Raw genomic sequence first — 72,089 nt, 5'->3', positions numbered from 1 at the left:
CTTGTTTGAATTATTGTGGATTACCCACGTCTGTGTAAACTGAACCACATTAGATTGTTGTGAAGGGGGTGTACAGTTAGAACAAATAGCAATTTTCAGTGCCACATCTGAGATTGACACTATCAATGTTGTATCAATCTTTTTAGCAAATTTGTACATTCATCTATGCAAATGTGCTCAGGGACATATCTATGTATGGACATTTTTTTGTATCATAGTAAAATTTTTTATACATGACATTTGTGAACAGTAAGAAATAAAATGATAACTATTTTATGCAATGTTGACTTTTTACTGTAGGGAAACAAAATAACTTACTAGATGTGGAATGTTAGACAAAAATTATAATCTTTAGTTTCTTCAGAATTCAGCCCAAAAGCTGTGTATATTTACAGGTAAGGATACCATGTGGCAATAAGTTCATTAATGTGGCTGAAATCAGACAAAACATCAGTGGCAAAAATTAATTCTGAGAAAAAGACCTTTACTGTTAACTGTTATAGTATAGCTGAGATCTGAAATCAGCACAAACATCAGAGGAATAATTAGTTGTGACATTTAAAAAAAATAGTCCATGCCTGCAAAATTCTTACCTTGCAATATTTACTTTGCTGAGAGGTCACAAAATCATTTCTATAAACCACGTCACTTTACAAATTAAATGTTAAACATTTGATAAACCAAGGGTCAGTAGTTTCTAAGTTGTGTGCTGACTGACTATTACCAACAGGACAATGTCAGGAACATGTTACAGCTGTGAGATGGAAGAGCTAGCTAGGGCGTGCTCGTGTGGCATTTGGTACTCTCCAAGTAGAATTTTGGGTTATTTTTGTCAACTGGTTGGGTTGGGTGAAAGAAAAATTCCAGTGCAAAAAAAGAAACCCCGATAAAAAAAGTCTAAAAACATGCCAAAAATAATCCAAACCTCTGCTTGGAGAGTAGCTGTTTGGCCCTTCCACATGATGATAGCCCCAATCACACAAAAATCCTAAATCTGTCCAAGAATGTCATTCAGCACCAAGGACAGGCCCAGTTCCTACCAGAGCCATGCTGTAACAGCGGTGTCACAAGAGAACAAAACAGAAACATTTATGTCCAGTGTCCGTGGAAATATAATCTTGAGTTTTTCCTTCGTACAAAATTTGAACCACCGCCATTATCTATTGCTGGAAAAGATATCTTTCTATGGAGGTACAACAGTTTGATTTTTTCCTCCATGATCTTTCCAATGATTTCTGATGTTCATTGGCGCATGGCCAAAAACGACATTTGCCTTGATACAACGGATTGTGCATTAAACATATTTAATGTTACTTACGTAGCTACATCCAAACTGTGAAACTACGCTGTAAAATTCAAAACAACATCCTGATTGTGAATTTCACCAGCCTCGCGTGCCGCGTTGCTTCAGAAAAACAGTCACTTGACCTAAAAACAGCGGTGACGTCACCCCTCCAACAACACGTAACCTTACCCTTCTCGGAAGTAGAGCTCGAGGTTACCTCAGGTCAACACGACTGTTGTTGTAGCCTCCATAGCATGCCAAAAACTGGGGGTTTGGGGATCTTTTATGTGATATTTTCTGATAGCATATAGACAACATAGCCGGCCTGGTTGAATTACCCCCGTTTTTAGAACTGGGCTGATCAGAAAACAGCCGAAGACCACCAAACCCCCAGTTCTATAAGCCTGCTGCGGAGGCTATAGTATATGTTGTTGGGTTTAGCACGGCCATACAATGGTCTACAATGCCAACTGTCCCACTAACTGTGCCCCAAAACAAGAAAGCCCGTTCTATGTTATCTTTTTCGGAGTAGGAGGTCGGCCTGATTGATCAATTATTGATGATTATTGGCTTGTTTTTTTGTGGCAATTTGTCTGAGACGCCACGACGCTTGTAAACAATACCAGGTCAGAAACCTCAAGAAAGCCTTGAAAAATCTCGTTTCTCGTAGAAGTCTATATCTAATTCTTCAAGTTCACTGTATGACATTGGTCAAACGATCCAAGACAACAAAGAGTCAAAGCAAAGGGCCTCCTTGGAAATCAGCTATTGGCTGAAGGAGCTACCCAGGTGTCATTGAAGATTAAATAAAAAAAGACACATTTATATGCTTGATCTGGCCTATCCTGGCTGTGCATATATGACGTTTCCTTGGCCATATCTTATGCTAATCTCCAAGCAGATGTTTTGGTGGCTACAACAAAGTATCAAATTGGCCAGGCCGTATGCGCGCTCGACCTAATAAAACGACACCGTTACGAACACGAAAGCGCGATAAAACACCTAAAAATGCGTCAAAAACAAGCCAAACTGCAAACCTCTGCTTGGAGGGTAGAACATACCTGTTCCGGTTCCTTTATTTTTACAATAACTGAAAAGCGAGGAGAAGTTGAATTTATATAAGGATAGTCAGTTTCTTTTGCATCTGTTAACTGTATCCGTTCACCTTATTTTGCTGTGACCTGTACTTATGATAGCCAAATGTGGCAAAAAATGTGCAATAAAGGTCTTCATTCATTCTTGAAAACTGGCGCGTAACACCAGTGGCTTTGTGGCGTGACCCAGAACAACAAATGGTATCGGGTTACCTGGTTACTACAGGTCACGTTGTTACTGATACTGTCGTTAACTGTAGGTCAACAACCTACTAGTAGGCTAGGGCGCTGTGACCTGTAGGGCTGTATTTGTAGGGCCTTGCCATACTTTACTGAATGAATGAATTGTCACCACTCGCAGGCTAGAAAATAAATATATCATGTGAGTTGGGCACTTGTGGCACGTTTGTTGCTTGCTATTCTGCTCTAAAAGTAATAGTCTACTTGTAGCCAAGGGCAAGGACACGAACTTTACACACTTGTTACACTGTAGCTAAGCGTGTCAACATGTAGCGTTATGTTGTGACACGAGAATAACTTGCACGTGGCCCGTCCTAATGTTACACACTCGTGCTAGTCACGTCCATAATCGTACAAAATTGTCGATTTCTGTTTTCTGAACTTGTTTTCGCATATGATGACTTGGTTGTTGAAAAACTCAAATAAAAGGTGGCACAATAAAAAGGTGGTACCACTACCCCACCCACCCACAACTTGAGGTCACTACCGGTCAAAACCTGTTCGTTCAACTCGGCCATTGTTCGCGGCACGGAACATTATACGTGTTCCATGGCACGTTTCAAGTCATAGCTATAGGCCAGGCCTGCTATAGGCGATATGTGGTAGGGGCCACAGTACGATTTTGATGTCGGGCAGAATTCTCAAGAATGCCCCAAGTTTGCGATCGTAAAAGTAAAGCAATGTTGTCGAACTGCTAACGTTACATGTAACGTATCTTAAAATTGCTACTGATTTCATATGCGTTATTATGGGTACCATCCTACTTGTATGCCGGGGCTCCCACACTCGCTTCAGGGAAGCTTCAGGGAAGCTTCAGGGAAGCGAGTGTGGCAGCCCCGGCATACAAGTAGTATGGTACCCAGGCTAATGCGTTATAATGAATGAATGAGTGAGTGAGTGAGTGAATGAGAGAAACTGAGAATGAATGAATGAATGAATGGTAGGAAATTGCATTGCTTAAACTGTAGGAGGATGTAAGAATTTTTGGCTTATCACACAATAATTTCTCATGGAAAGGATGAAATTATTTGACAGAAGATATCAGTTGACTCGGAATTCATGGTGCTAATATAGGAATGTAGGGGTTGACCAGCAAAATGGAATTTTTTTCTCAGTGCAAAAGAGAAACCCCGATAAAAAAAGGCCTAAAAACACGCCAAAAATAACGCCAAACCCAAACCTCTGCTTGGAGATTATACAAAATGAGCTTGTCAACACTTGTAACGCACGTTGGGTGTTGCGGCCACGTGTTATTGTAGACACGTGGTGTTTCAGTGGGTTAGGAAAGCACGAGCGCACCAGATAAAGCGACACCAGGAACAAAAGCCTGCCCACAACAAACACCTAGACTTAATCTGCGCTTAGCCAAAACAACCTCAATGACCACTAGCACCTACCAGGCACCGCGGAACGCTGGAAAAATAGTAGAAATTGGCCGAAATAAAGGGATTGTATACCAGAGAAGATCCCGGGCCCGTGGGTCGCGAATTGGATCTTCTATGGCGCGGGATCTTCTCTGGTATACTATCCCTTTATTTCGGCCAATTTCTACTATTTTTCCAGCGATCCGCGGTGCCTGGTAGAAGCTATAAATGACCACTAGAGTGATATGTACGGCGCCAAACGGCCACTTAGATACCTGAGTAGTAAAGAGAAATTTATAATCCTTTATGCATTTACATTTTATCTTTTGATATCTTTAGTAATACCTGTTAACACTCGCCTCTTGAGTTGAGCGGGCTACGTGTATATGGGTCAGGCTTTGGGTCCTAGTGGTTGTGGTGGTGTGTTATAATGAGCTTAATTCACTTTACATCATATCATATATAATACTGTGATTTTTATTTTATTTTATTTTATACTATGGCTGAATTCTCGTACGCGGAGGCGACTTACAAGAAACTAGCTCTCACCGTCCTCCGCCGAAAATAGGGCATGACTTAAATTAAGAGACTCGGTAGCTATAATAGCCTTGGATATCAGGCCAACAAGAAGTTGCATACAGTATGAGAACTGCTTTAATACACAAACACGTATAATGGGGATCATATATATATAATTAGTGTCTTCATTGTTATAGATCAGCTTCTTAGAACAGTTAGAACTCATCTAATTTAGAACTATTAGATATCACCAACTATGTACGTATATTTTGCCATACGTTGTACCCGTTACATTTGTTGTGCAATAAAGTTCTTTCATAGAGGAAGGGAGGTCGACGGATATAATGCTAATTTTCCATGAATAAATGGTACGAACGCAATTGTCCCCACATTACCAGATAAAACACCACAGGACCCCACCATACACATTACAGACCCATGTATTCCCGATTCTCTGGCTTCTTGGGCTTGACACAATGACCCCCCTTTCTTATCTTTGTGCCCTGCTCTCACCGATGTATCAGAATGCGGCCCTTAAATAATTGTAAATAGGCAGGGGAAGAAAAAGTACAGAAGAACTACCCGGCAGGGGGTGGTTTTTTCCCCTCTCCGCGGGAAATCTGAGCGGACAAGGAGGCATTATTCCGTCGTTTGTGTTCTTGGGAAGTTAGCGTCCCTAGTTTGAACGGTGACGAATTCTTTTAGGCGGGAAAACCAAAAATGGGCGGGAAAATCCACGGAAAAAACTACTTTTTTACAGCCTATTTATGATCTATGCAAGGTGAGATGTTACTGACGTTGAGATGAAAAAATATTGAAAATATTCTGTATCTAGAAATGCATTTTAGACTCAGTCATCTAATAACTTATATCCATTTTCATGTGTATTATTTCATTTACAATTCACTGAAAAAATGAATACAAACTTAGAAAAGTATCAAGTTCTTGAAGCTGTATTAAAAGACATGACAAAGGCTCACTTTCGAATTTCAAGTCTTCTTATAATTTATTCTTCCATAATTAAATCTCTGAGATCTGGGTCACAACTTAGCTTCTTATTTACAACATATTATCTTTAATTTTGTCCCTGAAATTTTAGGTGTTCTCATCAAAAGTCTTACTTCTGAATCACCCGCATAAGCTAAGGCTATGTACACTGTACGTGTCTATGTACAAGAGGGATTTCCGTACTCTCCAAGCAGAGGTTGGGCTTTCTTTGGACGTCTTTAGGCATTTTGGCGGGGTTTCGATACCCAACGAATAACTGACAAAACAGGGCCAATGCCAATGGATACTCCCCTGGCCAATGGATACTGCCTTGCCACCGTATGATCTGCTTGGAGATTAGGCAAACAGAACGCCCGAGAACACGTTAAAAATGGCCAAAATAAACAGGCCTAACATCTGCTTGGAGAGTACACTGTACACTGTTTGAACAGTTCATGTTTACGAGTTCCGTGGCACATTAAATCGCCCCGGGCACGCACAAGAAAACGTGACAGAGCGCGGACAAAGGTCAGTGCACGACTTTGCGGTAAAGGTGACCGAAAGTGGCACACGCACTGTGCAAACCCTGGCCCCCATTGTACATGCGGTGTAAAAACAACCCCTGTTTTTCTCAGGAGAGAACAAAAGAACGGTGCCCCGCGAGGGACCTTTCTCACATCAAAATATCGTCCCACGATGACGTACTATAGTAGACTCTACCAGGCCTCGGGAGGCGGCTGGAAAGAGTAGAAATTGGCCAAATATGCAGAGATAACATGCCGGGGGAGTTGGTCCGCTAGAGAGTACGCGGCAAAATGTACTCTCTAGCGGACCAACTCCCCTGGTATGTTATCTCTCTATTTGGCAAATATCTACTCTTTCCAACCGCCTCTCGATGCCTGGTAGAGGCGTGAAAAACATCTTAACGGTAACTCTTATAAATATCTTAACAATAGATCTATAATCTATATACATTTAAAACATCAGACACCATATATATACACACAGGCATGAAGCGAGCTGCCATGGATCACATAATAAGTTACAACAAAAAAATTTCAGCTAGCTGCTTTCTGATATGACAATACCTGAGAATTACAATATCATGATTCTCAAAATGAGTACATTTTACACAAGATATACTCCCTGTACAATCTGCTTGCTTACATAAATCATAAAATGTTCATCAGGACCTGTTCCTGAATATTCGCCAAAGTTTTTGTAGCCCCAGGGCGCCACATGTGTCACGCAAGCTCTTGCATGTTGCAGCATGTCAGTTCAAATGTTCAAACGTGTCAGTGGAAGTATCCGAAAAGTTTGTAACTCTTCAAGAAGATCTTGGGAGCTTCAGAAGCCAGGGAAATGTCGCGATCTTTCTTCGAAAGGTCTGGATGGATGTCGAGAATCTTGGCCAAGTCTTCACAACACCTGAACCGTTTTATGTCCACCTTTACCGACGGTCTACATCTTTACTCAGGTGTGACTGTCTGAGACGTCGTCGCTAGATCTTCTGGCGACAGGTTAAGACGACTGTTCAAGTCTCTCCACTTCTTCAAAGTTCACCGTCTTGGCGATTTTCAGTCTTGGCTTGGCCCGGACGCGTTACACACCTTGCCTTTGACTAGTCACGATTACTAGGAAGCCGGTCTAGACAATTCAGCGGAAGTGAGTGAGTCATACTTCCTTCTCAGTTCAGCGTACTGTACTACATACAGGTGTTCAGTTCCCGACCGTGACATCTCCGCTCCTCCAAGCCCACCTTTTCCCAGCTGTAGTTGCCCTCCATGGGTGTATCTTTGCCGAAGTCGAAGTTCCACTCTCGACCCTTCTCTTCCACGATTCTGGCGATCTCCCTGGTCCAGTCCGACCGGAGTTGGTCGTGATCGACCGGGCCGAAGAGCTGCCGCCGGGCGGCGGACACACGCCCCCTCTGCCCGCACACCGGCGGGCTGGCGATCCGTAGCGATGTTGGTCTCGTTAGCGCGACTTCTGCCATTCTCTCGTCCTCGGAGACTGCGAATTCTTTAACACAGGGACTTGGAACACACGCACGAGCTTCTGGACTAGACCGTTCGCGAAGGTTTCCTCTGGAAACTGTCGTAGAGAGCACGAAGTTTCTCAGTATAAAGTCGTTGCTGCCTTCTCCGAAGCACATTGCCTGTGAATGGGCAAGCACGGGCAGAACATGCCGTGCGCACACATTCATCAACCCCACGCCCGTCACAACTCCCGCCAAAATCCCTATAAGGAGTTGTTGTTACACGCCCCCGACCAATGGGAGCGCGGCGCGCCGCGGTCAGTCACCCCCGCGGTGACGTAATGTGGGTGTGGTCTGAGGCGATGATTGACACCTCCGTGGGACGGCTCGCTGCATGGAAACCTCACCTGGGAGGGGATCGCCTTACCTGTGGATGCGCTCGTTTTACCGAGAAGTCCTAAACAATTGCGTGCACGCCTAAACCACGAGGAATGCAGACAGTTTATGCATGAACTGATGGTTGCCTATCACACAGTGACTCACTCCCATAGACAATAGCTTTACACTGCCGTCTTATGGCATTCCAAAGTTGTCCCACCCACTATATCGTTTACCAATGTTTTTATCATTACATTCTTAGCATTCTAAGCATTCTACAAAAATGCTAAATGCCATTTCGTACAAAATGTCTAAATGCGAGCTAAAATGTACTCTCCAAGCAGAGGTTTGGGTTTTGGGGGTATTTTTAGCGTGTTTTTAGGCTTTATTATTGGGGTTTCTCTTTTGCACTGAATTTTTCCCCCACCAAACACGCTAAAAATACCCCCAATTGGGGGTATTTTTGCAAAACCCCAAACCTCTGCTTGGAGAGTAGCTTAAATGAACGTATAACTTTTATAAGCAAAATGAAATAGATTTTTGCAGCCTTGGCGTTAAAATACTTAACGTTACTAATGTGCTGAATACAACACAAGTGGCAATGTTAATAGTTAATCATACAACGTTTGCCGGCAAACTGTAAACTGGATGGCTAAACTCCCTCGGCGTGTTATCTCTCTATTTGGCCAATGTCTACTATTTCCAGCCACGCCCTCAAGCCTGGTAGAGGCTACAGCACATGATCCTATGGTAACATGGTAACATGAATTTCCGCAAATAATTTCATCAGGTTGGAAGATACTTAGGGTATAGAATTTTCTTCATACACAACCAGTAAGGTTCTCACCTACTTATGTTTCGATGTCTATCAGTAACCTTCCTCAGAGCTTCTGACGGGTAGCATGAAGTTTTCCTGTATCATGCCGACATGCCCGCACACGTTAAAGAACCCCTCACACATTTAGAAAAAGAGTAGGGGCACACCATACCATTAGACACAGGAGGAACTAAGGTAAGGTCATACTCGTACCATGGTGTGCGATGGTCCAAATTCTACCGTCCGGAGTTGGCGATTTCGGAGTTGAATATGCCAGTCAGTAACCATGTAGCTAGCCAGTGTAACCATGGAAATAATTGTTTTGACCTGGGCAAGCAGTTCACTGGGGCAGATCGTCAGACGTTCTTTTGTTTCTGCTGTCCATAGAGCTTTATTTATTAACTAATGACATGTCAAGATGTAGTCTTAATTCGTGTCAAATCGTACCTGTAACAAACTGTTCACTCGCCAAGCAGAAGTTGATTGGGAAGATTGTGACCTTAAATGCACCGTCTTTTGGCATACAGCCCAATCGATGGGCTATTGTTTGATTGATTTGATTTTATTAGTTCGCAAATTAAACAAAACAGACAGTGATACTAGTAATACAAAACAAGGATAAAAACAGGTGCAGGAGGAGGGGAGAAGCATGGAATTGTCTTGCCATCATGTTTCCTTACGACTTTGCTGGAGATTATACAACGAATGATCCACTGGTCGACTTGAAACTGCCAGTCAGTTCGGTGTAACCATGGCAATAATTGTTTCGACCTGGTTTGCCGGGACAGACCGTCCGATGTTCCTTTTGTTTCTGCTGTCCAGAGAGCTTTATTTATTAACTAATGACATGTCAACATGTAGTCTTAATTCGTGTCAAATCGTACCTGTAAGTACAGTAACAAACTGTTTTGAGGTTGATTGGGAAGATTGTGACCTTCTATGCACCGACTTCTGACAGTCCAATATTCGTGTTCACGGTGGCGACAGGTTCAGGGAAAGGAAAGTTCAGAAATTATTTGTTAACTGTATTAAATGATTAGTTCACTGTACAGAAATGACAGTGAAAACCCTGAACATAACAGTACAGTGAAAAAAAATCAGGAATTACAGTACTGTCTCGCAGATCCAATGTTTCCTTACGACTTTGCTTGGAGATTATACAACGAAAGATCTATGGTCGACTTGAAACTGCCAGTCAGTTCAGTGTAACCATAGAAATAATTGTTTTGACCTGGTCAAACAGTTATCGGGCCAGAACGTCCGATGTTCCTTTTGTTTCTACTGTCCATAGAGCTTTATTTATTACCTCATGACATGTCAACATGTAGTCTTAATTCGTGTCAAATCGTACCTGCAACAAACTGTTTTGAGGTTGATTGGGAAGATTTTGACCTTCTATGCACCGATTTCTGACAGTCCAATCTTCGGATACTGTCTTGCCACCATGTCTGCTTACGACTTTGCTTGGAGATTATAAAACGAAAGATCCACGGTCGACTTGAAACTGCCAGTCAGTTCAGTGTAACCATGGAAATAATTGTTTTGATGTTCCCTTTTTTCGCGCTGTCCATAGAGCTTTATTCATTACCTAATGACATGTCAAGATGTAGTCTTAATTCGTGTCAAATCGTACCTGTAACAAACTGTTCACTCGCCAAGCAGAGATTGATTGGGAAGATTGTGACCTTAAATGCACCGTCTTTTGGCATACAGCCCAATCGATGGGCTATTGTTTGATTGATTTGATTTTATTAGTTCGCACATTAAACAAAACAGACAGCGATAATACAAAACAAGGATAAAAACAGGTGCAGGAGGAGGGGAGAAGCATGGAATTGTCTTGCCATCATGTTTCCTTACGACTTTGCTGGAGATTATACAACGAATGATCCATGGTCGAACTGCCAGTCAGTTCAGTGTAACCATAGAAATAATAGTTTTGAGCTGGTCAGACAGTTTGCTGGAGCATAACGTCCGATGTTCCTTTTGTTTCTGCTGTCCAAAGAGCTTTATTTATTACCCAATGACCTGTCCACCTGTAGTCTGCATTCGTGTCAAAAATCTTACCTTCGTCAACTTAGGCCCAGTTTACACGGGGCAAACTTATATCTGTCCTACGACGATTGACACTAGGAATGTGTCTATATCGTATTTTGTGTGGGAGGTTCAAAACTCCACGCAATTAGTAGCTCAAACTTAAATAGATGAGCTCTGAGTCTGAGGGGGTAAAATTTCCTTGGGGGCATGTTGGGCATCGAGATAAGGAGCTTTGTGTGTGTTACTCTCCAAGCAGATGTTTAGGCGTCGGCTTATTTTTGATGTGTTTTTTCGTCATTTTTATCGGGCTTTCTTTTTCTTACTGGTATATTTTTCTTTTACCAGCCCTACTACGGTGGCATATTGGGTTCTGCCCTGTCAATTATACTAGCTGTCTTGCCAATTTTATAGCCTCGTGGGGTGCGGCGAAATGTTCTCTCAACGCCGGACAAACTCCCTTGGCATGCTTATCTCTCTATTTGGCCGATTTCTACTCTTTCCAGCCGCCTCCCCAAGCCTGGTAGAGGCTACCAATTTCAATTGACTCTTGCACTACCAAAAGATCTGCTTGGAGCCTATAGCTAGGGGGTGTGCGGGGCCTGGAAGCAGTCTGGTATCCATCATAATCAGAACTTTCGCGCCATTTTCCAATCTTGTGTAACATAACCAAACACGGATTGTGTAACTGCTGTCAAGGTGTTTACCCCAGTCCGATAGCACCCGTCTCTTGTCCAATCTTAGCTGCCAGAGAGAGCGGCACCATGTCAGACATGTGAGGACTATTTATACTAGACTATTTATACAGCGGTATCAGCAGTATTTGCTTTATTAAGAGGGCCTGCATGCACTTTTTTTCGTAAGGCGTAATCAGGCCTTTTTAGTCTTCGTAATCCGTAGGCGGCCGCCCAAAATCACCGTAATTCGTAATCAGTACATTAGACATAGCGCGGAATTGTTCACAATCGGCTCTGAGAATTTAACGTACTAGTAATTCGTAATCAGCGGCGAAAAGTTTGCGTAGTTCGTAATCACTACACCCCCCATGCAGGCCCTCTTAGTGCCTTTGAGGCCGTAGGGGCAGTGGGTTAAGGGGGACTCAACAGCACAGGCCTGTGTTATTTTTAAAAGACCACACATTCGTATTAATGCAAAATTAACCACAGTTGTAAAATGTCATAACAGATTAACAAGGAAATTAACCATTCATAATCCATAAACCGATTTCCCAGCACAATTACTTTTAGGGATTCAGAAAAATAATATCTTTAGAACCAAAATTTGCTTCTGTTGATGAGACATATTTTATTCCAATGTGTGCACGGTACGGTATTAGAAGGTGGAGCCCATCCCTCTCCTTCCACTGCCTTTTACCTCCTCAACTGAAGTCAAGTACCCATTAATTTTACACATGAGTGGAGTGAGGAAAGAAGTGTAAAGTGCCTTTCCCAAGTACACAATATTTTGCCAGGAATCGAGAGTATTATTTCAGAAGGCCGGAAACAAAGTCTAGCCAGGAATCGAACACGCGACCTCTCAATCTCGTGTCCACTAACCTAGCCACTCGAGCATTCGATGCCACAAATTTGTTTTGATTCGGACTATAGAGATTATGTGAATAGATTTTTAAAGTTCACACTCACACCCTTGGGCACGTGCATCACATTATCATATTTACTCGAATTTAAAAGGAAATTTAAAACACAAGTCGTATCATATTTACTCGAATTTAAAAGGAAATTTAAAACACAATTTGTATAATAACATATCATCCAATGTGTCACAATTGCGAAGGTTCTACAAATATCATACAATACGAATAACCTATAAACTTAAAGTGATAAACATTGAGAAAAATGAATGAGATTTTTTCAGCCTTGGCATTATCAATGCTTGCTGTGCTGAATATGCGTATCGCTGCCTCAAGTGTTACCATAAGTGGTGGTATAAGGGTTAATCATACACCGTTATCTGTAGTATGTAAGGTTATAGGGCTTCTGACCTGGTACAAAGTACGTGGGACCAAGGCTCGCTCACACTCACAAACACGTGCAGTTTTATTGTATTTAAATGACTTTAAAGGGAATTTAAAATACGAATTTAAACACAAGTCGTATACTAATGTAATGTTACAGTTCTGACACTTTTACAAATATATACTTATAAAACTATCGCAGAGTGGAACTCACTGTCACCAAGTACAGTAGGGGCAATGTCATTAGATAGCTTTAAACAATGTCTAGAGTTAGAAGTTCGAGGGTTAGGTGTAACAAGTCGATCGGTGTAATGTAGCCAGCTGCCGCCGCGCCGCGTGCCTGCAAAGCTGGTGTGTTACGCCGAAAGGCGGCTATACCGGCTATACAGATACGATAACTTCTCAGTGATTTGTAAAGGTTTTCTTCGCATATTGAAATGTATTCAATTTCTGAGGGTGTGCATGGGGGTCTGACAAATTGAAAAACTGACGGATTTTGCATCTGACAAAATTATGCTTAGCTGCACTGCTAAAAGGCATAGAACTGGAATCTATAAACTACAGATATTTACATACCTTGTCAAGCCTCTTTTGTCAATATCTATGCTATTCTTCATGTTCAATCAAGGAGTTTTCATTGAAGCTTCCTTGGTTAAATTAACCTGTCAAGAATTACACTCTCTCTCCACTAGAGGCGACCAAACATTTGACAGATCGAACTTTTTGCAAATTACGACTTTTTCGTAATGTGTGTTTGCTGTCTTTTGCATACGTGTAATAGTTTCACATTGTGCATCATATGCCAAGTATGCAATCAAGTCGGGTCACACAAACAATGTTGGTCGCTGTACAGTCGCCCACTTCTGCACATTTTTCACTGCCGTAGAGACGGTAGAAGCACCAGGAAGGAATACCCGTTACAATTATGGAATCAATTTGCGGTCATACAAATCCAATTTTGGTCGCTGTCTGGTCGCCTAGCTAGTGGAAAAGGGGTCTATGTTCGCTTCTATACATTTTTCACTGCCGTAGAGACGGTAGAGGCACCAGGAAGGAATACCCGAAACAATTAATTTATGGAATCAATTTGCGGTCATACAAATCCAATTTTGGCCGATGTATGGTCGCCCAGCTAGTGGAAAAGGGGTCTAAGTTCTCTTCTATACATTTTTTTCACTGACGTAGAGACGGTAGAGGCACTAAAAAGGGATACCCGTAGCAATAGGGATAGCCCGGCAGGTAGGGCGACGGTAGTCTAGTAGGGGGTGACACCGGCATGAGAGCAGGCGGGGGGATAACTGGTGGGAACGGGGCCGACACAGGGCGGTAAGGAGCGACCCCTGGCGGCGACAGGGCGGTACTGCCGCCGGCATGCTCTGAGGACGGGGACGACATCTCGTTCCCATAGCTCCGCGTGCAGGGCCCTGGGACCAAGCTGGGACTGCATTGGATGGCGCCAGAGTTGCTTTGCGGTACTGTAGGTGATGGTCTTCTTAGTTCTTCTGCTCTTGTTGCGTTTGTAGTTTGACTGTCCGTGTAACTGCGAACGGGACGAATTTCTGGAGCTGCCTTACCCATGATGGGGTTACTAGTAGTACTGTAGGGAGACGCTCTGAAGAGCGGATGCATGAGCGAGTACAGGGCCCGTCCGTCCTGCGACTCCTCTGTTTTGGAGCTTCTGTGACCATAAAAAAAGAAGGAAAGGATGACAAATGAATAAAAGGCAAGCATGAAATTACAACATCGTGTGACTCCAATCTGTCAGTCAACTGTAAGGACATACTAACTAACTAACACCAAGTTCAACACCAACACAGGTTCTTTCAAGTCTATTTAACATGTACGTAAGTTGGTGTTCTTCCACACATACGATTGTACAAATCAGTACAATTCAGCTTATTGTACATGTACCTCATGCTGCAAGACTGGATTTCTTTATCAAACTGTACTTATAAAACTGTAAACTGTATAACGTTAGTGGTTGTGGCTAGCGGGCACTAAACTGTACTGCCCTGCTACCGTAGGATCTGCTTGGCGATCATATGAAACAATGACAAACTCCCCAGCAAATGTTGAACTCTTGTAACCCACCTGAAGCGAGCGGAGCGGCGTAAGTAGCTTCCCTTGGCGAACATGTTTCCGCAGTCCGGATGGAGCGCCCACAGTCCGCCCTTACCCGGCTGCTCACAGGATCGTGGTACCTGCAAGGAGGGGAGACAGGTGTTGTCAGAACGTGAAGAAACGAGGAAACTCAAGGGAAATCGTACTGAGAGCCTAGGAAAGGCGAACATGTTTCCCTTACCGGGCTATATTATTCACAGGACCGAGGGATCTACAAGGAGGGGGAGACAGGTGTTATCCGTTATCAGAAAGTGATTAGAAGTTAAGTCAATCTTAATAGTAATAGCCTGGGACTGAGGGCGAACATGTTGCCGTAGTCGCGACGTGAAGAAAGAACCAGGGCGGTCTTGTAGTTCATGTAGCTTTCGAAGCTCAAGCAGGCCCCAGTGGCTTAGGATAGGCACTTTACACCTATTTCTTAACTCGATTCATGTGAACATGAGTACCTGCCTTCGGTTAGGGGAGTCTTATAGAAAGGGACGTAAAGCTTAAGTCTAAGTCCCATGTTTGAGTATAGCCACATATGCAGCATTTTAGAGAACCCACCACACTTACCGGAAAGAGTAAGTATGATAGGTAGTCATCGATTGCCCTATCATACGTGTCAGTATAAGTTTTTTTTAGGTTGATTGCTTTATCTAAATGTCCGTTCATACTTCTTACCTTGACGAAACAGTCGTTAAGCGACAGGTTGTGCCGGATGGAGTTCTGCCAGCGCCGCTTGTTCCGTTATATCTACTAGTAAATACACATTCTTTTGTTCACTCACTCACTCACTCACTCACTCACTCACTCACTCACTCACTCACTCACTCACTCACTCACTCACTCACTCATTCACTCACTCACTCACTCGTTCGTCCGTCCATTCATTCATTCATTCAATCACACACACACACACACACACACACACATGCATCCATCCATCCATCCATCCGCCATTTATTCATTTATTCATTCATTCATTCATCCAATCCATCCATCCCTCCTTCCTTCATTCCTTCATCCATTCTCACCTTAACGAAGCAGTCGTTCAGAGACAGGTTGTGCCGGATGGAGTTCTGCCAGCGCCGCTTGTTGCGGCGGAAGTAGGGGAAGGTCCGCTCGATGAACGCGTAGATGCCGGTGAGCGGCAGCGCCCCTAGCGGCGAGCTGCGTAACGCCATCACGATCAGCGCGATGTACGAGTAGGGCGGCTTCGCGTCGTTGTCCTGAGAATATGATAAACATTATGATAAATATGAGAATAATGTTTCAGTAATAGAAACTACACCAATAATAGTAAAAGCGCATTCTCACCCATGTTGTTTCTTCTAAGGTAAATAAGTTTTGTTCGTAGTTTTGTATAGCAATAGATGCTATCTTGTACATTTATTGTGCAATAGTCTTTGCCATGATATTTAGAAAACTAAGAAAAGAACATGATTTCTAAGATTCACTTCGAAGCTTGATACTCTAATATTGATGCAGTTTTCGAACCAGAAAAATCAAACCTCTGGTATAAAAGAATACTAATTCATTGTGTACCTAAGTAAGGCATTCATTTGGAGATTACTAGCAACTTTTATGGATGATTGTTACGAAAATAATTAGAATCAAGCATCACTCAGTCCATGGGATAATTGTGCTTGATCACAGCCTTCAGTTCGAAACATTTGAATATTCACCCATAGTTTTATTTCCTAAGCAGCTTTTTACTAGATTTGAACAATTCAAAATCTTCTTGCCTTGCAATTGATTTGAATAAGGAGGTTGATTTGAACAAACAACATCTACAATACACATCGCCAAGTGTCGAACAATAGTGCAGTCAAAACACACACAGTACACATCTCAATACACATCCATAGAATCTAATTACTAGTACTGTATTGATACCTGAAGAAAAACAATATTATACATGTACCTATAAATCATCTTATATGTTACTTATATCATATACATCCCTTACGTACTAAATCACATGAATGAAGCTTTGTATATTTCTGCTTAGACCACTGAAACTGAAGGGAGCTAAAATAAATTTGTGCGTCTTTTGTTTCGCTTGGCTGTGAATGTGTTGTGCGTGAATGCAGAACTTGGGAACCTTCACATTTGACAGCATGGGTATTTGGTCTAAACCTTGAGTACTAGCTTGGCTTTATATATGGCCGTTGTATAATTTTTTGTTAGATCGTGCACGTGAATTATTTGGACTGAAGGGTAATGGCAAACGCACGTCGACCTGCTATATGCCCTACTGTTAGCCTCCATAGCATGCCAAAAACTGGGGGTTTGGGGGGTCTTCATGGTCTTTGGGATCTTTTATGTGCTATTTTCTGATTGCATATAGGCAACATAGCCGGCCTGGTTGAATTACCCCCGTTTTTTGAACTGGGCTGATCAGAAAACAGCCGAAGACAACCAAACCCCCAGTTCTATAAGTCTGCTACGGAGGCTATTTAACCTCCTTGACCTGCTATATGCCCTCGAGACTTTTGAAAACGTAAACTTTAAAACTCTCACCTCTCCTTTTTCTTCCGAAGAGGAGGAAGACGCGTCCGACGTGGTGCTGTCGGGCGTCTCCGCCAGGTCGTCGGCGGAGTTCGACTCGAGAGGCTCCGGCGACAGGGACGCGACGCTCTCGGCACTCCCCTCTCCTGACCCCGTGCGTGAGTCGTCGCGTGGGCCCGGCGGGAAGGTGGTGAGCGGTGCGGTCCAAGCGTTAGGGACGGCCATGGTGTCCGCTGATCACGCTCCCTGCAACAACTGCGACTTCTTCAGGACAAAACACGACCGCAACGCTGGGAAGAGACTTTTTCCACGCACCCAAGTATATCTCCAAGCGGATCTTGTCAAATTGGCGGTCAAGGCAGTATCCAATACGTTTGGTTGGCGAAAAAAAAAGATACGATACTGGTACTAAAAAGAAAGCCCGATAGAAACGCCTAAAAACACGTCAAAAATACAAGCTGAAGCCTTAACTTCAACTTCTAGAGAGTAACTCACAGCAGCAACTGCGAGTTTTCCAAGGAAATAGTCAAATACACGGCCACGAAGCTGGGAAGAATCTCTATCAACGCGCGCAAGCACCGTGACTGAAACGTCCGACTAGGATGGTGTTCTTTGTGTCCGTGTGTCACTCAGTTTCCATACGCTCTGACATATGTGTGCTCCTTGAGGTGTTTTCACAGCTCTCTGTTAACATGTTTTCATATAAAAACAAGTGATAATGAAACACCACCGTCCCACAATGATCCGCCATCGTCCCTTTCTCCCGACCGTCAATCGGGTGTTAATTACTTGTTTTATTGCAAATTCATGCCCGAACAGAAGAAACATATGGTATAAAAACTGACAATTAGTACACATAGAACTACTGATAACTACTAAGAAACTACTAGTAAAAAATACTGGGTTTGACTTCTTTTTTGAAGACAGAGATCCCACTTTTTCTGTAATTTGTGGGTTTTCGGATGTTACTTTTCAAAGAGAGTAGTTTTCTTTTCCTTTGTGTATGTGTGAAAGTTTGGGTAGAATTTGGAGGCTACGTCAAAGAGTTTATTTAGTCCATTGCTATAGAGGGTACAATTTGAGACAAATGCGTTTCGTCTTCCACCGTATTCAACGTACACCATCGTCCCTGCCATCAATCCGGTGTTAATTGTTCCGCTCGCCCACGAACGGCTTTGCCTAATTGATTGGATAATTATCTCACGGGGACGCTTTTTGTTGGCGAGTGTGAGACGTAACCGACGCTTCCTGTCGGTAGCCTTCATGTCGTCGTGTTATTTTCTTTACGACAAAGAGAACCAAGTAGATCCCTTACCATCTCCTTGCCCTTACTACTACCAAGGACATCTGTGTATAATGTCCTTTCTACTACTCTTTATATGGCAAACGTCTATGACACTAGTAAATGAAAGAAGGAAGGAAGACCTGCAATGTCACACGCTAACAACCATACACTTATACACATAGACATCAGTGACATTATAGAGAGTATATACCAAGGACATACAATACACATTTACATTTAGCTCGCGCTTCTTCAATTGTATGAATGTAGTACTAGGAGAGTGGATGGAAGATCAGTTTATACACGCAGGTAATTTATTTTTTACCTCCGTAGTTTATCAAAAAATGTATTGTGGTTAAAAGGCACAAAGGTAGGACAAAAATTACAATGCTATAGAGGGATTAGCGATCAATTGAGACCTCGAGAACCGCTAATGCATAAGCAAAACACCAAAGCAGTGCTGAACGGTGTTTCTTTTTGTCGAAAATACACTGATTACCTATGGGCGCTTGACGTTTGCGAAAATTAATGAAAAGACAATACTAGTAGTAAGGTAGACTAGTAATCTCCAAGCAGATCTTTTGGTGGCTGCATGGCAGTTGGCTGAGGGTGGTATATCCATTCGCCTACCCGAAAAAAAGTAAAAAAAAAACGATAAAAACGCCTGAGCAGATGTCAGAAATCACCTCTACTTAGAGAGTAGCACCGTAGAACCACGTAAAGTTCCGAGGATCGCATAAAAAGAAATTGTTCAATTTGATAAAAATAACTTGTCACCGCCCGGGATCGAACCGGGGACCTTGCGCGTGTGAGGCGCACGTGATAACCACTACACTACGGTGACATTTGTTGGGACAGGGAGGCACGCTAAGGAGTATAAATCCAACGTGCAGTGCTAAACAAGACTATTTCAGAAATTAAATATGTTTCCTCACCAATCTTTTACATAATATTGTTGAGAATGTCACTTGTGTCGGATGTTTTACTAAAACTAAGCGAAACGCTGCAAAACCAAATTTTACATTGACACGACACTTGCGCTCCTAGCGAAAAATAGCCAAACTGCAGAAGAATGATTGCAAACGTCAGCCGATGTTAGCGGGTATCATCACATTAATTATTCAACCAACAACAAATCAATGCTAAGAACAATTCCTACAGGAAATGGATCGATACGTACTCCAGTCTAGGACATAAAGAATTTTAAACTCTTCCTAAAATCAATATGAATAAAGCAAGTGTGATTTAAGGCAAACTTTTTGTCTGTATTTTAGTTTCTGCTGCCTTTTAAATTAGTTTTACAGCCCTATTTGACTTCGCAGTAACTCATACTTTGACATGTCCATTGAAATCGTTTGTAGAACACGTTTGAAATGTTTGAGTTGTCTATTTTTGCTTAGCAATCACCTGAAATCCGCACACCTGTAAGGTAAAATTCACACCTGACTAGTATCAGGTGGGGATCAATTAACTCTACCCACAACCCCCCGCGCGCGGACACTGTGGGAGGAAGAAGCAAATATGGCGACCGAACGCGGGCAAAATATCCGAGTGGGTACAATTTTTATCGAAATAATCCAGAACGCGAGATTGCTGTGGTCCCATGCGTCCTTGAATCGAAAGAAAGGGACTTAGAGTTGTAGGAAAACGTTTTTGTGCCGATGAATCGGGTCTAGTTGGCGAGAAAGTGGGGAAATTGCGCGGTGAATTTTTTGTTGTTTCGGGTGCTCTGGGCCCAAACGACATCTTGTCTGCACGGGTCGTTGTGTGGAAAAATATCCGGAAAAGGACGTTTTGATGGCTTCGCGCGGTCTAAAATCGTTCGCTCTTGCATCCTCGTTTCACTGACGGTTGTTTTGTACCCCGTTTGCAGGTTTAGGATCAACAGGCCGCCGGAAATTCTCGATTCTTCGCACGCCGAGTCGACCTCTACTGGCTCACATGAGGGGCGACCGACATCGCCTCTCTGCAAAGTGATGGAACAGGTCTGGAGCTCCCCCTTTTATACCCGGTTTTCCTCGCTCAAATTGCATTTTTGTGTACAGCAAGCAGTTGCAAAGCGTTCGGAAGACCCCCACGTGCTTGTTTTTCTCGGATTCTCGGACAAATAGTTGGCATTTTTGCAGTTATTTTCAGCACATGTGGCAGTGTTCTTGCGGCGGTAAAGCTTCATGTGTTCCGACGGATAGGATGCAGGTTTTCCCGACAACTACCTTACCGAAAACCCTCTATTTTTTCCGCAGTTTGGTTCTTTTTCTTACGGAGGCGGCGTCCAGCGAGTCGGTGGGCATTCCCAGCCTCTAATTCCGACTGCGTCACCGTCCCTCACCACAGTCGAGGGCCTGCCAGAAGCCGAGTTCGACAGCAACTTTCTCGGTTCCGACATTTCGACGACTTTCCAGGGCCCCGACACCGGGTCCACCAAGCCGTCCCGACCCCAGAACACCACTTCTTACGCGCTGGAAAACGGCGACAATTCCAGGGAACAGCCGTCCTCGGCAGAGAGTGGGGACTCAAGGTATTTTCCTCCCACCTTTCCCCCGCCAAAACCTGTGCCTTTTTAGCCGTCTTTGTCGGTTTTTTACCGGGTAAAAACTAGCGACCAGTCCATACACTTTGCCGGGAAATGTAGTGACTGTAGTACACGAAGCATACAGCCACTTTACGTGGAAAAAGTGAAGCTTAAATAAGGCGAATTTTATCCTCAGTTGTCGCATATGGTAGTGAGTTAGGCTAGGAACTGAACAAGTAAACTGGAACATATGTCTGTTGTTAGGTTGTTTCTGGCATGTTCTGAAACTTTACAGGTCGTATATGTAGGATTTTATGCCCAAATTACAGACCAACTACAGACTATACTGTCATTACCGTGCATATGTACCATAGGGATTTGTAATACCACACAAAGAAGCTTCTTGTAGTGCTGTTTTCTATGTGAATAGAACTTTTTTCTATGCATTTACCCCCCACACATGTTGTTGCCCCCCTCCCACCCTATGGAAAGAACACACCCACCTACACACTCACATATAGATAATGCTGTCATTTATGACTTCAAGTTGAGAGAATATCTTTACATGAAATATTACTGAGATGGGTTTATTTGAAGATGGGTTAGATATTAAGCATCATGCAAGAACAGACTTCTGTACTCAACTCCTTGATTCAGGCAAGAAGGCTGCCTTTTTTGTCAGTCTTTGCCACTTTTCCGATTTGCGATAGTCGTAGAGACATACAAATGCAAGTAAGTCATGCAGATACTAGTACATGAAAATGGAGACTTGATGAAGATCTGGTGGCTACATCATGACAAAGTTGGAATCAATTCGGAAAGTATTCCATGCCTGTTTTTGCTCTGAAAGACACTGGTCCAGGTGACAGGCACATGTCTAATAGTCATACAGGCATAGTCATACAGGTTTCCTTTTTCGAAAATTTTTAGCGAGAATGACTCTCAATTTATTGAGATGCGAATTCAACATTGCAGCATTTGCAATGAAAAACCCCTCTTCGAAAATTAAAGCGACGTGTTCAACTTCAACATTGTGCCAGAGGTTTAAAGTCATGGGTCATTGCTGTGTATCAATAGGTGTTGAAAACAATATGCTGACCTTGAACTTCAGTGTTTCTTTAAGTTGCTTTTTGGGGATTGAAGATAGAGTATATTACTACGATATTGCATCTTCTTAGCAAGGAATTTTCAGTATGTTGTACACTGTTCTCTTAGCAATACTACATAGCTTTTCTAGCAGGCAAGGTCTATACAGTGTATCTTGGACTTTACAGGGATGTTTTTGGCCCATTATTTTACTCTTTTTGTGTCTCCTATGTCAGCTAGTGAGAAAATAAGTCATGTTACTTCTTACAATACATCATGAAAAGCTACCTTTGAGGTACTATTATATCAAGGCATCATACTGACCAGACTGTTCAATTGAAAAGTGTCCTTGAAATGAAACTTGTGTTGGATAGTGCATCACGACAGCATTTGTTGATATTTTCCTGTTAATATTCATAGATAAGTTGGAAAATATCCTAAAAGTGAAATAAAGAGCCTAGATTACAAACAATATGGGGAAACTGGGATGAAATACTGCTCACTGTTGTTAACTTATAACTTTGGGAAAGTCATATCTTTGTGGATGTGAAGAACCAAAATATTTCCACATCATTGTTTTGTAGGTTGGAAACTTTGTAAAAGATGTTTAGGCATTTCAGTGCACTTGCAGTCCATGGTGTGTTATGTAATGATTAGATGCAAGTCACATATACACTGCACACGCACATCAGATTTTTCCATGTCTTCTTCTGAGTTGTATCTGTCCTAGACCACTCGATGCCTACATGACAGCATTTGGTACATTCATGGGTCTCCTTCCAGAGGAGAATTGGTAATTTATTTGTTCCCTTCCTAAGGCACTTTTTGTGCTAAAGTATATCTGGACATAGTCAGCCATCTTGGAATGTTTTAGCGATGACATCATGTTCTAGTAGAGAGGCCCTGAGTGAGGGGTTAGCCCAGGCACTTTGGGTGCAGCAGGACTGGTCTAGGGTACAGACAACAGACAAGGACTGGGTCCATTCTGGTCTACTAACTTTGTAGTACAAGTTCTATTGATACTTATCTAGCTGTTGTGATTTTTTGTGCATAATGTTGTGTATTTCATGTATTTTTATGAAGAGATGTGAATAGCTTGTCCTTGTGAGCTTTGCGTTTACCTGGATGTACAGTTGTTTCAGATGGTAGTCATGATGTGCAGTGAAGCCTCAAACCTTGTGTTTATACAGTGAATATTCCGTTAAAAGTGTGTGTAAGAGGATAAATAAGTGGAAAAAGAGTTTTGGCTTGAGGCCAAAGCCTTTGCACTATTGCAAAGCTGGTATATATCTACTCTACTTTAGCTTGTGTTGTTGACCTCTTCTAGAGACCATCCTTGGATGGTTTGTCACCTAGGCAGCAGGCATTGTCAACAATTTGTAGTCTGCAAAAAGATGTGTTTTCAAAACAGGGAGAATATTTTGTGAAGGGCCCTTGCAGAGCATATGCTTCAAGTGTGTACACACAGGCCATATTGTCCATGTGGAAACCCCTTTTTTGTGGCCATTTCACCAAAATTCTGCCGCGGTAACTTGAACACACCGACCAGGGTGTTCTCTAGACCACAGGCACCAAGTTTCCAGCAGAAATCTTGGAGGACAATGTTGTGAATTTTGCGGTAAAGGCCTTTTTCCTGCGTGTTGAAAATTTTCCCTTTGTGGGCCCCTGAATTGTCGCATTGCAGATATAGCAGAGGTCACGTAGGACTTGGTGTTTACAGGAGGGAGTCTGGCTAGTGAAGGGGCGGCCCTGGCTGGGTCTAAAAACCTCTGCTGCAGCCTTTTTCTTTTAGAACAGCTTGTTTTGGTACATTTTAGTGGTGCAGTCTTCAAATCAGTAGATTAGAGGGTTTATGTTGCTAAAAAATGATGATTTTGAATCTAATTTCAAAACAATTTAATGCCTTACTTTCAGTAAGGAAAGCAAGAACATTTTTGCCTAGGCAAGGCCTCTTTACTAGTCTACCTCACAATGTAGTCTCAACAGGGATCTTTCTTTTAGGATAATTTGTTAAGGTACATTTTAGTGGTGGATTCTGAAAATTCAGTGGAACTAGAAGGTTTATTTTGCTTGAAAATTATGATTTTGAGTTTGATTTAATGCCTTGCTTGGAGTTGGAGAAGCAAGAACATTTTTGCCCAAGCAGGATCTCTCTACCTCACACTATAACCTCAACAGGGATCCTTCTTTTAGAACAACTTGTTTTGGTACATTTTAGTGGTGCAGTCTTCAAATCAGTAGATCTAGAGGGCTTATGTTGCAATAAAATGGTGCTTTTGAGTTTGAAATTAATGCCAATCCTTAGTAAATTGAGTTGGGTTTAAGCTAGAACATTTTTGACCAGGCAAGGTCTCACACCATGGACTCAACAGGGATTTTGTTTTAGGAAAAGTTGTTTAGGTGCATTTTGATGGTGGATTATTCAATTCAGTAGAACTAGAAGGTGTACTTAGCTAGAAAATGATGATTTTGAATCATCAAAGTTGCCCTGGCTTGCCTTTTTGCTTAACAGTAAGAGAATCTAATACCTCTCGACTTTACCTAGGACAGTTGGATGGATTCTATCCTTCATTATGTCAAACGGTTACAGAATTTACTCTTGGTTCCAGATGGCTTCGTAGAACATTATTAATGCCTGAATAAAAGTCTTCTTTGTGTACACATATTTACACTAGTATGGAAAGGCTCTTTGTCTTTGTTTGGTTACCGGGGTTTGGTCGCAGATACTGGTATAGACTTCAGACACACAGACAATTGTAAGAGCACAATATCTGTGGTATTTAGACATCAGAATACAGTTTAATATGCCTAAATATCACTTGTGCTTTAGCAATGTACTTGCACACATGTATTGTTAGATCCATGTTGCTTGTTGGTGTATTTATTTGTAAAGGTAACACATACGTCTGACCTTGCTTGAAATGACAACAAAGGAAAATGTAGCCTTGGGGATGCCTTTTGTTTTGTATTTATGTTTGCTTCTATTCTAGAATCTTCGAGGAAATTACAGAGAAGAGTTAATGAACTACTGAAAGTCAAGTCAAATTTTTTGATATGGAAAAAAACAGTCGCTGTCCAAGCTCTGTATCTGCTTGTTACTCACGTAAAAGACAATGAAGGACAAATTTTGCAATAAATGCAGACTGTCTTTTCTTAATTTTTGAAATAGCTGTTCTTTTTGAAAGAAAGTCTGTTTTTCCAAAGTAGAAACTGGAGTATACTACGTTATGATTTTTGTTGCATCAGAATTCTGTGTCTATACATTATAATAGTGTTCACTCCAGGGCTTTAGTAATGGGCCTGCCTCATGTTATTGCTATAAATGATGTCTCTAGGGTAGTCTTTTTTGTCACAAAGCACAAATTTCAGCTGTAGACATTCTTAAGTAATAGATCAAGACCTGTTGGCTTGGTATGGATGGAAAAATTTGGTTTCGATACTTGCTTTTTCTATTTTTTTCAAAGATAAAATCACATGGTTGTTTTTTTTACGCCCCCCTCACCACATTGAATGACATTTTTACTTCTGCAAATTTTACCATGCTCGGTTCATAGATATTGTTTGTTGTTCCAACTTAAAGTGCACTAATAAGATGCATACAGTCACATTTTCATTACTTTTATAGATTCACAATCATAAAAATGTCTCTATGATGGCAAAAGTTTTACATTTTTTTGCAGCCTTGGTCCATACTTTCGAGCATGTGTCAAATCCATCATTTCATGAATGAAAAAAAGAGAAGCTTATTTGCAACTGAAAACTTTTATTTGGGGTTGAAATTTAAAAAAAAAAGGAAAGTATAAAAAAACATGGTGACCACTTGACTTTCAGAATCTCAAACAAAATCGACAGCGCAAAAAAAAAAAACAAGCTGCTAAGGGGCCCAAACCTGTGTCCCTTTCTTCACAAGCCCAAGAGCTACAACAGTATCTACCATTAAAAAATCAACCCTGTAGCTTGTCCAGAGTATGTGGTATCAAAACTGGAAGTGCTGCTGCAGTATATTCAAAAGCTGCCAGGGGACCCAAAGGCTTTTCATCTCTTCATATTGGCAACACCTACCCACATACCAAATATCATAAAGATCAACTCGTGACTAATCAAGAATTGCTGTTCACAAACAAACCGACACACGCACACACACACACAGACAGACACACACACACACACACACACACACACACACACACACACACACAGACACACAGACCTGAAAACATAGCCTTCTTGGCAAAGGTAATAAGAAAGACAGTAAAGCCAATGTAGGGCTTTAAAATTCAATGCAAATTCAAATTGCGAAAACTTTTTTCCAGACCCTAAGTAAAATTGTAGACAACTTGCAACTTTGCAGGCTTAATCAGGCTCATTATCATGAATCACAATCATGCAAGCTAATAAACCACATGCTAAAGCTCATTTTTAAGAAGGGCTAGAATGCTAACTGTGTAACAATATTTCCGTCAACTTTTGACAGGTGGGTGTGGCTATAGGCTCGGTCTATACCTCTGTGTTAGACAATGAATTTGCTTGAATTTGTTTGAGCCTTGGACAGACATTCAGATGAGAAATGAGTTTTACTATCACCATTATTAATGCCAAGCTAGAAATAAGTTTTCAGATCTCCCATGTCCCTGCAACAAGTTACCAAAACCTTAAACTGAAGAAAAGCCAAATGGATCCTGGTATTTTCAGGTATATGGAAGGAATATGTAAAAGCAGTAGATGAAAATATATGCAACTAAAAAAACATCTCTGAAAATATGCAAGTGAGTGCCAGATTCTAAAGTTTTAAACTGTTCAAAAATCAAGAAGAAATGCAACATATGTCAACAAGATAACTGCAAATTTGTCCAGTTTGTAGTAAATGAGCTTTGTTATTTCAATTTGCAAAACTTAACCAACTTCCTAAACTTTCCCATTATAGTTTTGCCCTTATTAACTAAAATTGTTTGTATTGGCAAGATTTACATTCTAGATGGTGTAACATACAAAACAAGAACTGCTGATTTGTTGATCAAAACCAATGTTTCATTCTTACATCATTGTTGTTTACTGGAAGGTCAAAATGTTTGTGCTTCCTTGACCTCTGACCTCAATTTGTGGAAACAGTGGACATTGCACTATAATTATTAATAATTTCCTTGCTAATGGTCATAGTGATAAAACATATGTTTCAACATATTTGAAAGGTACAAAGATCATTTGTGAATAAGTTGGCCGAAGTTGATTGCAAAGAAGGCTTTCTGAAAGTGTGTTCAAAGAGTTTGTAACTTTGTAATTGCTTAACTTAGATCAAATTGGTCAGCAGTTCCGCCCATAGAAAGTGTTTGAATGCAATATTACTTTAGGGCAGTATGTTTATGAAAATGTCTGATTATTTCAATTTTGAAGATGTGTGGTATAACTATTATAAAATAAGGCAAAAGATACAACACATTTGATTAGACTAGACCAGCTGCAGGGTTGGACAAGTCCCATTGCCCACTTGCCCAGGGCAAGTAAAAGCACTGTTCGGGCAAGTGAATATCCCCCAATCGGGCAAGTAAATTTTTTGGATGCGAAGTATTGTATTTGGTGCAAAATTACTCATTGCAAGTCTCAGACCACCTTATTTTGATAACTCTACGATAAAATAATTTCCTTGCTGGTAGTAAAAATGCATAGAAAATGTCATGTACATTGCATATTTTGGGCAAGTGAAAAGTTGGTTCGGGCAAGTGGAAATGACCATGTACTTGCCCAATAGGGCAAGTGGATTTTTGAAAACTTGTCCAACCCTGCAGCTTCTGAAGTCTTACACACCTTGTCAAAGCTATAGAACCTAATGTGCCAGACCACAGTACCATTCTCTATGCAGCTTTGCTTAACTTGATTTAAGTCTGTGTCATTCCAGAATGGTGTTATTTGTTTCAAAAGAAGTTGACATTGTTAAAAAGACTTTCTGAACTTAACTGTTTGTAATTTTGTAGTTACAAAACTTGGGAAGAAATTGGTAAATAGCTTTGTTAACAGTTAAATTTTGAATTCCATTAAATTCAATGTTACTTTAGGACCGTTTCTTTTGTTGACAATGTCAGGTTATTTTGAAGGTGTGTAGTGTAACATCAGACAGAAGATTGTAAGCATAGATTTGTTTTGCCCTTTTTTAGACCAGGTTCTGAAATCTTGCCCACCTTGTCCAAAACAAGACCACTTCGGTACAGAGCCCTACTGTACCATACAGCGTTAACATTCTCTATACAGTCTAGCTTATTGTTAGCAAGTGTTACATACAGCAAGCTCCTCCTTATTTTGAAGCCATCTAGGTATAACATCAAGTAGAAGGTACCACATTTGTAGTATGTTAGACAAGACTAGGTTTTGGAGTCTTGTAACTCTTGTATGTAATCTAAGACCACTTCGCTACAGAACACAGTGTACTACCACACAACAATAACATTCTCTAGCATGCAGCCTTGCTTACTGTTAGTAGTAAGCTAAGTGTTATATAGTACAGAAAGCTCCTCCATATTTTGAAGGTGCCCAAGTATATCAGGTAGAAATTGTAGTATGTCAGATCAGACCACATTCTGAAGTTTTGTCCAAGCTAAGACCACTCTGTTACCGAACACAACATGTACTACCAGACGACTGCAACTTTTTCTGTGTAGCCTTGCTTACTAGTACTGTTGGTAAGTGTAACATACAGAGAAAGCTCCTCCCTTGAAGGGGCCCCTGGTTTGCTGCATTGCAGACTGAGTGGAGGTCATACAGGATTCAGCACAGAGCCCAGCCGCCATGTCAGGCAACAAGCTCTCACCGTCTGTGTCGGGTGTGCGGACCTCAGGGTACTGTCACCCTCCCCACTCTGCATGCAGCTAGCTGTGGATGTTGTTCTCTGTGTTTCTGGTTTTGTTTCTGAGGATTTGTACGGCTAATTTTTCTTTTGTGGAGGTTTTTGTGAGGAAGTGTTTTTTAGGGCGTGTGCTTGCCCAGCCATTGTGAATATGTTGTGGTTAATTTTGCATGCCCTTGCCTTTGAGTGGAAAACAGGCCTGGCTGCCTCTTCCTGTTTCCCACTTTAAAGTAGGCTTGTTTTCGTGGATTATAATGTTCAGTTAAAGAGAGATTTCAAGGATTTTAGGCTTGTTTGTGGATTTTGTGAAAATCCAGATTTTCTTGAATTTTTACCGTTGGTTTTTACCTTGCTATTCTGGACCCCAGTGAGCCATTCAGTACAAGCTGGTCTGCCCTAAAAATGATACAGAACAGCCTGATCCCCTGCTGTCACGATTCTGTAGCCGATTTGCTTCCTTTCTACATCGAACCACAGATATGTAAAGCTGTTGTTGTTCAGCCATGGGGCCCCCAGTAAGGGTTCTGGTGACGCAGCTTGAAATTGAAAGGAGTGGTCTAGACTCCCGGCTGCCTGGCCTCACAGCCATATTTTACGGCCTTGTTGTCAACTCTAACCATTGCTGGTGCTGTAATCTTTTTATAAAACTGGATATGATTTAGTTGTGTTTATGAAAAGCTTAGATTTTCTTACTCCTATTAATTGATGTTTGTTTGAACAGGATATGTGCTGCTTTCCTGGCTGAAAACTGCTTCAGAAAGGGCCATCCGCCTGTTCTGTGTTGCCTACAGAGATCTAGCTGCTTTTTCTGTTGTTGTTTTGTTGTTTTTGTGCAAATTATGAGGTAGATTGCACTGATAACTGTTGTAATCAGGTTGGACATGTTGGACAGGCCATTCTTTTGCATGACAAACAGACCATGAAGTCTGCAGTCCACCCAACCTAGAGTCAACAAAACAGAACAGGAGAAAGCCACAGGGACCTTTCCTGGGCTGATTTTTAACACCAAAATTTAAATTTTTTGCTGTAAATATTTTTTTACTATCTCTTTGTAATGTTTGAAATGTGGTTACACATTTTGAGATGCATACTTGACGTTTTATGCTGCATATAAACAGCAAAATCCTTGACACATTTAAACCTTCCATGCTGGTATAACAGCAGACTTTTCTCGGTTGGTCGTGTCTGATACGTAGTCTTTTTCCACATTTTACAGAAAAAGGAGTTTATTTGCTGCTGTATGTGTAGTGTAATATCCATAGTGTCACATGAACCATGTTGTTTTGAGCTGGGCTGAGAAATGAATTTGCCAGACCTTCAGGAAGAAACAGTGATTGTTGCAGCCACTGGAAGCACTGAAGGCCAGTGTTTGTTTACTTTTAGAAGCACTGTATTTCATTTTTTGGGGACATGATGTTTTATGTGATCTTGTAGTAACTCTTGGATATCTTTAAAACATTAAGGGTCTTTCTAGAGCTTTGGTAATTCCAATGTTGACAACTGAATACGGAGAAAAAGAGTATAGAAACATTGTTTACCAATGTTAAGTATATGTTTACATTCTTGTTTATTTATCAAAAACTCCAGATGGGTTTTGCCAAAAGACATCCAGTTGCTTGATACAAATGTAAGTTTGGCAAAGAAGTTACAAAGAACTATTTGGAAAAGAACTCTTTTTAAACTACAAACTGGTTTCTTTTGCAAAATGAATGTCTTTCTGTTGATCCAGTTGTTCAAGCAACTTGGAATGGCAGTGTCAACTGCTGCAAAGCTCTTTCGAAAGTTTTCTGGTTTGAAAAATAATTACTGTGTGTGAATTGTGCCTGAAACACTAAAAAAAGTTTCAAGAACAATTTTGTTTGCCTTCGCCTTGAGTTTTTCCACTTTACGTTATGTAGTCATTGATTGATGCAGTGTAAAAAAAGGAACCTCTCTATTTTAAGAACTTACACACATCATAAGGTTATTATTATTATCATAACATATTTATGAATTATTTTGAAAAGGTGACAAGGCAAACACACCAGCTCTTCAGTGCCTTTGAATATCTAGTCAGTCGTCAAAAGATGCCGAAACTTTCAACATAAACTTTGAACTTTTGAAAAAAAGGCTGTTGATCTTTGTCACTGAGTATGAATCTGAAAGTCATCATAAAATAACTTTCTTTATAGAATAGAAAGCTAAGTAGTAAAATTTTACAGAAAGACACAAAAGAGAAAGTTAGAAACAGAAATTAAGCTAAACACGATGAACATTTTGCAGGCAATTGCCAGAACACTGTCAAGCAGTTTCCTGAGAACAAAAGTTGTTACAATTTATGATAAACTAATGCCTTAAAATTGTATTTTGTATTGTATTTCTTTTCTATATGTTTTGAAATAAAAAGAAAAACCTCCCTTCGATGAAACGTAAAAGTGTTTGTAATTGACATTTCTGGAGTATCCTCTCTTGTGAATGCTTTATTCTTTCGTTCACTGTACCTCAGTACTATTGTAACTCTCCGAGTCCCTAGCATATGCCCAGAACAGCTAACTCCGTGCCTCCACAGTTTGTAGCAGCTACCTGCCATACGAAATGCCTGTTCTGAGGGCCCCCGCGCTGCGATTGGTCAGCCAATTTTGAAATGTAAGCGATGACATCATGTCTGTAGGCAGGGGCCCTGCTGAAGGTAGAACACAGTTGTACCGACAAGGCTGCAGGCAACGTTAGCAGCTGTTGCTGTTGCAAGGACCTGGCTACATTCTGTACAAAATAATTCCATTTTCTTCTCAATATCTATGAAAATTATGTACAATTTTTGAAGATGTTTTTAGTATATTTTTGGGCTTTCCTTTTTGGCAGTGTGTTATTTGGGAGTGGCATATGTTTGAAGCATTTTGCTGTTCTTGTGTCTGGTGTTGACTGCCAAGGACCTGGCTATACTACATTCTTTACAAAATTACTCCTTTGTATTTTACATCTTTAGAAATTAGACAATTTTGAGTGTGTTTTTAATAGAATTTGGGAATTTTCTTTTTGTCAGTGTTTAGTGTGGAAAGAAAATGCATTTGGTTTTTTTTGTCCATAGCTGGTCTTGCATCTGCAGTTCTGTTGTCATTTTCTTGTAGTAAGCTTACAAAATCAGTGTCTTTTGAATAGGTTTAAGAGAAAATTTTGATAGTTTTGCATTTTAGAAGATCCAATAGGAAATATTTAACTGTTTAAAGGCATTAGTGTTTATGCAGTTGAAAAATCGACCTTTGCCAAATATTTGCTTAGTGTTCTATTCAGTTTAAGCTGTCATGGCTTGTTAAAGACGGTAAACATTCTGGGTTTTCTTCCTCAGAAAATGTATTTGAGACCTTGGTTAAGCAATTAAACTTGTGACAAGCTTTTTTCTGTAATGTAGAGTATTGAATAGACCAAATAAGAGTAAAAGACATACTCAAGGCTGTTTTTCTATTGTAAACTAGCATGAAATAGGGCCTGTGAAACCACATATGTACAATAACGCTGAAGGGCTCTTTGTAACAGTTTTATTGTGCTTGTTATATTGTTTTTAAGAAGCTTAAGCTCCATTTTCGTAGGTTCCTTGCCTGCACATTGTTAGCTGTTGTCATTATGTAGGAAAGTAGGGCATTGACCCCAAATCTACTGACTGGCCTCACAGCTCAGAAATGCCTTCTCTAACATGGCCTTATCTGGACTCATTGCTGAACTTAATTACTTTCTAACCTGTTTTATTTTGAAAATAAGTGACTAGATTTCATATTTTCTATCCTTATGTACAGAGTGCTAAATGTACCCTAAATTTCTGCTGTTACAAAGGATGCCATACAAAAGCAGTACTAAGGGAAGTTATGTTGTGTTGTGTGTTATCCCTTCAAGCAATTTTACCAAAGTGGTGTCTGTTACGTAGTCTTTTTGATAACGTACTGCCGAATTTCAATTTTAAGAATACTACGTGATAGGGCATGTTGTGTAGATATCGTTGTACTGGTTAGACAGGGTTTAGGAACAAATTTGACATTTTTGGGGGTCTTCAGAAGTTTTAAGCTGTAGCCTGGTGGTATTTATCCCTTACAAATAGTCTTGTGACAGTTCTGGTGTGGTATTTTGGATTCATAGAAAAATTTGTCATCTTGTGTCATTTACATAAGACTGACATATCTTAATTGTATGAAAACATAAGAATACCTCTATATTTTTGGTTGATTGCTGATTGCAATATTCTTGAATGTGATGTTGGGCAATTTGATGAAGGTTTCAAACCTATGGTTAACTCCTTGGGTTCTTTTAAGTATCAGACTACAATATATGTCAGAAGCTTTCTGTAGAGCCATAATTAAACCCAACAAGAACACGACAAAAATATTATTAGAATTTAGATAACAGTCCAATATGTTACAAAAAACAGCAAGGTTTAACACTTCCTTTCTTCTTAGAAATTAGTATTGATATACACATTTTCTAGCACTGCTCCTTTCTTCAGCATGTAGATGTAAAAGTTTCAATGATTGAAGTGGTGTTGAATGCCCTTTAAGTAACTCTCTTCTTATTCTTCACTTTCCATGCTGCTAGAAAGATGACTAAATGGTAAGAAATGTGGAAGTGAAGGATAGCATGTGGCAGTATCGATGTTGTATACTGTACCTGGTGTAGTGTTTGGTATCAGTGGAAAAGGGATGAGCTGGTCTCAGTGTACCTTGTACAATTACATCCTTTTCTAACGTTTTGTCCAAACTGATGTGTTTCTTATTAGACTTTTAAAGATAATTGTAGATTAACTATTAGGAATTCTTAGTTTTTAAACATACCATACTTTTGTTGAAAAAAGGTTATCTTAATTGACTGATTCTGAATGCCGATTACACTTAGTTAGCAATTCAGCCAATGAGAGCATGGCAATGAGTAGTTCGGCCACCAATGAGAGGGTAGCTGCATTTCTGACAAATTTGTGCATTTTTAATGTATTTATTTTGCACTTTTACATTTTGATGGGTGACAGAGGCTAAACTTGAGTTCAGATTTAGTGTTCAAATTGCTTTTGTATATTCAATTTTGAAAAATTTTCTCCTCTCTGATTTTTTACAGCTCAGATGAGAGCAACTCTGGGTCAGAGGACAGCAACGATGAGGACCAATCAAAATCCGGCTCCAGCTCCAGCAGCCAATCAGGAAGCAGCTCCGACTCTGGCAGCCAATCAGAGTCCGAGTCCAAGTCGGGATCCGGATCTGGATCGGGATCCAGCTCCGCGAGCGAATCCGGAAACGAGAGCGCGAAAGCGGAGGAGGATGGGGAAGAGCAGGTAAATATTTGTGCGGCCTCCATGTATATTACAGAATATTTTATTCATGAGCAAAACCTTGTTAGAATATAATCACCAATTGATTTTAAAATGTATGGAATTTTATATTGACTGATTGTACCCGCCTTCCGTCTGTTATAATCCATGTGTGATAAGAATTTTCTACTATGTTGTCAATTTGAGTCTTACAATGTAGATAACCACAATTCAGCCTATGTAAGGCTGCCAGTGTTTTTATTAAGAAGAAATTAATCGCAAATTCATGCCGGGGGGGCTAATTGCAGATTACAAACATAACAGAACAATGAAACGTAGTATAAAATAACTAAAATCTACATGATAAAAGGTAGTTGTCTAGAGCTATAGCTATGTCTAAAACTATGTCTAAGGGGTCTGACTTCTCTTTTTTAGATCATGGAAGACGTAATGTCCCACCTTTTCTAAAATTAGTGGGTTTTGGGAGGTTAAAAGAAGTATATGTTTATTCACAATAAACCATTTCATCATCATCTTCAGGAGGATGGGGATGAGTCGAACGACCCGGCCACAGACAGCAAGGACCAAGCAGGCAAACTGCCCAAGAAGGAGAGACTGGCTGATCTCAAACAGGTGGGAATCTTACTGGCTACTTTTCTATTGTCTCGGGTTATGCTTGCACTACTCTCCAAGCAGAGGTTTGTGATTGGGGTTATTTTTGGCGTGTTCTTTTATCAGGGTTTCTCTTTTCACCCCCAAAAAAATTCCAATGCAAAAGAGAAACCCCGATAAAAAAAGCCTAAAACACGGCAAAAATAACCCCAACCCTCTGCTTGGAGAGTATGCTGCAACCTTTTCTTCTCAAATACTGTCAAAACTGCCCAAGAAGGAGAGACTGGCTGATCTCAAACAGGTGGGAAGGTTGCAGCTCACACACTGTCGCTTCTAAACTGTCGTAGGTAATGTTAGAGCAGCGTACTAGGTAGCCTGAATTTTTTTTCTGCCATCCCTGTTTTGTTCCCCTAGGAAATTTTGAAATCTTGACCCTCTGAAAAATGTTTTTTTTAGCATTTCATGGGGCAAATTTGACTATTCAAAGTTTAATGGCATCTCTTTCTATATCTTTACATGCCAATTTTTGTCTGACCAAAACAATGGATTGGACAGAGTTTTTGCCTGTCCTGCGTGGCAAAATCTCATTCAATGACAGAAAGACTAATGCTGGCTGAAACACTGGTCAATGGTTACGTTAGAACCTTTCCTTTGGCGCTAATTTCCCAAATATGATATAGGATTTTAAAGTTTTTAAACCTTAAAGTAATGAATTGAAAGCGACACTGTTGAAAATGCGATTTGTAAAACTAAAACTATTCACACTATACATATAAAACTTATTTTACTGATCCAGTCATTGTGTATGTTTATCTAATCTTTGTTTATGTTTGTCTAAGCTTTGTTTATGTTTGTGTTTACCAGATGTGGGAGGAGTACCCGGATGTCTATGGTGTGAGAAGATCCAGCCGAGCCAAGAAAGAACCCAGCAGATATAATGTAGGCATGGAGGTACTGTCGGTCACACAAGGAATTCATTTTCTTTTGAGTGATCACACACACAGTAGCCTGACTTTCCTCATTTCATTTACACATCCATTTAGAAACACATTTTTTTTGTCATGCAGTAGTGTTTGATACAAGTGTTCAGGCCAGTGTGATAACTAGTTTTATATCATACCCGGGCCGCGATAACGTTTGATAATGGGTTCCGGACCGGTCCGTACTGTACAGTACGGCCCGGGCTTCCATGGCTTCCATAGAACGATTCAAACAGGTTTTGCCCTAACTGCGTTTGCCGCTTTTGAAAATTTGAATACAGAATCTGGATGTTAGAATTGATATTGTTGCATTTTAGGGTTTAGTGGCACCAACTTTTGGCTCATCTTGCATTGAAAGGCGCGTTTTCTTTGGTGGGTATGACATAAATAAAATGTACAAATGACAATAAATAAAATACAACACGGTGTATTCCTCAGCACCCTCAGGCCGATACCTCGGGCGATGCGGAAAACCAGGTGTTGTATTCTATATGTATCACATGGGATTCCAAAAGTTCCATAGAATAATACAGACACATTTCATTTCATTTGTATACAGATTAGGCCACACTAATTTAATTTCTTGGTTAACGGATTTTTCTAGAAAAATAATGAAGCGGGCGGGCGAAAAAAAACAAAAACAGGCCTAGGAATCCTATTATGGCCCAAAATGGTACGATAGGAGCCATGAAGTCAACACACCTGGCTGGTTCAAAATCTAAATGAATTTTGAACTTTTAATGATACCCCTGCATTGAAAGATTGAATAACTGTAACAACTAGGAAGAAAAGGACTGTTTTCAACTGTTCAGGGCAAAATATGAGCATTTTGCAGTTGATTCTGAATTTTTATTTTTATTTGCAAATCAGAAAAAAATGAAGCGGCGAATCCGTTAACCAAGAAATTAAATTGGTGTGGCCTTACATTGATTAAAAGATAGAAAATACTGTCTGAAATGTCTTGACTCCTAAAAAAAATTATCCAGTTTGGCTTGTCTTATATTGCTGATTACCCAAAACGTTTAAATGATTAAATATAATGAATAAATCATTGGTTGGATTATCATAGGGTTGTTATACAAAAAGTGCTCATCCATGGTTTTGAATGATTAAGTCTTGTTGGCATAACCACGACTTTTTGTATGTAAATGTGCAGCATTTTGGATGTTTTACTTTTGGATGTAATATGTCTTGAATGGATCTTACATTTTAACGAGTTGGAAGGATCTACAAAGTTTTAATATTTTTGCTGAAGCCTTTATTTGGATGTCAATGACAACACAGTGTGTTAACCTTCTCCCTGCTGTCTAACCACATAACCAATAAAAGTTTGGTGCTATACACCTACCATAGCAGACTGAAGGTTAACAATCCCTTCTGAAATATTGACTTGGATGTCAATGACAACACCCGTATGTTAACCTTCTTCCTGCCACCTAACCCCTTAACCAACACAACTTCAGTGCCTACTGGTCACTGTAGCATGCTGATGGTTAATAACCTTCTGAAATATTGACTTGGATGTCAATGACAACACCGTATGTTAACCTTCTCCCTGCTGCCTAACTCTATATATAACCAATACAACTTTAATACCCAACAGCTACCTTAGCAGGTTAATCTGTGTTTTCTCTCACTGTCAAATGCAGGAGTCTGACGAAGAAAATGATGAAGATGATGATGAAGATCACCGCAAAAGAAGAAAAAACATCTCAGCGAAATCCAGAAGAAAACGGAAATCGTAAGTGTGAACAGTAGCCTGCCTATGTGCTCAGGCCAGGAGCTGGCCCTTTCTCCCTTCCATCAAGTCCTAAATGTTGCACAGTTCATGGCGCCAGACTTTGCTAAGTTTAAAGAAGTCCTGTCTTTTGTAATCATATGTTTCTACTGCTCCAAGGTCCCTGGCGTCTGGGGGAAACTGTGATGTGCTACGAAAACACAGATTTGTTTAAACACTCACAGTTCAAATCTGTAACAAAACGTTAAACACTCAGGTTTAGTTTGTAATTAGAGCTGCCCTTCAATAGCTATAACTAGTCTCTTGGCCTTGCACTAAGCGCATTCGTTGAAGAAAATTGTTTTTCTTTTCCTCTCTCAGAAGTGAAAACTGGGAGGCAGACAACAGTGACAGCGATGATGATGATGACAATGACTCGGGCAGCAGTGATGACTACACAGTGAAAAGAAGGGCCAAACCTGCAGCCAGACCAGCCACCAGGCCACAGGCCAGAGTCAGAGGTAAACTGTGGATTTTATGTATTTCTGATTTATTTAAAAAGGTGGCCCATCTCAATGGTATGACACAGCTTTACTGTAGGGCCCTGGAAAACATACATTACATACAACATGTTTACAGTATATACATACATTGCAGAAATGTATTTTTTATACTTAACACTTAGTCCAGCACTTGGTCCTCCATGGCCCTTCGCAATTTGTTAGTGTCGTGATTATATACTTAATACTTTAATGACTGTAATTCATTGTAAGATACTGGATGTTTATACATTAGGTGGAGCCAGACATGAACCTTCTTTCTGCTACCTAACCAATATAGAATTGGTACCCAGATTGCTCCTTCAGTGTGCTAAAGGTTAATGTCCTGACTTTTGTGCCTGTGTTCTTCAGGTAAAGCCCCCATCAAGGGGAAGTCAGCTGCCAACAATCAGGGTCGGAAGCGCTCGGGAAGTCTGAGCGAGCGGGAACAGAAGAGACTGTCCAGGAGAAAAGCTGCTGCAAACGTCAGGTACACAACAGAAACTCATCCATATTGTACACTGGGGGCACTAGATAGCTTTAAACAGCTTTAAACAGTGTTTGGAATTAGATGTTTAAATGTTGCGTGTAACAAGTTTACGGTATTATGATGTAGCCAGCTGCCGCGCGCTGTGCCTGCAAAGCTGGTGTGTTTCGCCAAGTTATACCGGCTATACCAATACAGATAAAAATGCTCTCATTATCACCCAACATCCTATGTCATTTCGGATGGTGATGTGGCCCATGTATGAGGAAGTGTCACTTAAAAGAACCCAACACACTTGAGAGAAGAGTAGGGGTGACCAGTATGCTTGGTGGAAAACATAAGCTGCATCACGCTACCACTGACTAGACAAAAAGGCAATATGCTTGCACTTGAGTTGAGGATGACTGCTTTACCCTTTTTGTCCTCATCCCAGTCGAGTGCAAATACAATAAAAATGTGACAGATGGATGTATATATCACTCCTTAGATATGTTTATGTATGTGAGGAATATCTGTTGCAAATTTCTTCATGTTTTTCCAACCTTAAGACAAATTACCAAAGCACTAAACTTTTCTGGTTGTTCCAGTTACAAAGAGGAGAGTCCGGATGCGACGGACTCGGATGACCTGATGGAGATCGCTACAAAAGAGGAGGAGAACGATGATGCTGAGGCAATCGAGAGAGTTCTCAACCACAGGACAGGCAAGAAAGGGAGTAAGTACAGCAAGAACAACACCTTCTATGTACTGTAGACTTGAACACTACGTCTGTATCTTGATTTTATTATTTCTACGATGATGCTGAGGCAATGGAGAGGGTTCTCAACCACAGGACAGGCAAGAAAGGGAGTAAGTACAGATCACTTTCCTTCCACTATCCGAGCAACAATAATCTACAGTTTGTATGGAACCAACAATGCAGGTTTCACATCTATATCCCTATGTGCAGCCAAAACTGCCCTAGAAGACCTCTAAGGGGGCAGATGCAATCTAGCCAAGGTAATGTGCAGACAGCACTTGATTTGTGTCATTCTGAAGTGCTAATGTCAACACAGAGAATTGGACATAACTTGAGATTTGTGTGCGCACTGGCTTGCTTATTTCATATTGAACATTGGGCAAAAAGCAGAAATGCTTAGAACTATCAACTCTCAAGTCTGAAGAGAGGGCTTTTATGACTTCTGAGGATAGGGTTTTTGCCTTCATTGCAAATTAATTCTAAATTTTTTTTCTTCCTTTTTTTGTGTGCAGGCACTGGTGCAATAACTACGATGTATGCGGCGGACGCTGCGGCCGCCAACAAGCCTCCTGACCCGGAGACGGACGAGACGGAGACACAGTACCTCATCAAGTGGAAGGACTGGTCTCACCTGCACAACACCTGGGAGAGCGAGGCGACCCTGGCCGAGCAGAAGGTCAAGGGCATGAAGAAACTCGAGAACTACATGAAGAAGAAGAACGACCTGCAACAGTGGTAGGCTTTACAATGTCACTTTTGACACTTTGTCACTTACTGTAATATGTTCATTTTATTGTTCTTCTCTTTGATTATATGCAAATAAATAAACAAACAAAACACTTTTTTTCATATCATTAAAAAAAAACGAAAGAAAGTCTAAACGGATCTGAGGTATTCCCTGGTAAAACTTGAATAAACTTGAAACTTGTCTCTGATACTGGATTCCATGAAATAGACTATAGCTGACAGTCAGAATATGCCAGATGATTTGGTTAGTATTGTCCTAAATGGGACAGAAGCCCTGCAGCACATTACAGAACCTACCCCACTTACGGAAAGAATAGGTGTCCCTACTTATGTGCATGGATCAAACCTTACAGTCCAGTCTTATTCAGCTTGTACTTACTACACGAACCGGTGTGTTACACTCAATGGTGTTTTATTGGTTAACTCCTTTGTTCTGTAGCGATGTGTAGCTCAATCTAACTATGTTATCCCCAGGAAAGACCAGGCATGCCCATAAGACCTGGAGTACGTGGAGTGCCAGTCAGAGATGAATGAAAACCACCTGAGCTGAAACTCTGCCAGCTACAACACCAGTACCACATGTAGCTAAGTCTGCTTGTCTCTCTCATCCCCAGGAAAGACCAGGCACCCCCAGAAGACCTGGAGTACCTGGAGTGCCAGTCAGAGATGAATGAAGACCTCCTGAGCTCAAACTATGCCAGCTAGAACTCTGATATCATGTGTAGCTAAGTCTGTCCGTCTCTGTAGCATATGTATCTCCATCTAACTTACGTTTCTTTTCTCAGGAAAGACCAGGCGTCCCCAGAAGACCTGGAGTACCTTGAGTGCCAGTCAGAGATGAACGAAGACCTCCTGAGTGCCTACCAGCAGGTTGAGAGAATCATAGGTATGGCGTACCCCGCCAGTCCCCAGCATGAGCTAGCCGGCCCGCCATGTAAGTCACCCGCGCTCCGTTACGGGCGTACGAGGGCGGACAAACCACTCTTGGCCTGTTCCTCCCGGTACCACAAACATGGGGAAGTCTGTACTGTGTTGTCACGTGCCACTGCCACTGCACTTGTTTTTTTTTATCGTGCTGTTGTGAGCAACAATAGCCACAGACGCAATCACTTAAATAGGCATTTTCCTCAGTTAGCACCAGTTCTAGCACAGCCTTGTTTGGATTTGAGACACCTCTATGTTCCGAAACCCCTATGTTCTGCATTTGTTCTGCTGTGTTGATAGAAGTCATTCTTAAACAGGTTTGAACTTACTGTAAATTGGACTTGCCATTGAATTTTCCAATTTCGTGTATAGGAAATTACAGTCCAAATCTGTTTCAGTTTTGACTAAGGGTTAGGGTTGTTGGAACATAGAGGTATAACTGTTTTGATTTTGGGTTTCCCCCACCAGTTGACCTCAATGGTCGTAAGGCACTTTTTATTTATCATTTTATGCATAATTCTCACCATACACGGTTCTGTGTGTGTGTGTCTGCCTTAAACCCAAGCAGGCACTGTTGCATGTGGTCTGGCTTCAGTTCAAGCTATAAACAGCAGAATACTGCACCACTATGCATCTTTGCACGTAGAGAAGAAATGGCAACTTCCTTCTATCTATTTGCTGGCATAAGTGCAGTGCTTGGTAGTGAACCAGAGGGCACACTGTAGCTCAGTCCTCACTTAAGTGAATGGCTGTGCTTTTTAAAAATGCTGCAAGATAAAGAAAATGTATGTTTAGTTGGCACTTTACTTTTTTGCTGCTGCAAGTTATTATTATTGCTGCATGCCCCCCTCCCATGTTCTGTGGTACCAGGATTACAGCCAAAGTGTTTGTCCCCACCATACCCCGACCCAAACCCAACGTGTGGACTCTTCGTTTGGCAAGGTTTGCCCCTTTCACTCAAACTCACAAACTTCTCTCAGTAACACTGACAAAAGCTTGGATCACATCTCATTCTAATACCCTTTCCTGTATCATATTGTATGCTATTTGTATATAAGTACAGTCAAACCTATCCAAGTGACTACTGGATACTGGGCAAGGATTTTTGGATGCTATCGCCCAAAATGGCAGGTGCGTTTATTTAGGCTTGTCGGCTTCCTACCAATTTCATCAATCTATACCACCAAACATTGCCATCAGGTCTACACCACCTCAGAATCTACAAGGAAACGCTTTTCTGAAGCTGCTGGCTCAGGAAAATTTGACAGATCACCACTCCAACCTCTACAAAAGGACCAATGTTGCCACCTCTAGATCATTTATACAAGCATCGAGAATCCTGTCTATAGCAACCACCTGTTCACATAGACCACATTTTATCAGCCCCCCAAGTGGTCTTCTTGGTCAGGTTTGGCTGTGTCTTGTACGTTTGACGTGCAATTTTATGCATTTTTTTATGTTCTGATGTTAACAATGTATTTAAAGGATGATCAGTAGCATTTAAATGCTGCAGACATAGTACAAAGTGTGCATGCACTGTGTGATGCATTAGGCCACAGCAAGTAATTTTTATGGATGACATCAGCGTGCACATTAATTTTTGCCTGACTTTGGGAAAAAAGAAAACAAAATTTTGTTGCCTTCTGACAGTGATTAACATGCCGAAAATGGGCAAAGATATCTGTCGCTATGCCGGAAGATGGATGGCAGATAACTATTAAGAGAGGAGACAAGAAAAGGCTCTGTTTCTTACTTTGATGCAGTGATGCTGGCTGTGTATATGTGATGTTCCCACTGAATAAAAGCCATTTGTACAATGATTGAGTCAAAATGTTAACATGTAGGAACCTTGTTTTTTTCGGCCTGCCTTGTTTTTTTTTTTTCGCCCGCTCGCATTAGATTTGAAGTCTGCAGAGGATGTCATCCATAAAATTTACTTGCTGTGGTCTTACAGGAAATTTGTATGTCAAAGTTGAAGACTGTTTGCCATTTAATTATGTACTGCCTGGGGCCTTCAACTAGATATATTATCCACATGCATCACAATTTGCATGCACACTTCAAACTTTGAACAAACTTATTCTCATTACACAATCGTTATGTACGTACATTGTACATATAACCAGGCTAGCACACAGAGTTCTATATCACCAGAGTTGAGCCAAACAAAATGAATAATCAAAACTTGGTTTAATGCGGACACATAGCATACATGTTTATTGGGTTTCAGTTTATAAAAAAGCAACATAACACATAACGTGTGTACATTTGTTGTTCTATTTTCGTGATGACTTCACAGCAAAATCGTGACAGCTAATATGTCATTTCAAAGCACTACAGAATCATTCCAACCAGGACCTTAAAAAAAAACATGGCGAAGACCAAACCGCCTTTCCACCAAAATGAAGTCCCCGCGAAAATAAAAAGTGAATTTACGGTACCTGTGTTGCTTTTTCAGCCCACAGGAGCAAGACCTCAGGTGGGAGAGTATCGCGAAACGAAGAAGCTCCTGGTAGGGGAGCTTCTCTCTCTTTCTCTCTCTCTCACTCTGTCTTTCCGCTAAGCTTTCGTCCTTGACGCTGTCATGTGTGAATGTGTGGCTGCTATAATGTACCACCGAAGCATAAAAATGATTCATTTCTTGTCATGTTTCTGTTAGTTACAGATCGTTCAAACCCCTTTCAACTAAGCTGCAATTGCTGAGCGTCCAAAATGAAATTTGTGTGAAACTTGATTTTAAAGTTGGAAGATCTAAAGTTATGATTTAATAGACAAGAGAAACATACAAAACATCAGAAAATTTGTTCAGAGATTTGTGAAATCATTGGTTGCTCAGGGGTTGCTACCGATAGTGGAAAGGGGTGACTATAATGACTTTCTTTCTGTTTCTAGGGTCTTGACTAATGTGAATCTTTTGTTTTCATTTTGTATGCAGTTGGAAACTGGCATACAACAATGCACACATGCCATGACAAGAAATGAAACGTTTTTATGCCCCCCCCCTCGTGTCTGTGCAAAGATATTATGAATGCAAGGTTGTTAGCCGTTTTTCAGAAATGGTCTTGAAGTATTGAAGAATTATGACTGGAGTACGATTGGAAAACTCAGTACCTTTTTGGTCAGAGAAGAAAATAAATTTTGTAGATACACGTTTGTATGCTGAGTGGATGCTGCACGCTTATCCCAAATCAGCTTTGTCTTGTCAGCAGTGTATGCACATCCGCTTTGTACTGGATCTTGAAAAAAAAACAACTGTGAAGCATTATACTACATTTGCTGGTGGTTGTGCTTCAGTTTTTGTATGCTGAAAGCCTTTCTGTAATGCATGATCATTGTGAAGAGCATGCACATGTACTACTACTGCTAGGAGCTCCGTCTTACATGTAGGCATTGTCACTACATCAGAGCTGTCATTACATTGGTTTTACGGAGAGAACTTCCAACAAGCCGTTTACAGAAAAACAAAAGTAGATGGCGCAAATTTCACAAAACAGGTGCAAAGACGTGAAAAGAAAGACAACAGTTTGTAGGTATTGTCACTCCAGAGCTGTCATTGCACTTACAGTGAAAATTTCCGTACAAAAATGAAGTACATGTAGACAGCCCAAATTTCACGAAACAATTGCAAGAAAAGGAAAAGAAAGACAACAGTTTGTAGGTATTGTCACTCCAGAGCTGTCATTGCACTTACAGTGAAAATATCTGTACAAAATGAAGTAGATGGCCCAAATTTCACAAAACCTACTCTAGAAAACGAAAGATTGCAGCTAATGGCAGCTCTGTTCCACTCTTGGTCCACGTACTACGCTGTTCCGTAGCTGACACTCGTGTAGAGTTGCACCAAACCTTGCTGCCTGATATTTTTGCATGGATGTCCAATTTGTTGCTGAGTAAAGAGACTCTTTTTTTATTACACATCCAAGTGTTTTATTCACTACCGACATTTCGGTGACCATCTGTCACCTTCCTCGGGACAATTCTGACTGGTTCACATTGCACTGCAGCACAGGTGTCGCTGCCATAGATGCGTTCCCAAACGTAAAAGTTACATATCTACACATGTACATACAGGGAACTGTATCAACAATGTGGTCCCAAACTTGGTTGTGTAGAAAGAGTCTCTTTACTCAGTGACTTACCAACCTGATGAAACTATTCACGGATACATTGCTTGCTGTCTCACAAACACACTTTTCTTTCTTTTCCACCCCCTCAGCTCAGCAGCCTGCCAAGAACTCGGCGTCAGGTTTCCCGGACTACCTGGTGAAGTGGCAGGGTCTGCCGTACTCCGAGTGCTCGTGGGAAGACGGCGAGCTCATCTCCATGTACTTCCCCGACGCCGTCGACGGATACAACGCCAGGAACAAGTCCCAGAAAATCCCCGGCAAAATGACCGCCAAGGTAGGAGGAACTATTGCAGGCATTGTGTGTTTTCTGCAAAAAAATGTTTTAAAGCCCTCCTCTATTAAAGGTCCGTTTGTTCTCATTATTATCATACACTTGCTTTACATACATTTTTGATAAAACGATAGATGCATTTTGAAAAACACCCTGCAAAATCCCTGTGTTAAGAGAAAAAAAAGCAAAACCACCACAGCTCTGAATCGTAATCCAGTGTGTCTGCAACAGCTCTTCGTAAATAGAATGCCTTTTCAAAAAGTCAATTTGAGAAGTATTAATTTTCTGAAAATGCAAGTGGGCCATAAATAGCAGAAATTTCTTTGACTTTGTTCAACAAATGTCGCTGACATGTTCATCAAACAACAAAGTTTGGTTCATATGCTTTGAGATACAGATTTTGTCCCAGCTTATATACTTCTTTGCGTTTTTTTTGCCAGGTTCTGAAGCAGAGGCCGAGGTTTGTAGCGCTGAAGAAGCAGCCGCTGTACCTTGGAGGCTCGGACAAGCTGGAGCTGAGAGACTACCAGCTGGACGGACTCAACTGGCTCGCTCACTCCTGGTGCAAGTACGCAGACTTTCTCAGTTTCCATCAGCAAGGCCTAACATACACTCTTAACCCTTGTCCTGCGGAGCACAACAATTGTTGTTCTGCACATACAGTACCATCTATATAACACCCTGTATAGGTACGATTTGGGGGTATTTCTCGTGCAACGCATCACACCACTGTGACAGCAAAATTCAACGAAGGCGGAAGTAACTATGCCACTGCAGGGCAAAAAAGTTTGGGGGTCTATGATCTAATTAAGACATGAAATTATTGAAAAGTATTGTGCCAGGAATGCCAGCAGGACAAGGGTTAAGATACATTTACTTGATGTGTACTTTATTTTGTCATGCGTTCTTGCTTGAACTGGTACAATGGCCAAGGGGGTATAGTCTTTTCCTTGCATTCGATTGGTCTGGGTTCAAACCTTGCACCATCATTCCAAAGACTTGAAAAATGGCACAGACTGCTTTTCCCCTGCTGTCATGGCCTTGTGCAACCCAAAGGCTAAAGAAATGGAGCTGGGCACTACCCCTATATACCGAAATGCTTCTGGGAAGGATTTTAACTCTTACCATCTTCTCTACAATCCCCAGGAACAACAGTGTAATCCTTGCAGACGAGATGGGCTTGGGGAAAACCATCCAGACGATATCGTTCCTGTCCTACCTGTTCAACACCCACGCGTTGTACGGCCCGTTTCTGCTGGTGGTGCCCCTGTCGACCATGGCAGCCTGGCAGCGAGAGTTTAACAACTGGGCTCCCGACATGAACGTCATTATCTACCTTGGAGACGTTATGAGCAGGAACAAGGTGGGACCACAGGGCTTGAAATACTAGTACCTGCATATGCGGGATTGTTCAGTAATACATAAAATTGGGGCTGTGCAGGTATTTCTGATGTCTACCTATATGCTGTGTTCACCTTTGTCAACTATGAATTGTAAAAGAAATAACAACAATGGCTTATGAACACAACTGTTTTTAGTGTGATCCTGTACTTCCTAAATCTGAGTGGTGCAGGTAAAATTTTCAATGTTTTCAAATTTTTTCAAATTATCTACACCATTGCAGATATGCAGAACAAAGCGTTTCAAGCTCTGAATATACATGTCATTGCCTTGATGGGGCTTCTTCACCAAATCACACTTGCCATCAGTATAATCAAATACTGGATACTGCAATCACGTGTTATCGCTTGTTTCAGATCAGGGAATATGAATGGTGTCACCCCGGAAACAAGAAGCTCAAGTTCAACTGTTTGCTGACCACATACGAGATCCTTCTCAAGGATAAGGTAAGCCTTTTTTTTATCCTGTAGCAAGGTTGAACTGTAATTTCCAACACAAGAAATTGGACTTACCCAACAAATTTTCGGCACTAGGACAGTCTTTGTCATGAAATGAGCAATCCACCGCTTCTGTAACATCATGTTATCACAGATAGAACTCTTGACTCGAGGCACTCAAAGTTTGTGCTGCCATCTCTGTTGTAAAGTACTGGTTTGAATGGTTTGTTAAGTTAGTGAAAAATTAAACTGTTCTCCAATTCAAATTTTCACCACCTAAATTACCAACTCAGCTGAACTTTCATGCTAAATGGTTTGTTGATTGTCAATTGTTGATTATTGTTTATTGCAGTCATTCCTAGGCGGAGTAGAGTGGGCGTGTCTAGTTGTGGACGAGGCCCACAGACTGAGAAACGACGACTCTGTCCTGCTATTTGTTGTTTATTGATTATTATTTGTTTTATTATTGCAGTCATTCCTAGGCGGAGTCGAGTGGGCGTGTCTAGTTGTGGACGAGGCTCACAGACTGAGAAACGACGACTCTGTCCTGCTATTTGTTGTTTGTTGATTATTATTTGTTTTATTATTGCAGTCATTCCTAGGCGGAGTCGAGTGGGCCTGTCTGGTTGTGGATGAGGCCCACAGACTGAAAAACGACGACTCTGTCCTGCTATTTGTTGTTTATTGATTATTATTTGTTTTATTATTGCAGTCATTCCTGGGTGGAGTAGAGTGGGCCTGTCTAGTTGTGGATGAGGCCCACAGACTGAAAAACGACGACTCTCTCCTGTACAAAACCCTGAAGGGCTTCGACTCCAACCACAGACTGCTGATCACGGGCACGCCGCTACAGAACTCTCTCAAGGAGCTGTGGGCTCTGCTCTTCTTCATCATGCCTGCCAGGTAGGTCATCTGTATTTCTGTCTTTATTCAGCGTGCAGTTTCAGGGCTCGAAATACTGGATGCATGTGCACCTACATTGTAAGTGCACCTAAAATTGGAGCTGTGCACCCATTTTTTCGTGAGTGCACTGGTGCACCCAAATATTTTTGTAGGTATTTTTGTACATTAAATGTACAATAGTACATAGGATATTCTTGGCATCGAGTTGTCCCGTCCATTGCAAATTCCTTCTGTTACAGATTCTGGTGTTAATCTTCTATTGATGGATTGTGAGTTGGTCTTGTAGGGAAAAAAAATAGGTGTAAAGTGCCTTACCCAAGGGCACAACATTGTGGTCTGCTAGGAATTCAAACCCACAACCTTTAGGTTCTACAGCCTGGACCACTTAGATGTCACTGTAATGTTTTACCCTCCTGTTGCAGGTTCCTGAAGTGGGAAGAGTTTGAGGATGAGCATCAGAACGCCGACAAGAACGGTTACGCTGGCCTGCACAAGGAGCTGGAGCCCTTCCTCCTCAGGAGGGTCAAGAAAGACGTGGAGAAGTCGCTCCCCGCCAAGGTGGAGCAAATCCTCAGGGTCGAGATGTCGGCTATACAGAAACAGTTTTACAGGTAAGGAAACCTTCCACAAGGTCTGAACAAGTCTCTTAACCCTCTCCCTGCTGCATAACTTTAACCCTAACCCTATTAAGGTGGAGCGAATCCTCAGGGGGGAGATGTCGGCCATACAGAAACAGTTTTACAGGTAAGGAAACCTTCTACAAGGTCTTATAGGTACAGAAACCTTCTGTATTAGGTCTTAACCCTCTCCCTGCACCTTAACTTTAACCCTACCCCTGCCAAGGTGGAACAGATCCTCAGGGTGGAGATGTCGGCCATACAGAAGCAGTTCTACAGGTGAGAAAACCTTCCACAAGGTCTGAACAAGTCTGATCCCAAAGTTTACTGATGCCTGTGAGGCAACAATCACTAATGGAAAATGGTTGCCTGTTTTGCATCCTAGACAGGTTCAAGCCTAGCTATTTACGGGCAATACCCAAAAAATACGTTTTCCTCACATACATATAAATTATGTAGCTTGTGTTTGGGCTATTCCAAACACTTAAAGTATGATATGATTACAAAAATGTGCTAGGAAGTGGCAGTAAATGTTAAGATCAGATAGATTTCCTTATCAGGCTTATTTTTGTCTTTTGCCATTGCTTTGGATACCTTTAAAGTTAACAGTATGGTGAAAAGCACTGTATGTTCCCCCCAGGTGGATTCTGAGGAAGAACTACAAGGCTGTGTAGTTTCGTTTCGTGGTACTTTCATGAGGCAAAAGGAAATTTTTGCAGTCTTTAGAGTTCATGAACAAATAATAATGAAAGTTTACAGTATGTCACAAACGTTTGTACCCTGCAGGTGGATTCTGACAAAGAACTACAAGGCTGTGTGGTTTCGTTTCGTGGTACATGTATGAGGCAAACAGAAATTTTTGCAGTCTTTAAAGTCCATGAACAAATGATAATGAAAGTTTCCAGTGTGTCACAAACGTCTGTAAGTTACCTGTAGGTGGATTCTGGCAAAGAACTACAAGGCTGTGTGGTTTCGTTTCGTGGTACATGTACATGTATAAGGCAAATGGAAATTTTTGCAGTCTTCAAAGTTCATGAACAAAATTAATGATCATGAAAGTTTACAGTATGTCACAGACAGTCAGTATACAATTTTATTCATTAGCGAAACCTAAGAACAACAGTGGAAAGGAGATGTTTACCTACAGATGTGTTAAGCTGTGGAGTGCACTACCAAATGAGGTTAAGGCTGTACCCGATGAGAGGCGGTTGAAGAGATTGATCAATCAATTGTATATGTATGCAACTTAATGGTTTTAATTATGATGATAGTTGTTATATTGAAATCTTTTAGTAATGATAATATTGGTTTTATACTTAGCCGATAATTTGCTTGTTCAATGATTTTAGCTTTAATTAGTACCTTATCTGACGTGTGACCTCAACGTGTATGCAAATTTGTAGTCATGTGTATATTTGTACTGTGTGTGTAATGTGTAATGAACCCTGGAAGATTAGCCGTAATGGGCTAAAGGGTATCGTAATAAACTGAACTGAACTGAAACGTTTGTTACCTTCAGGTGGATTCTGACGAAGAACTACAAGGCCCTGACGAAGGGGATGAAGGGGAACACCAGCAGTTTCCTGAACATCATGATGGAGCTGAAGAAGTGCTGTAACCACTCCTTCCTGGTCAGACCCCCGGAGGACCCCCCGCCTGGACAGAGCCTCGTCACGGTTAGTATGTCTCCTGTGCTCTAAACAGTCCTATACAAAATTGATAGAAGAAGTGCTGTAACCACTCCTTCCTGGTCAGACCCCCGGAGGACCCACCACCCGGACAGAGCCTCGTCACGGTTAGTATGTGGCCTCCGTCGGTTAGTAAAAACCTTGGTAGAATCCTACCTTGCATCAGCCCTAAAACATTGGCTATGGCTAAAATAGTCCTTATCTTAAGCTGTGTTAATATGTAATTGCCAATGTATTTATGTTTTGCCATGTGTGTCTTGAAGGACCGCAGGAAGATTAGCTTCATTTTTAAAAGCTAAGTGTGGATCCCAATAAAGTTTGTCATATAAACCCAAGTCATATACGAGAATTTCCTAATGGACAAGCCATTGTGTTTACTTGAGGAAACTGCTTTCTTAAGCTCCCTGTATGTCTTGCAGCAACTCCTGAGAAGCAGCAGAAAGTTGTAGACTGCTTTCTTACGTAGACTGCTTTCTTACGTAGACTGCTTTCTTACATAGACTGCTTTCTTACGTAGACTGCTTTCTTAAGATGCTCGTATGTCTTACAGCAACTCCTGAGAAGCAGTGAGAAGTTGTAGACTGCTTTCTTACGTAGACTGCTTTCTTACGTAGACTGCTTTCTTACGTAGACTGCTTTCTTACGTAGACTGCTTTTTTAAGATGCTCGTATGTCTTGCAGCAACTCCTGAGAAGCAGTGAGAAGTTGTAGACTGCTTTCTTACGTAGACTGCTTTCTTACATAGACTGCTTTCTTACATAGACTGCTTTCTTACGTAGACTGCTTTCTTAAGATGCTCGTATGTCTTGCAGCAACTCCTGAGAAGCAGCAGAAAGTTGTAGACTGCTTTCTTAAGTTGATTGCTTTCTTACGTAGACTGCTTTCTTAAGTTGATTGCTTTCTTAAGCACCCCGTATGTCTTGCAGCAACTCCTGAGAAGCAGTGAGAAGTTGTAGACTGCTTTCTTACGTAGACTGCTTTCTTACATAGACTGCTTTCTTACATAGACTGCTTTCTTAAGATGCTCGTATGTCTTACAGCAACTCCTGAGGAGCAGTGGAAAGTTATTCCTGTTGGACAAGCTGCTGGTTCGGCTGAGAGACACCGGACACCGCGTCCTGATCTTCTCCCAGATGGTCCGCATGCTGGACATCCTGGCAGAGTACCTCACCATGAGACACTTCCCATTCCAGGTAAGGTTCATGACCTGTAACCCTAACCATGACCCTTAAACCCTAACCATGACCCTTAAACTGTAACCCTGGACATCCTGGCAGAGTACCTCACCATGAGACACTTCCCATTCCAGGTAAGGTTCATGACCTGTAACCCTAACACTGACCTTTAAACCATAACCCTGACCCTTAAACTCTAACCCTGGATATCCTGGCTGAGTACCTCACTAGGAAACACTTCCCATTCCAAGTAAGGAACAGGTACATGTGCCTGTGTGTCTAGTAGAGTAGCTAGGCCCTTGCTTCCTTTGGTTAGGTTCTCCATGTCCAGGGCCTACACTCTTGCTACCCGTCCAAATGGCCTTAGGCATCTCATATCGAAAGGTCAATTACATATCTCTCTCTCTCTCTCTCTCTTTCTATAAATATATGCTGACAACCATTATAAAAGAAGAGTTTGCACATTCAGTATCACATGGCATGTCTGTATTTATCTGTTCTGTCCATTTGTTACAGAGACTGGACGGTTCCATCAAGGGTGAGATTAGAAGACAAGCGTTGGACCACTTCAACGCTGAGGGATCTCAGGTTAGTCTCACTCTTCCTCTATCTTTGGGATCTGCCTAAGTCTCTGGCTGTCTTGGGATTTGGCACTCCCAGCCCCGAGGACAGACAACACTTAAGCTCCTGCCCTGTATAACAGGAGCTTTCAGACTAATTTGCATCGTCTTGTCTTGACTTGTCTGACTTTTGTTCCTTTTTTGACTTCCAAAAATTTGTCTTCACTTTATTTGCATATCAATCAACAGGATGTGTATATAAACCTGCTTTCCCCTCTGGTCTCTCAGTCACTGACGAAAGCTAGTGGATACTAGCTGAAACGTCTGACGTTTTCAAAATCATATCCAGTTGCTTGAGTAACTGTTTTTTGGCATATCGTGGTATATCTGTATGGTGTAGTGGATAGAGCGTCCGACTGTCAAGCGAGAAGACCCAGGTTCAATCCCCAGGGTTGGACCCAGACATGTCCGGACATGCACCCAGACGTTGTGCCCTTGGGAAAGGCACTTAACACACATTTCCCCCCTCAGTTAGAGGGTTCCTGAGCCCTACTAGGGTTTGGGTTGGCGTTAGGAAGAGCATCCAGCCGTAAAAATCTTGCTTCAAAAAAAAGACTTGTACCTGGTGCAAGCACGTCTAACCCCCGGTTGGGGAAAAATGATGTTAAATTCGGTTTAAAAAAAAAAAAAAAAATCGTATTACCTGGATGTCTAACCTTCATCGACGTACTCTGGCTGTCTAGTTTTGTGAAAGTCGAAAGCCTCTTGTATTCTGGCCAATATTGCACCTTTGTTCATCAAATCTTTGATGGTTATACCTTGAGCCAGCAAGGAGAGAAAAGTAGTAGCTTAGTGTGTGCTCTTCACAATTTGACCTATGCTCTAGAGTCTACCCAAGTTCTGATACCATCAGCCAGCATATCTGGGTTGTACTAAAAGCAGGGTGCTAGGCAGGGAAAGCAGTACGTGCCATTTTTCAAGTCTTTAGTACGCCTCAGCTGGGGATAAAACTACCAAATCCAAGGCAAACGTTCTACTCCTATTTTATATTTGTGGTAGCACAGGTTTTTATATATTTTTGTTACACTATCAGGACTTCTGTTTTCTGCTGTCTACACGAGCGGGGGGTTGGAGATCAAACTCGTGGCCTACCAATGCACGGCAAACACTCCACTCCACATTAATGTTAATTGGTCCTCGTCTTCCAAGGGTTAGATGTGCTTGCACACTGATGCTCAGGCTTGGTGTATTTGTGACAGAACAGATGTTCAAATGTTCTTTTCTCCTTCTTTCAGGACTTCTGTTTCCTGCTGTCTACGCGAGCGGGGGGGCTGGGGATCAACCTGGCCACGGCCGACACCGTCATCATCTTCGACTCCGACTGGAACCCGCAGAACGACATCCAGGCACAGTCCAGGGCACACAGGATAGGCCAGCGGAAACAGGTGGGTTTTCTTATGATCACTGGGACTAGAACCCCGGCCCCACAGTCCAGGGCACACAGGATAGGCCAGAGGAAACAGGTGGGTTTTCTTATGATCACTGGGACTAGAACCCCGGCCCCACAGTCCAGGGCTCACAGGATAGGCCAGAGGAAACAGGTGGGTTTTCTTATGATCACTGGGACTAGAACCCCGGCCCCACAGTCCAGGGCACACAGGATAGGCCAGAGGAAACAGGTAGGTTTTCTTCTGTTCACTTTGGTAGATCTATGCTTTCCCGCCATAGTTACTGTGCACATGTGCACTGGTACCCGTAGGGATCACTCTGTATTGTATGTGGAGAGAGTCAATACAAGTTGTGTTCTGTACAGTGGGTCTGTCCGTTTAAGTGTTGATTCCGGGTTAGAGGAATGCATGCTGTTAACAAATGTAGCAGAGGGTGCTGAAATTCTTCGGCCTGTACTACTGGACTGTCCTACGCATTAAGCCGTTAACACACTGGGACTAGAACCCAGGACTCACAGTCCAGGGCACACAGGATAGGCCAGCGGAAACAGGTACAACCCTGGCTACATCACATTTATTTAGTAACCCTTTCATTGTTCCCTAGAAGCTTGATGGCTAAAAGCTCTAAGTTAGGAAAATTGGGAACATCTGTAGCCAAAGAAAATATGTGTCGAAATCAATCCTTGTCAATTTAGTGACACTTAATTGAAATGTCAAGTGAAGTCCTGCCAAACTGAGGCATTTTCCTAACCTAACATGATACTAAGTCTTGATTTACGTGGAGTGCCAGTTCTCCTTTGCCACTTGAACAACACGACAGCCCAGAAGCTCCTGTCTTACATAGCCTTCCCCATGCCATCTGCTCGTAGACCTGTGTGTCTTTTCTGCACATCCACATGTATAGGTGGGCGGCTGTCTTCCAGACCTCCTTTCCTTGTGTAACACAGACCACAACACTAAGTTGCACACAATCTGTTTTTTTACCTTCCTAACCCTTGCCTTTTGTCCCCCCACAGGTGAACATCTACCGTCTGGTGACCAAAGGCAGTGTGGAGGAGGACATCATCGAGAGAGCGAAGAAGAAGATGGTTCTGGACCACCTGGTGATCCAGAGGATGGACACGTCGGGACGGACTGTCCTCTCCAAGTCATCTGCTCCTTCCAGGTGAGGAACAAGTTCAGTTTGTGAAAGTGAAAGTGATCTCGAACCAGTTTAGCTCATTGAAGAGCTACTCTTCCACTGGTCGTGACAGAGAAGACAGATGCTATGTAACAGTATTTACTGGTTCATTGTACCGGGGAAATTCCCCTAGCTCTTTTTGACAAGCACAATGAACAGTGGACCACGGCTTAACGTCCCGTCCTAAGGACTGCGACCCTAAACAGTAGTGTGCATGTTGGGTGAGCGACAACAGCGGGGATTTAAACTCCCAACCTCTCAGTCCAGAGGCAGGATCGCTAACCACTGGACTACGCACGCTACTACATAAGCTACATTCGGTTTGTGGTTTTGTGTAGTATAACGGCAGAGCATTTGGCTCAGAACCCGGAGGTCCCGGGTTCAAATCCTGCCGAGTCACCAAACTCATGCCCTTGGGAAGGCACTTTATACGACATTCCTCACTTCACTCAGATGGAAATGAGTATGCCAGAATGTGGTTTTGTTTTATCCAGATCTCCATTAGTGTTTTTCCTGTAGTGAGCACTATTCTTCTCGGAGCTCAATACAATATAATGAAATATTAGGATAAACAAAGTTCCTCTTACAGTAGTTTAAAAAAATGTTTTGTCCTTCATCTTTCATGTTGAAAACAAAGTGGTGGTGGAAACCTATGGTAGGTGACATGTTGGAATTTAGCATGCCTGTGTGTTGCCTGGTATTTTGCTGTATGCAGCTTATGGAGTTTGATACCATGCAAAGAACACTGCTCTTCAACATACAGAAAAATGTTGATTGATGTAAAGTGAAATGGACTAACAAATGAAAAGGTTCTGGAATCCAGCTAGCATATTGGCTTGCAAGGTGCGTGATGCCACATGATTTTCACTACAATATCTAACACAAACATGACATTTCAAACTGAAAGGAAAAATGCTTCAGAATGACTTTGTGCTAAGTGACTGTGCAAAGTATGACTTTGACTATGGTTAACCCCCATACACATATATTTGCCATGTTACATATACCTACTCCCACTTGTGTTTTAGAAATCACTAGTGTAGAACTCCCTACGCACAGTTAAGACATGCAAGAGTGCATTTTATAGGCTGACGTTGCATTGTAGATTGTTTTTTCCCGGTCACTGATATGTGTGACCCGGTGGAATTATGTTGTAGAGGTATCATCAATGATTATTCCTTTTGTTCCAGCACTTCCACACCTTTCAACAAAGAAGAGCTGTCTGCTATCCTGAAGTTTGGTGCTGAGGACCTCTTCAAGGAAAACGAAGGGGAGGAAGAAGAGATGCCTGTAAGTTTGTCAGCCTTCTTTCGTGCAGTAGACAAGTATGCTCTGTTCAAAGAATACCTGCAATGTATCACAGTGAATGAGTGTGTGAGTGTGTGAATGAATGAATGTGTGTGTGTGTGTGTGTGAATGTGTGTGTGTGTGAATCATATGAGTGTTTTTGTGTGTGTGTGCGTGTGTGTGTGTGTACATGTATATTTCATTCAAAGAATGATTTTGTATAATCTCTGTGGACTGAGCTCCCTTGGACATCAACTCAACTGTTGAATGGGGGCATCCAGCTGATTGTATAAATCTCAGTAATGATAAATGATATAAAGGCCGTGATTGCATTTCAATTGTATGACTACAGAATTGTTTCAAGTGTGAAGTTAAAACACTCCTATTACAAAGCAAATAGATAATGTAGTAACATTAAGTTGTTGTTGTTAACAGGAGATGGACATAGATGAGATCCTGCGTCGTGCGGAGACAGCAGAGATGGTAGACGACGCGGGCGCAGGGCACGAGCTGCTTTCACAGTTTAAGGTACGTCAACTCTCCCACGGTGATACCAGTTACCAGTACCAGGGACACTAGACACAATTGTCTTCTGACTGCCATCAGAACAGCAACCAATAGATGTCAAAACAGTCATTTCCCTATATGAAATGAACTGTAACATGTGTCATCTGCTTATATAGAGCAGTTATTTTTTTTCTACTGTTTACAAATAATTTATCACACTTTGTATTGTAGGCTGGTTCTAGTAATTTTTGGGTGGTACTGCATATAGCTTGTTCTGGTGCAACTTCAAATGCTTCAAGTATGAAATGATGAAGAAAATGTGCTAAGAAATCACAGTAAATGTCAGTATCAGACAGATTTCCTCATCCAGAATATTTTTGATTTGCCGCCCTGAAATTGTATTAGATGCCTTTAAACCATTCCTTCGTTCCCAAAGGTTGCGAACTTCTCCACAATGGAAGAGGAGCTCCCTCCGGAGCCGGCCGTGAAGACGTGGGAGGACATCATCCCCGCCGCAGAGCGGCAGAAAGTCGACGACGAAGAGAAACAACGAGAACTGATCGAGATGCACCTCCCACCCAGGCAGAGGAAGTTTGTCACTAAGGTAGGGTGGTTTTGTGCTTAGGATCTAAAGGTTTTGGGTTCGAATCTCGTCTAGACAGAGGAGAAACAGCAGGAATTCATTGAGATGCATCTCCCACCCAGGCAGAGGAAGTTTGTCACTATGGTAGGGTGGTTTTGCGCTTAGGATCTAAAGGTTTCAGGTTCGAATCTCGTCTAGACAGAGGAGAAACAGCAGGAACTGATTGAGATGCCCCAGGCAGAGGAAGTTTGTCACTAAGGTAGGGATTTTTTAGACTTCTGACATAAACACAAGTTTCAAAAATATGTGGTTAGGGTGGTTGAAGATCGAGGAGGAACAACGGGAACTGATCGAGATGCACCCGCCGCCCAGGCAGAGGAAGTTTGTCATTAAGGTAGGGATTTTTTAGACTTGAGACATAGTGAGATAGACATTCTAGTGGTTAGGGTGGTTGAAGATCGAGGAGAAACAACGGGAACTCATCGAGATGCATCCACCACCCAGGCAGAGGAACTTTGTCACTAAGGTATGGATCAACATTGGTGGTCATTGGAAGACAGACGAAAAATGTCCAGACAATGCATGAAGTACAAAATGACTAATAAATTGGTGGACGTACCAACTACTAAGTACCTAATACCAGCTCGGAAAAGAACAAGAAATAGTCATGCCCTCAAGTACCAGAGTTATCAACCAAGGATTTAGGTCTTCAAAAACTTTTTCTGTCGTAGAACTATCACAGATTGGAACTCTGGCCCAATGACTGTCACGTGGCCATATCATTCCATACCAAAACCTTTAGATTCCGAAGAAATATCTGTGGTGCTTTCACTGTTCTTCAGACTGGATTACAGTATAACATGCACGTTCCTCCTCCCCAGCTGCAGTACGGCAGTGAATCGGAGGGTTCGACCCGTCGCGGGCGGAAGCGGAAACGCGCCTCGTCCAGCAGCGAGAGTGACTCGGACAGCGACGCTGACGCCAAGCCTCGCAAACGCGGCCGTCCCAGGACCGTCCCCAGGGACACCATCAAGGGCTTCTCCGACCCGGAAGTCAGGAGGTTTGTGGATCGAAAATTTAATAGTTTTTATGCCAAAAAAAACAGTTACACAAGCAACTGGATATGATTATGGAAATGGTCAGATGTTAAAGGTAGAATCCACTACCTTAAAAACCTTTTCTGACAACCTCCAGTAAGACTGGAGACTTGTCATAAAAGCAGGTTTATAAGTACGAACTAGTGATTGATATGTGAAGAAAAATCTTTTAACAAAAGGTAGTGGATGCTACCTGAAACATCTGACCGTTTCCAAAATCATATCCATTTTTTTTTTGGTGTGCTAAGGTAGTTGTTTAGCACCAAATATGCATGCATTACCAGCTTAGGTCGCAGGGAGAACTTTGTAGTTAATCTCTTGGGTTATGAATCTACCAATAACTGCACGAGTCAAACACCTTTTTTCAACTTGTGCCTTTTTTCTCTGCCTGTCATTTCAGGTTTGTGAAGAGCTACAAGAAGTTTGGTATGCCCCTCACAAGGTGAGTACAATCTGCATCAAACTTTTGCACACTTAGCTCAATTTTCAATTTCAATTTATTTATTTAACCAGTAATTACAACTCAGGCCAATTTGGCCTGCTTTTCAGGTAATCCTGGATACATATAAAAATACACACAACAAATATACATTACATAAACTATTACTAAATTACAACATCCTAAACATCAAGAGTGTCAAATCCTGCACCTAATGCTCTGTATAAAAGTCCTAAGAAGTCCTGCTCCTAATTATCTGTATTAAAAGTCCTGAGAAGTCCTGCTTCTAATGTTCTGTTTAAAAGTCCTGAGACTAAGGAGCTGTCGTTGCTGTAGCGGAAGAGTGTTCCACAGGTAAGGACCATAGTACTGCAGACTGCTCCGGTATGCCGTGACTCTTACTGGTGGACAGAAGAGTAGGTGAGGGTCGTAGTCCCTAAGACGCTTTAACTCTGAGCGAGTAGTCCGTACGCTTAATGTTGGAGGAGTCTCCCACTTGAACAGAGATGCCATGTACACCGGCGCACTACCACGAATTGCCTTAAAGACATTGACAAGGGTTGTGATTTCTGTCCGTTTGCGCACAGAATCTATCCCTGCCTCAGCTCGCAGGTTAACCGCTGAGACATGGTCCTGGAGTTTGTGACCTGTAATAAGCCTTGCAGCTCGGTTGACCAGTCTGTCCAGCTGTGACATAAGAGTCTTGTTGCCTTGTACAAGACTTGGTAGCCATGCTGTGGCACAATACTCCAGATGAGACAGTAGTAGTGTCTGGTACATGGTACGCAGAACTTCCTTTGTAACAAAGGCTCTAGCACGCCCCATGGCTCCGAGTCCTCTAAGAAGCTTCTTCGTGATTCTGTGCACATGTGCTGCCCACCTGAGTGATGGGTCGAGAGTAATGCCCAGGTAAGTGAACGAATCAACTTGCTTATATACATTCACACCGTCTGTTATGTTGACGGATGTCCCAGCATGCCTCAATTTCTGAGGGAGCCCGAAGAGCATCGATTTGGTTTTGTCAGGATGTAACAGCAACTTATTTTCGTTTAGCCATTTTACAACTCTCTTCATGTCCATAGAGACAGTCTCTTCACAGGCCTTCACGGAGTCAGCCGAGTAGTACAGGACTGTGTCATCAGCATACATGTGGATGCTGCATTTTTCAATGACGTTGGGTAAGTCGTTAACGTACAGACAGAACAGTAGGGGCCCTAGAACACTTCCCTGAGGAACCCCACAGGAGACCCGAGTTTTTGTAGAGTGTTGACCCTGAAGGCACGTGCAGTGGAAGCGCTCAGACAGGTAAGAGGAAAACCATTTCATGGCGTCACTGTCAAAGCCAAGCTTATCAAGTTTGCCTAACAGAATGTCATGGTTAACCGAATCGAAAGCCTTCCGTAGGTCCAGAAATAGTGCGACTGTGACTTTACTGCAGTTGTAACCAGATCTAATGTCCTCTACAATCTTCTGTACAGCAGTCCCCGTGCTATGGTGCCTCCTGAACCCGCTTTGGTAAGTAGTGAGAAGTTCACATCTGGTCAGGTAACGTGTCACTTGATTACATACAAGCCTTTCCATTACCTTTGACGTAACACTTAGCACAGACACAGGGCGGTAGTTACCAACATCAGCACAGTTGCCAGACTTGTGTACAGGTGAGATCTGAGCCTCCTTCCAGTCAGATGGAACCTCTCCAGAGGCGAGTGATAAGTTAAATATATGAGTCAGAGGCTTTGCAATCACTGGGGCAGAGTCTTTGAGAAGTTTAGCTGGAATTTTGTCCAACCCCGTTGCTTTCCTGTTTCAGCCTTAAAAGTTCATTCATCACTTCTGACTCTTCAACACCTTCAAAACTGAATTTTGTCGAGGGGTCAGGGATGTGGCGGAGAGGATCCTCCTGGGAATCTGGTATCTCATCCGTAAGTCGTGAAGCGCAGGATGAAAAGTAATCATTGAATTCCTGGGCCATTTCGCTTGGGTCAGACGTGGAAGTGTTGTCAGCTCGCACCAATTTCTGGACTCGGCCTTTGGATTTTGATTTCCCTGTAAAAGTGTTTATGATCTTCCACATGAGAGATTGGTCACCCTTGGCCTCTGACACAGCTTTGGCAAAGTGACTTCTCTTCTCGTTTCTGATCAGAGATGTTGTCTGATTTCTCAGAGCACGGTAAGTATCCCAGTCCTGTACAACTTTTGTTCTGATAGCTTTGCGTCTGGCAGCGTCCCGACGACCCATCATGTTTCTCACCCTGTCAGTCATCCATGGGGCTGTGCGGTTGTTCTCCCGAAGTGTTTTCTTACGGAGCGGGGCGTGTTCGTTGGCAACATTCAGGAAAATGTCCGTAAAGGCATTCCAGGCCTCGCTAACATCCACACAGTCGAGTACTGTATCCCATCTGACTGATTTTAAGCTGTCAATGAAGGATTGCTGTGAGTAATGCTTGTAAGACCTATGTTCATACTGGTGAGCCACACCAGCCTCTCTTCCTGATTTAGAGCAGGTCAGAATGAGGTGATGATCTGAAGGCCCCCAGGCTACACTCGCAGCTGATTTGTATCTGACTGGGTTAGAAACATAAATGTTATCAATGCATGACTCAGTAGTCTCCGTGACACGGGTTGGTTGGTGTATGACAGGGACGAGTTGGTACAGACCCTTCAGGAATTCCACTGAAGATTCTGACTGAATAGATTTAAGCAGGTCAGAGTTGAAGTCCCCCATGATCGAGACATCCACGTTTTCATCTTCTGCGGTTTGGCTGAGAGTGCGGACGAGTGACTCGGCAGAGTCTCTCCATTCAGAACCGGAGTTCGGTGGTCGGTACACGCACGCGAGGATAGTCTTTCTCGCCTTCTCCGGTTTTACCTCGACACAACAAACCTCCAGGTCGTCCCGCTCGAGATCAGACCGACGTTGAGACGGGATGGTCTGTCTCACATAAACCCCCACTCCGCCACCTTGTCTGGATCTGCCAGCATTGGTTAAAGCTAGTGATGATGTCCATCCTAGGAATGAGTTCTACTCTACTACTGTGGAAAAAACAAATTTTTGAACACTTCAATCCTGGTTTGATAACTCGGGTATTGAAATCATATTGTACATCATGCATAGTCTGCATGTGTTATTTCTATCGTTTCGTGACACCTACTGTAGGTTTACCTTAACCTGCAATTGTCCCCTAGGCTAGAGGCTATAGCTAATTTTTGAACATCCAAGGTTGATACCAGTGCTCCTAGCATCTGTACTCTAGGTTAGAGGCTATAGCTAATTTTTGAACACCTCAATCCTAGGTTGTTAACTCTGGTCCTTGTGTCTGCCCCCCCCCCCTCCAGGTTAGAGGCTATAGCAGGCGACGCGGAGCTGCAGGAGAAGTCGTACGCAGACCTGAAGCGGCTGGGAGACCTGCTGCACGACGGCTGCGTCAAGGCTATCGAGGAGTACGAGAAACAGATGAAGGAGAACCCAGAATTCGATGGCAAGTTGTTGTTGGAAGCCTTATTCATTTTTCATTGAGATTTACCACATTTTTGAAGGATTTTACGTAGCAGGTGGCAATCACCTGTTTAAACCTTCCAAACCTTTTAGTTATTTTAAATAGGCACAGCATGTAGTGAGATAGAAGCTTACTTCTGTGTGTAGTGGTAAAACCTACTATATTCTTTACTAAACAGGGACATTTAGAGTTGTTTTTACGTCAGCCAAATTCTTTTCTGTTTTACAATGTAATTCAAAAGCCAGAAGTTCCAGGGTCCATCTTTTTCTGTATCAAATTCACCAAGAGCCTAGCATGACAATGGTTTAACAATAAAAGGCCCCTCATACCAATCACTTAAAAATCCATTATACAAAATGTCTTATTAAACCCTTTTTTTCACCTTTACTTTATTTATTTATACAGGATATTTGTACTCAGGTCATTTGACCTGTTTTTCAGACAATCCTGTTTTTTTAAAAAGCAACGCAATACAATACAATCACAATAACAACAATTACAACATATACAGCTATTAATTCAACCAAATAATATAAATTGTGATCTTTTAACTGTTGCTGTTTCCCCCAACAACAGGAAAGAAGCGCGGCCCAACGTTGAAGCTGTCCACAGTGACGGTGAACGCTCCGTCCATCCTGAGACACGAGGAGGAGATGCTACCGCTGGCCAAGGCCATCCCCGAGGACCCGGAGGAGCGGAAGAAGTTCCGGCTGCCGTGCAGGGCCAAGCTGGCCCACTGGGACGTGGACTGGGCTGCGGAGGAGGACTCCGCTCTGCTGGTCGGCATCTACGAGTATGGGATGGGCAGCTGGGACACAGTGCAGATGGACCCTGAACTTAACCTGTCGGACAAGGTAGGAACCTTCATGTGCACAGGCATGCACATGCACTCATACACACACGCACACACTCGCACATACATGCACACACTCGCACATACATGCACACACACGCACACACACACACTCGCACATACATGCACACACGGAATGGGCAGCTGGGATACAGTGCAGATAAGGTAGGGTCCTACATGTGCGTACGTACACGTCCTACACAAACGCACACACACACACACACACAAGTACGGGATGGGTAGCTGGGATACTGTGCACTCACACACACACACACACGGTGGACCCGGAAATTACCTGTCGGATAAGGTAGGGTCCTTCACGCACATGCATGTGCGCAGGTACGCTATCTCACACACACACACACACACAAATACACGCACACACATACACACACACACGCCGCGCGCACGCACACACACACACACACACACACACACACACACACACATGCACACACACACATGTACACACACACACACACACACACACCACACTGCCTTTCACACACCAGCTTCTTTGACTGCTGTCAAGACTAATGGCTACATAATGTAATTTTGTTTCTCCTTCCTACTGTAACAGATTCTCCTGGATGAGGATAAGAAACCCCAGGCCAAACACCTGCAGTCACGAGCAGAGTACCTCATCAGGCTGCTGAACAAGGACCAAGTCAAGAAGGAGGCACTCGCAGAAGGGAAGGTGAGGCAGGACTCTTAGGTTTGGTGCAAAATTTGTGAATTGTAGTGTTGAATTTTTGGACACCACATAAAGTCGGTAAGACCGCCAAACCTGGTCGTAATCAAATGTGGCCTTTGGGTTGGTTGTCTGTTCCTAAAGTAGCCAAAAAAAGTGGCTTGAGTTTTTCTTTAATGTCAGAATTCCCATTTGTACTTTGCACAATATCAGAGTGCTTCGCTGATTTTTCCTTGTGTATGGAGCAATCATCGTAAATTTTGGTTGTTGATTGGGGCAAGAATGCTCTTTGGGGACTGCAAAAAGTGATAATTAGTTACGTAAGATGGTTAACAGAAGGTCCTAACCTTAACCCTGCACAGTACCTATTGAAATTCATAGTTATCATCTTCTCAAGTCTAATAATAAACTGTTTCTCCTGTTGTACATTTATGCAGGTCATCAAGAAGGAGAGAAGACCCCGGATGCCCAAACAGCCCAAAGACCCGACCGCGGTGAAGAGACCCAAAGCCAAAGTCAAGTTCGTGGAGCGGAAGGAGAACGAAGCTCCGGTAGACGAACCAAACCTCGATCCAGAGGAACATCGGGAACCGCTAGAAGAGGGGGAGGTGGAGGACAGCAACGACAAAACTGACATCAAGGAGCTGGTCGTCAAGACTAAAGTCAAACGGGCCAAGAAACCCAAAACACCCAAGATTGTTAAAGAGGTATGATATTTTATAAAACTAATTTGCTTCGAGGCAGTGCCACTCAAATAAATTGCGATTACAAAAAAGAAGGAAGTAAGGAATAAAAAAAACAACATCAAGGAACCGGTCGTCAAGACTAAAGTCAAACGGGCCAAAAAACCCAAAACCCCCAAGATTGTCAAAGAGGTAGGCTCCTTTTTTATTTTGATTTGCTCACTGTTAAGTCAAGAGACAACTTCTAGGCAGTCAAATAAATTATTATTACAAGAAAAGGAAGGAAGGAAGGAATAAAAAAAGCGACAAAAGGAACTGGTTGTCAAAAATACAGTCAAATGGGCCAAGAAACCCAAAACTCCCAAGATTGTCAAAGAGGTAGGGTACATCTTTCTTCTTTTTTCGTCAACAAATTTGCTTAGTGACAGTCTTAAGGACCACTCGGGTTGATAGAACAGCATCTCTTCTCCCAAGTCTTACCGTTGGTTGTAGATTTTGATTTGTCTACAGGCTAGTATCTTCAAGGTTATGGTTAATGTCTCTAAGTTTTTCTACGTGATTTTGTAACTAAGAATACTTATAATGTATCACTGCCTGATTTATTATCTTAATACCTTTCTTTATTATTCCCCTCAGTCTGCTGACAAAACAACACCAGCGAAACCCAAGGAGAAGAACAAGAAAGAGCCCCTGAACACTGACCTGGACCCGGACGCATCTCAGCATTCTGTGTTAGAAGACATGGACGATCTGGGCAAAGAAACCTTCAACATGGTATGTATTGCTGTGAGGATTTTTTGTTTACTGAAAATATTCTTTTCAGCCAAAAGAGTACAGTACAGTCAAATCTGTACCAGTGACCACCTCTACATTGGAACCACCATTTTGTTGTTAATTTGTTTCATAGTTGACTACATTAACTGATTGTTAATTTGATTTCAAATGTTACTTAATTATGTTACTTTCTTTAATGTCAGTGATCACTCTGATTCGAACTCAGCTTATGTTACTTAATTATGTTAATTATTTTTAATTGTTCAATTTATGGTAATATTGTGTTGAATTCTGTACATTTCTGTTGTTATAATTTTGAATTTTATGTGGACTCCAGGAAGAATAGTGGTCAGTTGAACACTAATGGAGATCTAATAAAAACAAACAAACAAACAACAAACCACCTGGCCAATGTGACCACTTTTTGCTGATCTCTCAGATAATTTTCCTATTGACACAAGCATTTAGACTCCTGTCTATAGTGACCACCTGTCACATTGACTAGATTTTATCAGTCCTCAACTCCCCCTAGTGCATGTCTTTAGCAGTTTTGCCTGTTGTTTAGATTACACATCAAAATTGCAGCTTGGAAGAATTGTACCGGACATCGAATGATTCTGTTTCATAACTTTTCCCCTAAACAGTGCAAGGAGAGGATGAGACCAGTTAAAAAGGCACTAAAGCAGCTGGACAAGCCTGAGGAGGGCCTTACAGAGGAGGAACAGCTGAACCACACCAGGCAGTGCCTGCTGAAAATAGGCGACCGCATCATGGAGTGCCTGAAGGAATGGACAGACGCCGAGGAAGTCAAGAAGTGGAGAAAGTAAGTGTTGATCTTAATTTTATCGACTTGGCACAAAGATGAAAGAAATTGCCTTCAGACTTAGATTTAGAGATATGCAATGCAATAGTTTTTGAAGCCTATGTACAAATGTATCAGGAAAGGTTACATACAACTGCTGGAGAAATGTTTTTGGTGGGGGAATCTTGCATGCACATCTAAACATTCTGGCAATTCAGTGTAGACATAGCTGAGGTGACTCTACTATGAAGGAGTTTTAACTTACTATGAAGGGTTTGAACTACATGTAACTACTACAGCTTGTGTTAGGCAAAAGAAATTGACAATGATTCTGTCTGTCTGTTGTCTTTCCAGTAATCTCTGGATATTCGTATCCAAGTTCACCGAGTTTGATGCCCGGAAACTCTTCAAACTATACAAACATGCTGTCAAAAAGAGGGAGGAGGAGAAAGAGGTTTGTTAAACTTAAAAGTTATTTTTGTTCAATGATTTCCTTTTGTAAAAGAAGCTGGCCATTTTTTCATAAGGAATGTCATGCCTTACAGTACAAAGTTTTGTGACTTGGTCCTGAATACTTGTATCTTTAAGATCACTTAACATCAGTCTCATGGACAGTCACTATCTGTATGTCAAAATGTAATGAAAAAAATGAACCTCTACCAGATAAAACTAGGTTAGTCAAAGTCAAAAAAGTGCTTTGTGAAGAATTTGCATACAGTAGTGTTGCTGTAATTTAAATAAAGCAAGAAAAGCTTGACCTAGAGGTCCTTTCCCCCAATTTCCCAAAGAAGCAGACCAAAGAAAAGACCAAGCCGACGGCGACTTCCAACTCCACGATCGTGAAGAAAGAACCGTCGGACAGCCAACACGCACACGTGGTGAAGAGGCCTTCTCAGGGTTCCGAGAGGACGTCAGGGTGGGGAAGTGACTCCGCTAGCAGGGACAGGTGAGACGGGAGACACAGCAAGGGGGGAGGGAGGGGTGTCTGCTTAGCAGTGGCTGGGGGAGGGGGGGGAAGCCAACACGCACACGTGGTGAAGAGGCCTTCACAAAGTGCACAGGGTCTGCTGGCCTTTGCTTTGGATTTGTTTGATCGCTCATGAGAATGGTATTGCTTTGGTGTGTGTGTGTGTTTTTGTGTGTGTGTGTGTGTTTGTGTGTGCTTGCTTGTGTGTGTATGTGTTCTGCTATGTCTAGTGCCTGTACTAAGACATGTTTTTGTTGTGTAGTTTCACGAGTAACGGCCCGTGGCCCGGCACCAGCTCAAGTTACGGCCACACGGCGGGGAGAGCCGGCACGGGAGGCGGGGCGGACAGGTGGGGGCACGACAGGTACCAGCCCGGCAGGGACCCCTTCAGGGAAAGGTAAGGAACTCTCAAGAAACCCCCTAGCTTTCATCAGATAGCAGATTATATCTGAAACATTTTACTCCTTAGAGAATTTATAGTTTCTTGATATATGTTCTATCTGGATTTCTAATCTCCTGTGACAAACCTGCTTAGTGAAAGTGTTTTACTTGTAGTGGGATGAAGTGAATAACTTGTAAAAGTGATCAACCAGAGAAAAATGAAGTAGTGGTGACTGAATGTGTGTGCAGTTGACAGTATGATCTCCTTTCTGATGGTTTCATTGCTGAGGAGATATATGTATTATAGTAATTTCAGCTATGCTCTTGACTACATTTCAGGCATCGAGGGGAGGTCAGCAGTGCATACAATCGGCCGGGCGCCCGCGACTACGATTCCCATCGGACGCGGGACTCCTCCCGGTACAACGCGGACCACCGATGGGACCGGGACCGCGATCGGGACAGGGAGAGGGACCACCGGGACCGCGAGCGGGGCGACCGGGACTACCGGTCCTCGCGGGACCACCGAGATCGGGACTCAGGCTCGTCCCGGGACTCTTCTTCCAGACACCGAGACCGCGCCGGGAACAAGGAAGACGGTTCGCATCGGAGCGGTCGCACCGAATCCGGTGGTCACTCGTCTTCGGGAGGGGAACGCGGCGGGGATCAGAGGTTGCACCATTCTCAGTCGGACCACAAGCGCAGGAAAAAGGATGACTCCTATTCGTCTTCGGACGGCAAGAAGAAGTCGAGGAAAGACAGTAGCGAACACAGGTCCTCAAACACGCAGGAACATTCTAGTAGTAGAACCAGGGAGGACCCAAAGGACCACAGGGCTTTGATAGAACACCGCTCGCCTCTAGAGCACAGATCGCCCTTAGAACACAGATCTCCCCTCGACCACGGGGACAGAAGTAACGAAAGAACAGACTCGAGACACTGACAGACATTCACGTCAGGAGGAGAATCCTGTCTTAGTGAAAATGATATGTTGCACCAGAGGTAAAAGGAAGAAAAAAGAAAGAACTTTACGTGGACACGAGACCAATTTTCAAACAGAGTATCACAGATGAATAATAAACTATTTGTATGATTGTTACAAAATTGGCTGTTGTAAATAGGGAAGAGAAGATAACTTAATAATAATTTACAGGTTCCGATGCTTGTATTTATGCCCTCTGATGTTAAATAGTCGTGAAGAAAAACAAAAGTCTCTGTGCAGACGAAACTTCCAGTGGCAATGCCGTCTGCACACTTTTCCTCAGCCGTGGGTTTGACTTAAGATGTGAAGCCATTTTTTATAGGCAGGCATCGCGAAATAATGGCACACTTCTATATTTATAAGCCGTTTAGATGCCTCAACATCACCCCTCGCACAAGGCATATATCGAGTGTTACGTTAACCGTCTGCTACACAGGTATAGTAGCCTGGATGCCAAACTGTTTTCAGGGTCAAAAGCCCAGGCCAGCCCCCAGTTGCAACTTGAGAGATGTCCAAGCTAGGCTTGGAGCCAAGGAGCTAGCCTGTATACTGGTCCTGTGGCACCCAGTCTAGCCTTGGAGCTGAGGAGCTAGCCTGTATACTGACCCTGGCAACAGTCTGGCACCCAGGCTAGTCCTGGAACCAAGTACCTGGCCCTGTTAACAGTCTGGTACCCAGGCTACAGGTAGAGACTTGTGGAGGATAGACAGTGCTTTGTGATGCTTTCCGTGTCAGAAAAGTAATTATTAAGGAGATGAAGCCTTTATTTTCCAGTCTGCAATACCGTACCGCCATTTTACTTACTGTCCCCAGAACCCACCAAACCAACCATGGTCTGACCTTTGACCACCTCCATGTGTTCTTAGCCTGCGAGGGTTGGAGCAAATAAATGTCACTGATTCCTCGGACTTGTTGACTTTTGTATCAATGAACTTACTCATACAGACACACACACACACACACACAGACAGATATACATACACATACACATACCTTGTTGTGGGGGCCACTTTACACACTGAAATAAAACAACTGTACAAAATACAAGGCAAAAATTCTAGTTTGCTCAAAAATGTTTATTTTCTGTTAAATATTGCATAGTAAATTTGTCATATTGCTTAGTAAAATGTACCATCTACAATAGTCAGAAATTTGCTATAATGCTTGAGTAGTATAGTCAAACTACCAAAAACATCCCACTACAACATGATTCATGTATACATAGATGATTTCATCAGGTTGGTGAATGATTGAACAGCATTTAAATGGTGCAGTTGTATCTTGCTTTCTTCAATTGTAAAGAGGATTTTCATCAATTATAGTTAATGCCGTTAACGTTTTTATTAACGTTAACTTCTTGCACTTCAGAGTAGAGTAGAGTAGATGTCTTCGGCCAGGTAGGAGCTTAAGTTCAAGTTTAGGCCGCTCTTCTCAACTGCATGTGACTGTGGGCAGGAGCAGACTATGAGACATCTCCTTGTCTGCCCCCTCCTGCCCGAACCCTGCTCCAAGGAGGACCTGGAAGCCCTGACTCCAAGAGGAAGGGCATGGCAGAGTATTGGAGGGGAAGAGTGTAGCAGTGGTGATTCGAGAAGAAGTCCACAGACATCTCTGGTTTCTGGGGATGATCTAGAGGCTGAGCTCTGTAGTCGAACATCAGATTCTCTTTCAGGCAGAATCATAACTTTTTTTCTGGTTGTCGTTCATGGCGGGAATTTAGACGAGGTTGTGATGGACGAGACCGAATCCGCATGTTCCTGCTGCCCTATAACAACTGAACAGTGTCATTTCCCAACTGGTTGCCTGCCGATCGGGAAGTTGTAGTTCATAATCTAACCGCTAGAGGACGCTGTCGAGTTGTTTGCAATATACGTAGACCGTGATAATAGGTAATTATAAAAGTTGTAAAATTATGTATGCTAACGTCAGAGACGACAACTGTTGCTTCGAAGCGCCGCTGTGCGAGGCACGGTTGCAGAACTCCAGCGTCTGAACTAAAACAGCGCCAGCCTTCCAACTGAGATGTTGATGTTTTTCTTTCGCGACATTCCTGGCTCGGTGACCTGCCTTGACCCGATGGGCGTGGTCACGAACGCAACTAAACTTAAAAACACCTCACGAGCCTCTGGGTCTTTTATACGGGTGAATTCAGAGTTTTTGGACTTGTCAATAAGATAATGTATATTTATCTTAATTGTACGTATATCGGTATGAGAGATAGTCGCTTTTATTATAGTTTTTGCTTGATTTTGGGACAGATTTGTGATTTATAGTTGGATGCCTTCACTAGTGCATGACGGGAGGCCACAGCTGGGTCATTTCCAGGCAAGATGGCTGACGGGGACAGGGATCGCGAATTAGCTTCGAATTTCAGGTAAAATTCTCCCTTATTTCCCTCACAGAGTGTCAAAAACTCACACGAAGAACTACATGAGATACTCTTCGATCCCGTTTGGGTGTCATTTTCGCAGTTTTCGCCCGGAATCGTCTGTTTGAGGCCACATAGCTGGAGGGTATCATGTTGCAGATAGTTGCAAAGATTCATTGTTTTGAAAGTTGTAAACTTTGTTCGCCATCGTTCACTTTCTGCGCGCCAAGACGGCAAAAACAGCCCGTATCCTGGTCCCTGCATGCCTTACGAGTTAGATTCGTGGCTTGTTATTTTGAAACGAGCCCGATGTGGCCATAAGTTCGCTATTTGTTGACGCGAGTTCTACTCGCGATGGAAACTCCGCTGCATTGTTCTAATTAATGGAACATGAATATTTATAGGTTCTCAGATCTGTATCTTTGTGGGTTGCAGCTGTCAAAAGCATCCCCGATTTCTGCCCGAGAGGGCTCTATAAATTAAAAACGATGTTCAGGAGTAGTGTTACAGAAAGTTTACCGGTCGCTAGTGTGGTAGGAATCCGTGTGAAGGTTTGCGTGGTTGTTGGGAGGGTGGTTTGAAGACTTGGGTGTAAAATCTGTTCACCCCGATAGTTAACCTCGGCGCAGGGGTCAACACTGTTGGTGTCATGTTCCATGGTGGCCTTCTGACTTGCTCTTCTCCTTCAAATCAGCTCAAGATTTCTTCAAAATCATGTCAGGAAGAGTTGCTGCTGCTCTTTTCGTGTGCAGTCAGTCCCGTAATTGCCTGAAAACCAGTCTTGTCACGGAATAACGAGATCCCGGTGACTTATGTGAGAGGACGTAATTTGTTGTCATTATTTATTATGATCATCTTGCGTGCTGAGTGGAGTGTTTGTGATGAATTGTGCGCTTTACACGCGTGATTAGGTGTGGTAAGGTAGGAAGGTCGGGGTGTCTGATTAACAGGGCGGACTTGGATGGTCACATTTGTTTCACATACGTTATATCGTTTGTTGTCTTCAAAGGAATTTTGAGTTTATTTGTTAGATAATCTGTTGGTGTGCACTTCTCAGGTTCTGAATCTGTCACACTTAATTGATGATAGTTGATTTGTTATGAACTTTTAATAGTGATCAAGATTCAACAGGTTGTTAACTTTTTATGTACTCCCAAACCCACTTTATTAAAGTGGATCCTTTTCTGCCAACGCACAGTGTTATTTACTGTGTCAGTACTTTTAGACTGTTGTCTTCCTTTGCAAGGAAATGCAGTGTATATTTTTCAGTACTTCTTATTTCTATTGTAATTACAGTAATACATACTATTAGAATATCGCAAATGCTTTTGTTCTTCACAAATAGTGTTCAGCTTTTGCA

The 72,089-nt window shown here is 42.2% G+C and overlaps 2 protein-coding genes and 1 non-coding gene across 3 annotated transcripts; 1 reads left to right on the top strand and 2 right to left on the bottom strand.

Annotated features, from left to right (window-relative positions):
- Positions 1–13,844: 13,844 nt before the first annotated feature.
- LOC109482431 (fork head domain-containing protein FD5-like) lies at positions 13,845–17,511 on the bottom strand. Its single transcript, XM_019785138.1, has 4 exons — positions 17,298–17,511; positions 15,809–16,003; positions 14,763–14,872; positions 13,845–14,349 (listed from the first exon to the last, which is right to left on the bottom strand). Exons 1-4 carry the CDS (start codon positions 17,508–17,510, stop codon positions 13,845–13,847), a joined length of 1,023 nt encoding a protein of 340 aa, XP_019640697.1. The 5' UTR covers position 17,511.
- Positions 17,512–19,341: 1,830 nt separating this feature from the next.
- On the bottom strand, positions 19,342–19,414 carry Trnav-cac. Its single transcript has one exon. It is a non-coding gene; the product is annotated as a tRNA-Val (tRNA).
- A 624-nt stretch (positions 19,415–20,038) lies between these two features.
- On the top strand, positions 20,039–68,478 carry LOC109482579 (chromodomain-helicase-DNA-binding protein 1-like). The gene is made up of 39 exons (XM_019785345.1): positions 20,039–20,121; positions 20,444–20,555; positions 20,814–21,088; positions 34,077–34,290; positions 34,807–34,899; positions 35,743–35,829; positions 37,508–37,599; positions 37,957–38,096; positions 38,487–38,604; positions 39,189–39,316; positions 39,853–40,075; positions 40,873–40,973; positions 43,470–43,523; positions 45,228–45,412; positions 45,850–45,977; positions 46,556–46,772; positions 47,167–47,256; positions 47,960–48,150; positions 48,573–48,761; positions 50,287–50,443; positions 51,496–51,648; positions 52,147–52,218; positions 53,486–53,635; positions 54,655–54,803; positions 56,009–56,108; positions 56,541–56,633; positions 57,049–57,216; positions 58,077–58,255; positions 58,693–58,734; positions 62,068–62,210; positions 62,805–63,082; positions 63,662–63,778; positions 64,210–64,479; positions 65,092–65,229; positions 65,874–66,052; positions 66,386–66,485; positions 66,820–66,977; positions 67,261–67,395; positions 67,719–68,478. The coding sequence occupies exons 2-39, from the start codon at positions 20,547–20,549 to the stop codon at positions 68,320–68,322; spliced, it is 5,919 nt and encodes a 1,972-aa protein (XP_019640904.1). The 5' UTR covers positions 20,039–20,121; positions 20,444–20,546; the 3' UTR covers positions 68,323–68,478.
- The last annotated feature ends 3,611 nt before the right edge of the window (positions 68,479–72,089 follow it).

Source organism: Branchiostoma belcheri, unplaced genomic scaffold, assembly GCF_001625305.1.
Source record: "Branchiostoma belcheri isolate BF01 breed outbred unplaced genomic scaffold, Haploidv18h27 scaffold6, whole genome shotgun sequence".
NCBI lineage: Eukaryota > Metazoa > Chordata > Leptocardii > Amphioxiformes > Branchiostomatidae > Branchiostoma > Branchiostoma belcheri.
The sequence above is the reverse complement of the archived record's forward strand: the minus strand, read 5'-3'. Positions and strand labels throughout refer to the sequence as shown.

Coding starts and splice junctions, on each gene's coding strand:
- LOC109482431 (XM_019785138.1), bottom strand. CDS start 17,510: ATGGCCGTCCCTAACGCTTGGACCGCACCGCTCACCACCTTCCCGCCG. Junction 16,004..17,297: donor CTTCGGAAGAAAAAGGAGAG/GTGAGAGTTTTA, acceptor TCATATTCTCAG/GACAACGACGCGAAGCCGCC. Junction 14,873..15,808: donor TGAACGACTGCTTCGTTAAG/GTGAGAATGGAT, acceptor CCCTCCTTGCAG/GTACCACGATCCTGTGAGCA.
- LOC109482579 (XM_019785345.1), top strand. Junction 35,830..37,507: donor GATATAATGTAGGCATGGAG/GTACTGTCGGTC, acceptor TGTCAAATGCAG/GAGTCTGACGAAGAAAATGA. Junction 48,151..48,572: donor TTCTTCATCATGCCTGCCAG/GTAGGTCATCTG, acceptor CTCCTGTTGCAG/GTTCCTGAAGTGGGAAGAGT.